Raw genomic sequence first — 71,642 nt, forward strand, 5'->3', positions numbered from 1 at the left:
TCATAATACTCCCCCTCAAGTTGGAGCTGGAGGTTGAATGCCCAACTTGGATAAGAGAAAAGCAAATTGATCATGCCCCAAGGCTTTGGTGAGCAAATTAGCTGGTTGCAACTTAGAGGCAATGTGATTTGTTGCAATGGTGTGGGCTTGAAGGTGAGAGTGGACAAAATGACAATTAATCTCTATGTGCTTTGTCCGTTCATGAAAAATTGGATTGGCGGCAATGTGTAATGCAGCCCGATTGTCACAAAAGAGTTGCATGGGCTGTGGATGTTGTAGTCCAAGACCAGCAAACAAGCATTTAAGCTAGAGTAACTCAATTGTAGCTGCCACCATTGATTTGTATTCAGCTTTGGCAGAAGAGTGAGAGATGGTTGGTTGTTTCTTGGATTTTCATGACAGAGGGGAGGAACCCAAAGTTGTAAAGTAACTAGTTGTTGACTGTCTTGTTGATGGAAAATTTGCCCAATCTGAATCACAATATCCTCATATGAGAAGATCAGATTTAGAAGATTCAAAAGATGTTGGTATTGTTCCATTGTGAGGTTTGCTATCGGTGAAGAATTAGAAACGTTTGAAGTATGTGAGCTTGGCCTCGGAGTGTTGGTGTTATTATTTTCTTGATAATGGGTTGTCTTCATGCCAGATCTTCCCTTTAGATCCCAACCAGGAGGATAACCAACGAGTTCATAGCAGCGATCTTTGTTGTGTCCTGTTCTTTTGTAGTGATCACAATAAGGCTTTGGTTGATCTTTGGCATTCTTGGAACCACCTTTGGCCTGATCAGTTACATGGAAAGTTGTTGCTCCGATTGTTGGGCTTTGTTGCCAAGTAACCAATTGAAGTTTCTCCTCTTGTGTAATCAAGGCATATGCCTTGCTCACAGATGGGAGTGGCTCCATTCCAAGAATGTTGGAGTAAATAGTATTGAATCGATCATTAAGACCCATGAGAAATTGGTAGACGCGACCCTTCTCACATTTTTCTACTAGATCTTTCATCACACCACATGTGCAACAAGTACAGACTAGCACTGGAGTATAAGTTGAGAGTTCATCCCATATCGCCTTCATCTTCATGTAATACATTGAAACAGAGAGGTTGTCTTGTCTGAGCAGAGGTAATTCCTGTTTTAAATGAAAGATGTAGGGAGCATTTCCCTATGAGAATCTCTCTTCGAGATCTAACCAGATTGCGTGAGAATCATCCATGCAAGCAACGCTGTCATGTAATTCTCTAGTCAAGGCATTGTGAATCCATGATATGACCATTGAATTACATTTCTTCCAGGCAAAAAGCTCTACTGGTTTTGTTTGATCTGGCTTCAAGATTGTGCCATCAATAAAACCTATCTTATTTTTTGCTCAAAGAGCATTCGTCATTGCTCTTTTCCAAGTTGGATAATTGTCACCGTTCAGTAGAGTGGTGACCAACACCATGCTAGGATTGCCTGAAGTGCCAAGATAGTATGGAGACATAGGATTAGAGTAGTCTGTGTCTCTGATGTCTGTGTTTCTACACGCCTTGCTTCTAACAACCATCTTCTTGTGATCTAAAGAAGAATAGAATCATCAGCGTTATTGAAGAGACCAAGATGTAGCGGTGGATTTATAAATACAATGAGCAAAAGTGTAAAGCTCAGTGCAACTTGCGATGAGAAATAAACTTTGTTATCTTGTCTGATTGGTACAAGAGAGTATTTATAAATACATTTGATTGCACTTTTCAAATGTTTGAATTTGAAAATGTTGCTTTTCAGACACCACTTGCATTTGGCATGCCCTCTTATTACAAATTTGAAATTGGATTTTAGATCTTAAAGAGGTGGAGCGGCTACTTAATGCGGCCAAACATAATTCAGAGGTGTGTAAAAGACATAAGTGCCCTTAAAAAATTTTAATATTACATGTTTTGTCCTTCGTCTAACTTGAATCGAACTCTCATTGTGACCTAACAAAGCTCCACTACCACCACCGTCGTTGCACTCTCTTTATCTCTCTCTCATGTATTCCTGCCACCGCCGCTGCAACTTGTAGCGGCTCTCTCTCTCTCTCTCCCTGTCTTCCCGCTTCCCGCCACCGGTGAAAAGATTCTTGTGCGAGTCTTGGCACCTGAACTGAGAAGAGGATGCCCCATATTGGATGTCGGCCTTCCAATGGTATTTAGGTTTAAAATTGAGAAACAAGTACCGACGGACAGTTGTTGTTGTTCAGGTCTACCTAGCTGGCGGAGAAGACAGAGAACAGGGGATCTGCGACCTACTTTGGGGCACTGCAACTGCAGCGGAATCTGATGGGCGAACAAAAATAGAGAGAAGAGAGAGGTGGAAGGGAGAGAGAGATATGATGGGCAAACGAAAGAGGGAGAGAGTGGAAGAGAGGGACGAGCGGAGAATTGCCATTGCTTGAAATTGTAGTGGCGAGATGGGGGAGGGCTAATTGTTAAGGAAGAAGGAGGAGGAGAAGATAAGGAAGAAAGAGTTAGAGAGAGACATCGACGAGAAAGGAAGGGAGAAATGGCCTAGAGAAGACGGGTAGCCGCTGTCGAGTTTGAATCCATAGCTGCAACACTTGCAGAGGCGGTGATGAAAATAGGAGAGTAGAAGGAGGAAAATGCCAGGAGGAAGAAGAAGAGAAAAGAGAGAGAGAACGGACGAAGACCTACTATTGGTTTGCCACCACTGTCGAGAGGAAGGGGTGAGTGCACAATGTCGAACAGTGTATTCCGGTGAATCTGAGAAGATGAAGAAGAAAGAAAGAAAAAAGAATAGAGAGGAAAGAAGGAAGAGAGAAAGAGAGGGAGGCCGGAGATGGGGATTTGCAGCGACAGTTCTCTCTCTCTCTCTCTCTTGCTCCCCTGTCTTCCTGCCATCGTCACTGCCACTGCAACTTCCAACAACAGCGGTTGGGCGAGTAATAATATTAAAATAATAATAATTATAAATTATTTTACTAATTATTAATAATTTTAATATTTTTATTAAACATTAATTATTTTTATTAACTAGTAATTTTACTTATTTCATTAATTTTTCTTTGTGTAAATTATTAATTATTTTAATATTTTTATAGTCATTAATAATTTTTTTAATTTTAATTGTTTCATTTATTAATTAGTAATTAGTAATTAGTAATTTATTATTTATTATTTTTATTATTTCAATATTATTTTTAGGTTGAAAAATATTTTTATGAGATAATGCAAATTTAACTCAACATTTCCAAATAGTATATTCTAGGGGTAAAATAGTAAAGTCAGCAAATTTCAGATGGTAAAGGATTGATCCAACACAAACAAACTTATGGATTTAGAGCCTCTAAAAAGTAGAAAAGCAAGTATGCTTCTTTTCATATTTCAGACACAAAAAATACCTTTTTAACTTTTCAAATCTAAAGTTTTAGATTTATCAAACGCCACTTAAGATCAAGAAATGGATGCTAGGTGGAGAAGTTAGTTGGCACATGATCTTGATGTCGTAATAATAAAAGTGGAAAAGAAGGGAAAAAAATCACACATTCAGCAAGAAGATAACAAGTCAATTCCAAATGTTTTAGATGGACGATAAACTCTTCATATCCGTTATCTATCATTTATTTGTGGTTGGCTGGAATGTGTGGATTGTGAAGACTGAAGATGATGGAGGTATAACCACGTGGCTTTTTGTGTAAATATTGGAGCCCTCAGTCCTGAGTGGATTTTGAGCAAGCAACTATCACCTCTGCTCCAAATCCCAACTCCCTTTTTTGGCATGTTAATCAAGTGTTTCATCTCTTTTTTTTATCTGTTACCTTCTGCCTATTAGTGCTGCCTTTAAAGTTGCAGAGTTGTAGTCTGATGATCTCCGATATATATCATATCTTCATTCTCCTTTGATATTTGAAGTCGAGCCAATAACACCTCCGAAGCATATATTCCTTATGGCTTCTAATGTCGCGCAACCTGGATGCACCCTCATGTGCGGTGACTCGCACTCCGACTGGAAGTCTATCTGGCTGGGCTGAGCTATGAGGGCCGAGTTGACATTTGGATGATCGAGTTGATTTATGCTACAAGGAGTAGAAGGTGAGAGTGCCCGGGTGTCTTTTACCCGGGGAGGGCACTCCAATGCTTAAGTCAGTAGGTATTTGAGAATTCTTAAGAGATTGAGAGAGCTCTAGAATGTTTAGTGTGCATACCTTTTTGAGTGGGATCGGGTGCCTTTAATAGGTCCCAGGGCTTAGGGTCCTCTAGGTAGCAGTCTTGAGCTCCCTGTGGGGCCGTTTCCATTTTTCCTGGTGCATTAATGTGTTAGTTGCGAGTTCTTCGTGACGGTTACAGTTTGTTTGAGTAAAGTCGAGACATGCGACATGGTGAGCCATTCTAACGGTTGCAATACCGACGCCTTTGATAGCGAACTTCTAGGGACGGGTAGTGAGCTCTCCCACGCAAGTCACCATAGCTCCTTTCAGCTCAACCGACTCATAGGACAAGTCACCGTAATCTTACGGGCTCTACCAGCTCAGCCTTATTGAGGTGGAGTTCGGGTTGAGCGAGGTGTTCCAAGCTAACTTACTGAGCTGGTCTGCTGACCCAATGTCGGGGTGTCAATCGGGGGCCATGTGTCGCCACTTGATTGGGAGGACCAAATTATCCCTCATCAGCTTCCTCTGTCTTCCATGCTCTCACTTGTAATGGTTTTACACTAGCCACAACCAGATTGTTGGAGTGATCATAACTAATTCAAAGGGGTCAAGAGCCGACCAAGAGTGGAATCAAATCATTGCCACCCCGGTAGGGTTGTCAATGAACAGGTTTTGGGCTTGACTCCTGCCAAATCAAAATCAAATTGGATGGATTGGATGGACCAATAAGACATTGAATTTGGATGGATTGGACAGAGTGATATGACATATTAGATTGGACCTGGTCCATCCATAATGAATTTATATCAGATTGAGCCAATATATGATCCATTTATAGAAGATAAGAACATAGGTGTCAATGGACCGATCCAAAATGGTCCAAAATATTCATTGTACTAGATTTGACTAGGTCCATTTGTAATGGGCTCACATTGGATTGGATTAGATTGCACCAAATCCAGTCCAATTGACACCCGTACACCCCAGTACATCAAACTAGAAGAACGAAAACCCACGTACAAAACAGTAACCAAGGCCAGTTGCCCCCCGTGGTAATAGTTGTCTAGTGCTGTCTTGTGCACACAGAGAATGGGGCATATTCCAGGTGGTGAACCATGTATGCCATCCCAAGCGATTGAATGAAATCAATTATGAGGGTTTCAAGAGCCTTCTTCAATCCACCCATGGCGGAGAAGCTTAAGTACGCCAACAACATTCGGTTTGGAGGAAGCTGCCAAGGAGACTGGAGAGTAGCTAGCTTCCGGAATACTTGCCACCGTTTCATGGTTACGACTACCAGTGTATGGTAAATGGCTGGTGGGATGCTTGGGTTAGGGCTTGGAGGAGAGGAGGTCTCTAATGCTGTGTTTGGTTTAGAGGAAAAAAGTAGGGAAAGGAAAGGAAAGGAAAGATAGGAAAACTTTTACAAACTTTGTACGGGCCTATCTTTCCCTTCCTTTCGCTACCTGGTGAGGGAGTTCAGTTAATAGTTGAACACCCATTAACTTCACCGTTTGCTCGCATTTCCAATATGTTACATTTCTATTGGCGGGTTCATGCTTCCCGTGCACAGGATGTGAACTTAGTGACTCTTATATGTGATGTGACAATATCTTATTCCCTATGCCATGAAACATTATCTATACTACCTATAAAAGAGTGAATGTCCTTCTTTCTGGAATTTTTATTGGACATTTTTTATCCCTTATCTAAACAGCATACAATGGGCATAAAGAGGGTATATATATCCTTTACTCTCACTCTAAAAACTATCCACTTATAATAGCTCAAAAACTATCCATTCATAATTGTTCAAAAAGTGCCCATGAATTGTAAATAGTTTTATCTTAGAGATATTGACACTTGAAGTGCATGTATATACTAATAGCTTAAAACATCCCAATACCAAAGGCCATGCAAAATATTGATAATAGGAGATTAAAAGGTCTTGGTATGTCAAATTAGTTGGATTGGTCATATGCTTAAAATACAGATCTATCGCTATTAGCCTTATACTCCACCCTCATTTGATGGAAACAATTAATATTAGTAGTTGAAAACCAATTATGAACTTATGATAAAGTTTTTGGGGGTCAAGATTTGTTTTGTTCATAGAGGGTGGAAAGAAAAATAGTCCTTTCTAGACTCTAGCTAATTCACCATATATTAAAGATTCATCATATAATTCTACTGAAAAACTTTTTTCTTGATATCTATTATCATTAAGTATTATCATTAAGTAATTAATAAAGACACTTGTTATATATCTATGTATGGTTTGAAGTATATATCCCACAAGAGCTTCACGTAGAGCTAAAAATCAAGCAATTCATTTGGAGGTATTGTTTGAATGGAATTGCAGTTAAGAAGGGAAGTCCATTCTTCATGCCCTCCTTCTCTTTGAAAAGGCCAAATGCATTTGGCAAGGCTCAGGGGTGGGAATAAATCCGGAACGAAGTCAAGGCTTTAGTTTGTTTGAAAATTGGTTTAATAACTTGCTGTTATCTCTTGGAAAATCGCATCTTGAGACTTTGGTTAATATTTCTTTGACTGACTTTATGGTTTATTTGGAAAGATAGAAATGGGTTTCATTTTGAGATTTTGTATACTTCCCCTTTGTTGTAATTGGCTCTATTCGCATGTCAATTGAGCTTAGGGAAATCTCTTTTCTTGGAGAGGAGATTGGTAAGTTGTTCATAGGGCATGGAGTCAGGAAGGTCTCCTTCCAAATGGAAGCCACCTTCGCTTGGTTTTTGTAAATGTAATGTCGATGGAAGTTTTTGAATTCAAGCAAAACTGTTGTTGGATTTATGTTTTTAGAGATTATGAAGGTTTGTGTTGGGGAATTGGATGTGGGGCTTCTAGTGCTTCCTCCCCTCAAGTGGGTGAAGCAAAAGTTTTTTTGAGGCTTTTTTATTCATTGTGAACATCAATTTAGACAATATTTTGTTTAAATTTCCAATTGATTTCTTATATTAATGGTGAATAAAACTCTTGGCATCGAGATATCTGATGGAGGGTTATTTGGCCCGACCTCATAATAAGGGGACACGTGGACATGACTCGACATAAGTGCCAACCCGGCATGGCCAACTTGCTACAAAGTGATACTCCACTACCCCAAACTAAGGGTTCGAGCTGAAACCATCCCGAGCTAAGGGCACCTCGGTACCAGGTTGCGACACCAGTACATAATTCAGTTCAAGGTGTACAAGCCTTAGCTCGAGAACATCAATTCGAGGTAGAAACGAACTCGGGTATACCGATCGGCCCTCAATATAACCCCGAAAGTCACTCCCAATAGTTTTCGAATTTTGCGGGATCACGCCTCGTAACAACTAAGCATTATCTCCCCGTCCGATTCGGGCAGAAGTAATTAACCTTATCAACTGATAATGTTATCTCCAGTTAACACGGGCACAAATTCTATCATAGCAATGATCTCGGAACTACTCCGCGAAGCCTGCGAGGACTCCATTATATAAAGGCCTCCCTCCAGGGGCCCAAGGTACGCGCGCAATTACTGCTTACTATCTCTCTTGCTTTCTAATCACTTTCAGCTTGCACATATTGACTTAAGCATCGGAGCGATCTCGCCGGATAAGCACCCCCGGGTTCTCTAATTCTTTCTGTGTAGATTCTCCACGTTCGTCGTCTACTGGGAGCCAAGCCACCTCCAGCTAGGAGCAACCTGATTGCATTGCATCAATATCTTTTTTATTCGCAAGGATATAAAGCTCTTGTGTGCAGGTAAGTCGGTTAATTTTCTTTAGGCTGTACAAATGCAAATTTGTAGAGGGCAAAACCTTATATTTTGTATGTATTTGCACTGTACAAATTTATATTTATACTCCTTCCAAACTGAACCATAGTGTTGTTTTGTTTGGTCTATTTCCAAAGGATTTAAAGATAAATAGGTGCAATGCAAATTTAATAATAATAAAAATGAAACTCAATGTATCCACTTTTGTTACCTTAATACAATAATTCAAGAAATTTAGGAGGATGTAGCCCATAAAATTAGAGGAAGCCAAAATGGAGGAATGCATTTAGAATTATATATTATAGATAAATACCAATTCATCTAGAAGGCAAATATTATGGAACAATTAATAAGGTCAACTACATCAGAGTGTTGAGAAGTTAAGAAAAAGCATATCTAAAAATTGAATATGGCAAATATGCAATTGCTCAAATGGATGTGGTAAAACTTAAATTGAACAGGGTTAGAAATAAAGTTATATGAAGGAAGTTAGGATTAACTCCAATAAATGATAAAAACATCTATGACAGAATAAGTAATAAGTTACAAACTCAAAGAACTAGAAGAGCCACATACAAACCAAAAAGTACTGGGACTGGGAATAACAAAAAATAATATAAGCTTCCATGATTTGAAAGGGTGAAATAACAAATGTAATTGAAACCAAGCACATGTATTAGGACAAAGCTTAGATGATGATGATTTTGATACGATATGTGGTATCGTGTTGTTTTCCTTCCATCTATCGACAGCCATGTCTTAATTTTTTTATAAGGACAAAATACAATCCTATTAATTATGGTTAATTCATATTAAATTTCAAGTGCATTTCTATCACTTCCCTACCAAAAAGCGGAAAATAAATTGTAAAGAGAATTTAGCTACTGAGATTTGAACCCAATTGGTATGTACTATGTAGGGATTTGGAGTCCAGTCCAGTCTAATCTGTTCAAATCTGATTCATTGGCACCTATATTCTTATCTTCTATCAATGGATTAGGCCTAATTCATTACCAGGTTTATGATTTCGATATCATATCTTTTCCATGGCATGGTTGAACCCAAAAGAAATCCATAAATTTAAAATTTTAATTTTAGAGATAAATTTTTTTAGTATTATATTATCCAATAAAAAAGAGAGAATAATAATTTAATTATTAAAATTAAATTGTGCTTTCTTCCCAATAATACATTCTCAATATATATTTTACAACTTATTTACAATCATTTAATCTTTCCTAAATCCCTTAATGCCCAAAACTGCGAATTTGGGTTGCGACGCGAGGATTTGCAATTACATGAATTGGATTTCTGCAAAGTTCGAGATCTATAATTCGTTAAACAAATAGTCTGGTTCCCTGGGCCCTTGCCTCTTTTAGGTTTAGAGAATTTTAACGAAAAACTTAGCCGAGGGCTGACGCCCAAGCGCAAATGGATGAGGATTCTTGTCTGTCTGCATTTCATTTGATGCCAAATATCCCATCAACAGATTTCGCAATGGATCAGTTTATGTTGATAATGGTGGAACGCCCATCTAAAACTTAAGCTCGACCCCAGAGTCGAAATGCCTTCAACACCAATTCCCTGTAGCCCTCCATATCATGTTTATATGAAGCTCTAAAGGAGTCCAGTCCAGAGTACAAGGCAGTTTTGGATTGAAAATGTAGACACCGATAGACGCAAGCTGAAGGGAAATCAATGCAGCAAGCCTGGAAGGTGACCTTCTATCAATATCTGAGAAGGGCCTCTAGAAAAGGCTAAATCCTATGCCATTTCCTCTCTTCTTCCCTTCTCAAAATAAACACCTTTCTTTATTCTAATAACGGAAGATTGAAATTACTTTTTTCAGTTTTCTATAAAGAAAAAAAGAAAAGAAAAAGGAGAAGAACAGGGAAATGAATGTGAGAAGTTCGGTAAGCAGATTAGTCGACTGAGAGGGATCTCACGACAACCGGCCAGTTAACTTCTCTCCCGTTGATCGATTTAGCTACAACCACTTTGGCGATTCAAGAACAAGGGTATACCGCACCCTTCTCTTGGTACATGTAGCATCGCGCATAAATCAAGGCACAGACACAGTCGGAAACGAAACGTAAATCATCTTCGATCAGAAGCAAAAACAACAGCTTTCCCATAACTACGAACTCCAAAAGAAGTCGGAACCCTAAACCCTCTAATGAACGGAGATAAGATGCGCGTTTAAGAGATGGGAAAAACCCTAAGCACGGCACGATTTATATAGTGTGACTCTGTGGGGTTGTTGCATTTTAAGTAACCTGACTACAGCTGTTTAACCATGGTTCAGCTGGGTGGGGTTGGCGTGCTGGTTATTGCTTTTGGCTGTCCACTCCACTGGGCTGTCACTAGAGGAACGAAATCCTAACACATGTGCGCCTCACAGGCACAATTACGGTACATTAAAAATATTTTATGTGAATAATAATTTATAAGTACGAAAGATACACGTAATATGGGGTTATTTTCATTCCAAAAAATATTTAACTCCCAAAAATGGCAAACTTAATATCTATCATTACCAATCCATCATTCATTTGGATCATGTAATAATATGTATGACTTAAAATTTTTAAAATATTAAAACTACTTTTTTTTTAATATTTTTATGACTATTTTATCTTGATTGCCTTTATCAGCAAGAGGGCAATAGTAAGAGTTACTTGTCTTCTCCCCTCTTTGTTATGGATTGAATAACTGAAAAAACAGGATTACAACGATAATAGTCTAAATCCCTTTTCTCTGAAAAGGATGTCTTTTCTAACATGTTTTTTCGTGTAGTTTCTCCAGCAGGAAGCACCAGTTCTTCAACATAAGGTTAATAGTGATGCCCAATTGCAATGAAAAGGGAGTTTAACATGACAATTTTGTGCATTCATTCAAAACTCAGGGCATTTGTGTTCTTTCACATGCCATATATAATCGGCATCTGTTAACAATTTTGGACTAAATTGACAATTTTCAAAAGATACTTTTGAAGTTTAGGTATTAAAGTAAAACTAATCCAAAGTAGGATACTAATACGCAATTTTTGCCCCAAAAAAATTCTCTTGCAGGACAAGTTAGTCCAGCCATGTATGGAGTAATCTGTCATGCAGAAGAACCCTGTTGAAAGCCCAGAATGTTAAAAAAATTGTAACATTCAATCCTCAGAAGGTCAGTTGTTCCAAGAACAAAAAAATTGAAACACACTTGCTTATTTCTTGTGCTGCCACCCTTAAATCAATGTATCCCCTCATCTTTATACTAAAGCAAGATGGGCCAATCTTGGATTTTAAATCTGCCCAAATGTTCTAATTCCTAGAAACAACAGGAAAAAGAAAATTGGCCAATAGTCATTTAGTGTTCTGCTGCTATGAATCTATGATTTTCATATCGTCCAACCACAGACACTTGAACAAGGAAATCTCTTTGGGGTTGGGTTGTACCCTGTTTGCCAAATGCCTGATATCCCATAACCTGTAAAACTTTGATCATAAAATTCACATAGCTTTGCTGAACAAACAAATAGACCCAGTAGCTCTGTTGGATGAAGTTCTGGGTCCTAACTATGTGCTTGTTTTAGTCTCACATGCAATCTCCGACCAGGTTTCCTTCAGCTGTATACATTTGGGTTTTCTCTACTTCGGATGAGAGGTACACCGTCTTCCCTCCAAATTATCCGCTCTTCACATAATGCTGCAGTGGCTTCCACGTACAATTGATGCTCCTAAATAGAAAATTCAAGTGTTCAAAGGAAAAAAAAAAACAAGCAGAGAAAGAAATTAATGGTGTCACTCTAGAAAAATTTAATACTTCCACCAATCAACAATCAAATGAGTGACCAGGCCATCTAATAACAAAATCAATCCTAATCACCCTCATTACCTCATGAAGGACCCTTGCAGCCAGCACCTCTGTCGTATCATTTGCCAGAACAGGTACTGCCTTTTGAGCAAGAATACGACCAGTATCATAATGTTCATCAACAAAATGGATTGTGGGACCCGAATATCTGGCCATTGGAAGAAGATAAAACATGACAAACTCGTTTCTAGATGCAAAAGGACTAAACTAACCAATTGTTATATTATGGAAAGACAAGAATCTCTAGTAGGATATTTAACACCAAATTTATACCATTTATTTTCAGATTTTCCAATCCAAACCACCACATCCTTTAAACTAAAACACAACTTGCAACCTGATTTGCATACTGTATCCAAACTGTTTCCATATGCTGGGTTGCCAACTCAACATCATCAGAAAATTCTACTACCATTGCAAATGACCTTGTACTCAATTATTACAATGTTTGACTGTCTAGAAGCAGATTTGAGAGAAAATTCAAGAAAAATGGCCATATATGACTAACAATAAAGATCAGATTTGCACTTACAAGTTACAGCCATGAAAGAAAGATAGAATTAAATATCTGTAGACAATGTAGTAGAACTTTTGAAAATACAAAAAATTCTAGTTGATCCAAGACCGAAGGCACTGAGATCCAAATAAGATAAGAAAGATAACAGATTCACTTCATCAACATTCAAAAAGTCAGAAAAGTCCCAATTCTACTATAACTGTTATTATTATTTTTTTAGATAAGTAAAGAATCATATTCCATTAATTCAAGGATTGGTTACATGAAAATCCCCTCAGAGAGGTGCAAGGTGCTGCTTCTTCATACAGAGAACACAAAAACTACATCAAAAAGTGCATGACTGTTAAAAAACGCAAATTACAGTTGCACCCAGAACAATGCTTCCCTATTTGTCCCTTGTTTTGCCAAGACATCAACAAATGCATTAGGTGATTTCCCAATCCACTGTACTGTTACAGATATATTCCTTGTCAGCCATTTGAATTTCTTTATCTCATTCTTGTAGTCCCACATGACATCCTCCGGATTCTTTAACCAGTTCATCACTGTCTTAGAGTCCCCATTAACCAGAAGTTGCTCCACACCCATTTCTTTTGCAAGAATTATTCCTTGTATTGCAGTTAACAGCTCTGCATAAATAGAGTTCCCAACACCTAAAGGGCCAGAGTATATTAAGACAGCCTTTCCAGCCTCACTCCTCAATATACCTCCCAATCCAGAGGGATCCGGGTTGCCCTGGCTACTCCTGTCAAAATTCAGCTTCAAAGAACCATGAGGGGGGACCCAGCTTGTCATTACCTTTACCTTGGAGGAGGAACAACTTGCTACTGATAACCAATCCCTCCAACAGTCAGTAAAGGAGAAATGATCAAACAAATCCAGAGCAGTGTTTTAAAAGGTGTGGGAGGCATATGCCTGGAGGCGCGCCTCCAGGCGAGGCACTCCCAAAACGCCCTGAGGCATATCCCAGAGGCGCTGACACCTCTGAGGCGTATGCCTCTTGCGCTTTTCTCATGAGGCGTGCTAGAGGCATACGCCTCTTGCATCTCATGCACATCTGATATGAAAATACAGAAAAAAAAAAAGAAAAAAGAAAAAAAGGAAAGGAAAGGAAAAGAAAAGAAAGGGAAAGAAAAGGAAAGGAAAGAGAAGAAAAAAAGAGAAAAGGAAAGAAAAGAAAAATAAGGGAAGGGAAGAAAAGATAAGGGGAAAGAAAATGGTTTGCACCCTGTCCCTTTGAACTACTGTTATGCATCTTTATTCTTCTTAATATAAAAGATTTTTATTAAAAATAAAGAAAAAATGAGATCCCCCCTTCCTTTTCATCCTCCTCATAACCCCCCTCCTCTTAAAGAGGATTGTGTTCGGGAGGCTTATGCTTCTTGCGTTCTGAATTACGCCTCACGCCTCTAGGTAGTGGAACGCCTCGCGTCACATCTCCGCGTTTTAAAACACGAATCCAGAGTCCTTAACCAATGTATTGCCCTATACATAATGCAGTCTTTCAAGGCCTGACTGCTCCTCCCCTTTTCCTAAAAGATCCTAGCATTCCTTTCTTCCCAAACTGTCCATAACAAGGGTGCTCGTGCACACGTCCACATTTTCCTTCTTCCTCTTTTATGGGGCCAATAGAACATAGAAGGGTTAAAGATTGTACTTACTTCTATTGGCATATCCTATATAAAGCCAAACAGAGAGCTCTGTAGTGACACTACAAGATAAAAATAAGTGATAATAGTCATCACCATGAGATCTACAAAGAGTGCACCGGTTTGGAGAAATACATAGGAAGGGTCTTCTCTTTTGTAAGTTACCCATCGTGCTTACTTTTCCATGCCACGCTTCCCAACACAAAGCCATAAACCTTGGAGAGAACCGGCCTACACCAAACTTCTTTGGAAGGGAAACTTTGTTGAGAGGAGGTTTGGCACAGGAATTTAAAAAATGAACCACAAGAAAAAGACCCATCAGGGTGAATGGCTTAAATCCTCTTATCAGGTTTCAAAGGATCCAACCAAACCTTATCAAGGAAACCAAGAAGAGCAGGCAAACAATCAACTTCATCCTCCCTTAACCCTCTATGAGAACCAAAATCCCAAGACAAAGACAACAAATTTAAAATTTAAGGAAAGAATTTTGAAACCACATCTTTTTTATACAAAAAAAAAAAAAACAGAGTACAAGGACGGAAAAAGGTCTTTTAGGGGAAGATCTCCAACCCAAATGTCCTCCCAAAACTGAATAGAATTACCAGAACAAACATCATACCTGATACAATTGAGAAACTACAGAAGAATTTTGTGAATTGCTTTCCATGGTGTTGCTAAGTTAACCCTCCTTGAAGCACCAACATCCCATCCACTCTCTAACCATCCATGAATACTCTTCACCACTTCATTTCACAGCCTATCTCGTTCTATAGGCCACCTCCACAACTACTTCCCTAACAAAGCTGAATTCCTTTTAAGCACATTCTCAAGCCCTAATCCTCCTTCCTCTTTGCTTCTACCCACAACCTCCCAACTGATTTAGTGGTCTTTTTTACCTTCTCCTAATTCCCAAAGAAAATCTCTCATCAATTTTTCCAGTTTCTTCGCTTCCCTAGATAGTATCCTAATCTGTCAACTGTTATTATTTCCCCCTAATTCTAACTTCCAAACCAGTTTTTGCTCTAGTGACTGAACATAATCTAACTTCAATTAAAACTATTTTTTAAGAGTTAACTTGTAGCGTTATTGATTAGAGAATAGAATATATTATACACAACTGCCTTGCAGTCCCAATTTGGGATGGCTACTGCCACCAAACCCAAATTTCTGGATTACATTTCAGTTTCCAACCCTCCCCAAAATATGCAACTTCTATTTACCAGATAACATCAGCCAATGTGTTTGCTGACCTGTGTACCCAGGCATAATCAACTATAGTCCCTGTTGTTAGCATCCCGATCTCCTTGAAAATGTTTCTGTAGTGTCATGAGGTTGTACTATTGTCTTTGAGTCTGCTGACTTTTAATTTTTGAATCTCCTACCACCAATAAGAAGCCAGCAATCAATAATTTTTCTAGATGCAGTCCTTGAACCACTGCCATTAATTCAGCCCTAACCAAATTTCCAATAGTTTTCAAGGCGCCAAGGCGACCATGGGGTGCCAAGGCGCCTAGCCCTTGCCTAAGCAATGGAATTTAAAAATAAGATTGCCAATGGATTTCTACCCTTTTGAACTAGTTTATTTATTTATTTATTTATGTATTCTGCACTTACTTTTGTGCTTGGAACTTGAAAGAGCTGAAGGGAGCAGAGCCCCTAATTTAGATCTACATACATAGGGAACAAATACTAAAATAAAAGAAGAAAATGAAAAAGAAAAGTAGGGGGTGGAGCCCCTGTTCTAGACCAAGAAAATCTGGTGATAAAATATTAAAATAAAAGAAGAAATACGAAGAAGAAAAGAAGGCACGGAGCCCCTGTTTCAGAAACCAATGATGAGAACAAAAAAAAGCTGAAAAAATGGAAGAAATTAAGAACAAAAGAAGGGGGCGGAGCCCCTGTTCTAGACACAGAAAAGGTGGTGAAAAAAATATTAAAATAAAAGAAGAATATAAAGAATAAAAGAAGGGGCGGAGCCCCTGTTCAGACACCAATAATGAGAAAAAAAAAAAAGCTGAAAACATGCAGGAAATTTAAGAACAAAAGTAGGGGGCGGAGCCCCCGTTTTAGTCCAATAAAATGATTCAAAAAACTTGGAGAGAAGATACAAAAAGGAAGTGGAGAAAATGGGACGTAACCACTGTTTTACACCTGGAAACAGAAAACAAAACTAAGAAGAAGAAGAAGAAGAAGAAGAAGAAGAAGAAGAAGAAGAAGGAGGAGGAAGAGGAGGAGGAGGAGAAGGATTAACTCACCTTGACTTTAGAGGACTGTGGGAGCAATGGAGGCTGTTCTCTCATCTTCCTCAGCTCGATACTTCGATTCTATTGTCAATGTGAAACCCTCAAAGATTAACTTTGTTTTTACTTTCCTCAATACAAAAGCATGATAGCATGCAATAGGTTCTATTATATTAACTAAAACAACCAATAAAATATTATATATTATATATTTTTTTATTTAATAAATATTTATACAAGCATGCGCCTCACCACCTGTTTAACTGAAAGAGAACACAGCCACCAATTGCCAATTATGGAAAATGTCATACATGGAGAGGTGCTTGAAGATCCTTACGGTTTTAGTGTATCTTCTCTCAAAATTAACAGTAAAGTAACTCCTATGCAGGCTATTCATTGTTAGTGCAAGTTGCTTTTTAAATCATATTATATCAGTCACATGTGAGGTAAACTAAAGGTTAACCATAGGCATTGATAAACTACTACCTAAAAACTGAAAATTACATTAAAAAAACTGAAAACTACCCAATATAAATTTGCTTTTGAGTTAGTTTCTCCAAACCTACTGCCTGACTAACAAATTAATGGGGTATCGTAATAGAACCCCAGATAATCAACTCAAAATTATGTTAAAACTACATGTGAGGGAATATGGGACCTTGAGGAGAGTTGTTTAATTTGATTTAAATTCTACCCTTGTTCATCCAAGCAGAAGCAACCCGTTGAAATATTCTGATTTTGAAGGCTTGCTAGAAAGGTGGTAAGGTGGACTGGAAGATTGTATCTGATGTGTTTAGATTAATTTCTCAAATTATTTTCTTTGTTTATTTGTTTGAGAAACAAGAATCCATCCCAAAGTAGCCAGTCAGTAATTATACTTTCATTCCTGTACCAGTACAATTGGTTCCGAATGTTTTTCCAAACATTGAAGTTGTTCAAGGATGAGTCGTTATTAGAAGCACATGGATATGCATATTAATCATAACAAAGAATCATCATATGAGTATATAGAAACTTAATGGCCTAAACATTGAAAATAAGTTCCATTTATAACACTTTTTTTGAACTTCAAAACAACCTTGAACTCATTACCAGTGAGCATAGTTGTCAAGACATCTAGATGGTTCTAGGTCAATGGGGTGCCTAGTCACCTAGGCAATAAGAATTTTATAAAATAAATAACTAAATTCTGGCCAAGTTCCCTAGTTTCATATAACATCAGCATCATAGTTGTCCAGGTGATGCCTAGGCTGGTGCCTGGGCAACAGGGCACTAATACCAAGTTGCCTTGCTTTATGAACAAGATATTTTTTACATGGTGCTCTTGGATACTTCTGTATTCTTAATGTTTTGACAACCAGTTCATACTAAGGTAACTTAACATGTAGAGTGATGTCTAGGTGATAAAGCACTCATAAGGGTTGCATCACTTAGTCGCCAATATATCTTTTACACTGTTGTTGGATACTTTTATATCCTTAACTTTCTGAGATTATAATAATGAAATAGACATTATTAAACTAGTAGTCGATCAAAACTACAATCAGTCTTGGATTCCAAAGAATAGAAGAAGAAGAAAGCAGAAGTACACGGGTTTTGAAAAGAAAGCACTCTCTCAATATTTATATGTTATGTACACTAATTGTAGGAAAGGGCAGAATTGTCCTTAATGCTTACATGGCAAATAAAACAATAATAAACTGAAATAACAAGCTGTCCAAAATAACTACCAACTAACACTGACATAACTAACAAAGGTTACATTTGCTGTCATACGAACACAGTGGGGCCCACATCAGTGTTCTCTACACTCCCCCTCAAGTTGAGAATAGATATTTGTCAATCCCAACTTGCATAGGTCCGCCTCTAACTTCTTCCTTGGAACAGCCTTGGTGAGAAGATCTGCGATCTACATGTTGGAGGTGATATACGAGAGACACTTCTTGTGATGAGACCCTTTCTCTGACAAAATGCCGATCAACTTCAATATGTTTAGTTTTGTCATGCTGCACCGGATTGTGAGCTATATTAATAGCCGCATGATTATCGCAATACCGCATCAAGGGCTTCCCATAATCAATACCCAACTCTTCAAGTAGTGATTTCAGCCATAGGATTTCAGCACTCCATTAGCCATTGATCTGTATTCAGCTTCGGCACTAGAGCAAGAACCAACACTTTGTTTCTTACTCCTCCAAGAGATAAGGTTACCTCCTACAAGGGCACAATATCCAAAGGCAGACCTCCTGTCATCAGCACTCTTAGCCCAATCAGCATCTGTATAGACCTCCACCTTCATGTGATTATCATTCTTGAACAGTATACCTCTACCTGGACATCTCTTCAAGTATGCTAATATTCTCTCAACTGCAAGAACATGAGTAGTTCTAGGGGAATGCATGTACTTGCTAACAACACTGACTGCATAACTGATGTCTGGCCGTGTGAGACAGAGATATAGGAGCTTTCCAACCAACCGTTGGAACATAGCTTTGTCTTCAAGAGGCTCTCCACCCTCCGCACTGATCTTGTGATTCTGTTTAATGGGTGTATCTGTAGGCTTGACACCTAACTTTCCAGTTTTTGCCAACAGATCTAGAACATGCTTCCTTTGAGAAATAAAGATCCCCTGTTTAGATCTAGCAACCTCAATACCCAAAAAATATTGCAGTGCACCAAGATCTTTCACCTCAAACTCTTGATGAAGGAGCTGTTTGAGAGACTCAATCTCACTATTATTATTCCCTATCACTACAATATCATCCACATATACAGCAAGCAAGGTCAAGGAAGAGTTCACTCTTTTAACGAACAATGTATGATTGACTAGGCCTGTACATAGCCGAATTTTCCAAGGGTTAGTCTGAACCTATCAAACCAAGCTCTAGGAGACTGCTTTAGTCCATACAATGCCTTATTCAGTCGGCAAACCTTCTTACCTGTCTCTGCATCATAAAATCCAGGGGGCAACTGCATGTAGACTTCTTCCTGTAAGTTTCCATTCTGAAAGGCATTTTTAACGTCCATCTGGAACAAGGGCCAAGAGTAATTTGCTGCAAGGGCTAATAAAACTCGAATAGTGGTCATCTTGGCTACTGGGGAAAAAGTCTCCAAGTAGTCTATACCATAAGTCTGAGTAAATCCTTTTGCAACCAACCGGGCTTTGTACCTTTCAATGGAACCAACAACATTATGTTTCACAGTAAATACCCATCTACATCCAACCGATTTCTTTCCTTTGGGTAGGTCAACTAGCTCCCAAGTATTATTTTTCAAAAGGGCATCCATTTCAACTTTCATTGCATCTTTCCACTCAGGAACTGACAAAGCTTCTTGCACTGTTCTGGGGATAGGAATATCAGCAATGGAAGTAAGAAAGGACCTGCTAGGAGACAGACGATCATAGGATAGAAACTGGGAAATGCAGTGAGTTGTGGATGTGGTGCAACATTGTTTCCCTTTACGAACCGCAATAGGGAGGTCAAGATCATCCGAAGGAAAGGAAGTAGCAACAGTGGAAGGTGTCTCAGTGGGTCCTGGACCTGATAAGGGGACTGTAGTACCTGGATCTGGATCCGTAGAAGGAACTGGGGCTGGCCTGGACTGCTGATGACCGAAATCAACCTGCCTCCATCGCCTGTGATAGACTTTCAATTCCTAATCCCTCTGACAACCCTCACCATTACAACCCTCATCACTCAATGGAATGGGTAAAGGAACCTCAGATGAGTTAACCCCACTCTCATTGCGCTCCCCCTAAGGAAAAAGACCCAAATTCTCACTACTCTCCCCCTGAGGAGAAGCCCTAGGATACTAGGGTACCTCCTCAAAGAAGGCGACATCCATCGAAACAAATCTCCTCCCCGAAACAAGATCATAGCAGCAATAACCCATTTGAGATTGTGCATAACCGAGAAGAATGCATTTGGAGGCCTTAGGGTCAAATTTGGAATGATGAGGTCCAAGAATCTGAACAAAACAGGTGCAACCAAAGGTTTTAAGAGGAACAGTAAACAACTCCTCGTCTGGGTATAGAAGGGTAAATGGAAGCTTCATGTCAAGAACCCGTGAGGGAACCCGATTAATGAGATACACTGCCGTGAGGATAGCATCACCCCAAAAACGGATAGGCACATTGGAGGTAAACATAATGCTTCTAGCCACCTCCAAAATGTGCTTATTCTTCCTCTTGGAAACCCCATTCTGTTGTGGTGTATGAGGACAAGTGCTCTGGTGAATAACCCCATAATCGAGTAGATAAGAGGCCAGTGGCTTGGCAAAGTATTCTTTTGCATTATCAGATCGGAAGATTTTGATTTTGACCCCAAACTGGGTTAAAATCATCTGATGAAAGTATTGGGTCAGAGCGGGAACCTCATCTCGAGAACGCATAAGGTAGACCCAAGAAAAATGGGTATAATCATCAACAAACAATAGAAAATATCTGTAACCCCCATACAAGGGATGTGATACGAGCCCCAAATATCGGTGTGCACAATATCAAAAGAATTACTACTTTTATTACTCAAGGAATAAGATGTTCTACAATGTTTGGCAAGCTCACAACTCTCACATCTCAAATTTGACATCTCAACAGACTCAAACAAAGTAGGAAACAAACTCTTCAAAGACCGAAAAGATAAATGACCTAACCAATTATGCCAGAGCATAACTGGACTCACAGACTGAGAGACAAAAGACTTCTTATCTACAGGCTCTTTCCAATGAGAACTCTCTCCAAGCAGATAGATCCCATTCGTCTCGCGGCCAGTCCCAATCACCTTCCTCATCTCCAAGTCCTGAAAAACACATCGGTCAGGGAAAAAGGTTACTGAACAGTTCTGATGTTTTATAATACTACTGACTGAAAGCAAATTAGTATCAAGTTTAGGAACATGCAAGACTGAGGATAAGGAGATAGTATCAAATAACTTGATGTCACCCTTGCCAAAAATGGAAACAAGGGAGCCATAAGCAATGGATACTTTATCTCTATCAGAAGATAAGTGATAAGTAGTGAACAGTGATGGCAAGCTAGTCATATGGTCAGATGCACCTGAGTCTATTACCCAACAACGTTCAGTGTTACCTGGAGCTGAAGCATGGTAAGCTGAGGCCCGAGTACCTGAATGAGCAAATGCTGATGTGGCAGGGGTTGATGGTGATTGAAATGATTGAGCTGAATTCCCAACCTCCTTTTCCAACTGTATTAGGGCAGCCCGAACAGCAGCTAAGGTATCTAGGGGCATGCCTTTTGTACCCGATGAGGATGCAGAATCGGTATTCACATCCATATGAGCATTACCCCTTTTATTCCTTAGTTTGCTGGGACTAAATGAGGGTGCAGCTTCCAACATGTATCTTTCGTATGCTTGGGTTTCTTACAATGTTCACATACTAGATCCCGCTTATCTTCCTTCTTCATGTCCTTTTCTGTATCACCCCTAGACTTAGGTTTAACTGCTGCTAGGGCTGGGGGGAAGGACTTATGTTGCATCATAACCTTTCTTCTAGTCTCTTCACTATGCACCAGGGAGTAGGCTTGAGATAAGGTCACACTGTCTCTTGTCAGTATCTGCTGCCTCACAATGTCATAATCAAAATTCAGGCCGGCCAGAAATTCAAACACCCTATTGGTCTCAACTTGCTTTCTATGGGTCTGTGCATCTCTTGGACTTTCCCACTCAAGAGTCTCCAAATGGTCAATTTCATGCCACAGAGATTTCAAGATAGAGAAATAAACAGAGACTGGTTTCTCTCCTTGTTTGAGGTTATTTACCTCACACTTCAGTTCATAGGCTCTAGCAACATTAAGGGGTTGGGAGTAGGACTCTTTCATGACATCCCATATCTCCTTGGTTGTCTTTGCCCACAAGTAATTTCGGCTGATATGTGGCTGCATAGAGTTGCACAGCCATGTCATAACCAAGTAGTTCTCCTGAACCCACTTGGTATACACTGGGTCCTCCTTGGAAGGTTCTTTCACATCTCCCAATAGGTAGCTAAGTTTTCCCCTCCCCCCCCCCCCCCCAATAGCCATCATGGCCGATTGGGCCCATTCCAAGTAATTGGATCCATCAAATCTCACAATTGTAATCTGAAACGCAGTCTCAGACATATTACCATACCTGTTGTTCCCAAAAACACCTTCCCCCTGATTTTTTAACTCCATTCTTAGTTAAGAATCAGTAATTAAGAACTATTAGGGCTACTGCAATAGAAAACAACACTTAAATAACTGATCACAGTCAGAAATCTGTATGAAATCAGTTCAGATCTAATCTGAAACCAATCGGCAGTCAGAATATAATCAGTCTGATAACAGTTCTCACCCCAAAAACAGGCTCGGAAACCGAAACAGGTCTAGAAACCACTTAGAAAACAACCTGTAATGCTGAAGCAGAATTAGGGTTTTAATCGTAGGGTTAGGAAAACCTTTGTGAGAACATAAACAGTGCTCAGCCACACCTTCCAAAGGATTCACAGTCAAGTTTGGCCGTAAGGTTAATGACAAACCCTAAAAAAAACTGATTGCCTTTAGGAAAATAAAGGAGAGTTCGGCCGCTCCTCCCAGATAGGTCCAACCTATCTTGACTGACAGCAATCTCAAGGGAAAAATAAAAACTTACCCAGAAAACTCTGATCGCTACCTTCAATCATGGCCTGAACCCTAACCTTCTCTAATTCTTCCTGATTACCAAAACACTCTCCAAGCCTCTACAAGCCTTCAAACAGCTACTAAACCTTTCTGGTAACCTCCAAGAATCAGCCAACGAACAGTCCTTTGTAAGCTTCCAGCCCTAGACAGTTCTCATGTGGTCGGCTGGACTAGACACACATGAGAAACCCTAGATAGACTCTGATACCAAGTAGTCGATCAAGACTACAGTCAGTCTTGGATTCCACAGAATTTCAGATTGAGAAAAGTAGAAAGAAGAGGGAGAAGAAGAAGAAGAAAGCAGAAGTACACAAGGGTTTTGAAAAGGAGGGACAGATCGAATGAATCTGCCGCCGCCACTCTCTCAATATTTATATGTTATGTTCACTAATTGTAGGAAAGGGCAGAATTGCCCTTAATGCTTACATGGTAAATAAAACAATAATAAACTGAAATAACAAGCTGTCTAAAATAACTACCAACTAACACTGACATAACTAACAAAGGTTACATGTGTTATCATACGAACACAATGGGGACCACAGCCGTGGGGCCCACATCAGTGTTCTCTACAAAACTAAATTATTTGTTATGGTTGAATCAAGATGTATACTCCTTTGAACCTGAAAGATGAACATCGTGTGATCATATTGTGCAAAAATTCCAGTAATTAGAGAGGTTGAAAATCAAAATTTTGCTTGAAACCCTAATGCCGAAAACGCATTTGGAGTGAAAAACACGATTTTCTTCCTTGGATCGTTTGGGATTCTTGGACCATAAAAGATCAAATCTTCGGACCAAGAATAACTGTAGAACCCAATTATGATGTCCACAAATGCAAAAATCGAAGTGGTGTTCACACCCAAACTTGGATCTTCCCAAAATACTGCAACTAACTGAAGATGGTGCAACTATGTGTTTGCAGTCTTGGAATTCTTTTGTACAATTTACAACGGCAAAGGTCTGACCTTTCACATGAGTTTGGGTTATATCTTTAACCTGGAATAAGTCTAGAACAATGCTAGGGAGGTTGACTAACAGGTCTGGTCAAATGAGGTTCAAAACCCTAGTCAAAGGTGTCTTACAAGATTAGATTGATTCTAGCAATGATGGGAAAAACTTGCATGGTTCAATCCCCTCTTATTGCTCTCTATTTATAGACCATGGAGGGCTGCAAGAGCCCTCTCATACCACCCATGTGTCATTGGGCTGTTCTACTAAATCCCCTTAGTTCATATCAGTATTATGTATGAGGCTATATAGGATACCCTTGGAGAAGTCTATCCTGACAAGGTTGTCATTCTCATACCACCCATGGTAGTGGAGCAGTGGGTCTCAGTTACTCGGGTTGTGACCTATGGTTTGAGGATGAGTGCTTACAAGAAACACTGAACTGGACCAAACCCAAAATGTTCCTAGACAGTTTGACAAGTGGAACAATTAGGTGTTTCTTTTAATCCCTAAACTTGATATTGATAGCAGGTTGATTATCAAACTGTCTTTGATATGCCAACTAGCGAGATCCTTCTGGGGACAAATACTTGGGTATGTTGGGATATTCAAGGATGGTATGTCAACTAATGATCAATGTGATAAGATCCACTATTATGTTAAGACATAGAGAATACTTTATACAACTTCCTCTTTGGAGTCCTAAATTTGTCGACAGTAGAATTATCTAACTCCTCAATGAAGGATCCAATGGTGTTGGAAGTTAGACAATATGTCATAAAGACAATAGGGGAAAAAGTCCTTCCTTTAATGTAGTATCAGTGCCTTGAAAACTATGATCAACATGAAATATTAAATTGAAGGAACATTAAATTTCCTCTCAAAACATGGAAAATCATCATATCTAAAAGATAAAGTATTTTAAATATATTAATTTCAATATTTTAAAAAATAATAATAACATAAAGTATTCCATAGGGCAACTTCATATCAATTAGCATCTAAAGAAGGTTATAATTTTATATAAATAAAAATTTAAAAAAGAAAAAGAACAAGGGTGTAGCTACTGTTTTATTTAATTTAAGAGAGAGAGAGAGAGAGAATTAAAAAACAAAAAAAGGAAAAGAAACCTCTTTATACTTATATTCTTTCTTTCTTTTTCTCTTCCTAGAACCCTTTGATCTTTTAAATTTCAATAGTAAAACTTTAAAACAAAGTATAAATGATATATATACTACATAATAAAATGTACTAACATACATATAAATAAGATAATAGCAACACAAGTGATATTATAATAAAGCGCTCACCTTGTCATTTTTACAGCCTAGGTGGGTGCTTTATTGCTAGGCGAGTACTAGTCACCTGGATGGCACCTTGTTGCTACAAGTCAAGGCATGTAGGCAAGGCACCTAGCCTAGGTGATGCCTTGACAACTATGTCAATGAGAAAGCAGAATCAATTTAAATTAAATGATAAACAAAATAGTTATTCAAGCAGACAGCCTAAAATTAACTACAGTATGTATAAGAAATTATATTAAATAAAAACCTGAATTATCAGTGACAACAACAAGAGAACCCACTTAATCTCTCATAAATCAATTGATTGTTTGGGCATCATGCCAAAACAGCTATTGGAAGAAGGCTTATTTGATACATGATTGTTTATCCAACAGAGGTGGCTTTGCACTCTGATGGAACCCAAAAAAAAAATTGTGATTTATGCTCTGTAGAGCAACCATGATTTCTTGGTATTGCCCCATCTCCAATATAATTTGATGACTTGATTGATGCATGAGCAAACAGTTCAAATTCTGAATTTTCTGAAATTTTTACACCATAGGGGTATTTTAGTTGTTTTGCAAATTACCTGTAGGGTCCAGCCTTGGATTTGATTTGTTTTATAGTTATTGATTAACTAGTTTAGGAGTTACTGATTTTCTACTTTCTTATGAAAGCTGCAATTCTAGCAAGAGGATTGGCCACCCATATAGTATGTGCCCATGTGTAAATGGAAAAATATGGAGGAATTAATGAGTTGATTTATTTGAGTTAGTGTAGCTTATGCTAAGAATGGTAAGTGATTCCCACACCCCAAAATGATTGCTTTTCCTAGGCAACTTGTTGAGTGATTCTGGGTTCTCTCTTTGTTCTTTCTTTTTCCACCTTCTCTCTAATTTCACAAGCAGCTAGTATATCCAGCAACAGCTCACATATTCTTCATTAAAGGAGTTTATTCAACATCCCTAAAGGACTAAGATTGATTCAGGTGTGTTAACTCTTAGATTCCACCACCCTTGTACCACAATTTCTTATATAGAATCCAAGAAGTAGAAAATATAGAAAAGGCCAATAACTGACAGAAAATAATAAAAGTACATAAAAAAGTGACAGGATATTAGAACTTAGCATACCTAGCTCCAGAAGCAATAACAGCTTTGTGGACCTTCATACCATAGTAGCCTTTGCCCCCAAAAGCTGGAAGAAGAGATGGATGGATGTTTAATATAGATCTGGGGTAGGCCTGAATCAACTCAGCTGGTATAAGTTTCAAGTATCCAGCTAAGAGAATAAAGTCAACCTCAAATTTCCTGTAAAAGACAATCGACTGTCTGAAAAGGCTCAATTACCAGTAAATTCTCTAAAGGAAAAAAAAAAAAAAGAACACAATGTAAGTTTCAAGAATCCAGCTAAGAGGATAAAGTCAACCTCAAATTTCCTGTAAAAGACAACCATCTGAAAAGGCCTGATTATCAGTAAGTTATTCTCTAAGGGGAAAAAGAACATAATATCTGAAATCCACTCCATATAAATTATTAACGGTTTAGATTTGGCACCACTATAGGTGGTCTAAAATAATGTAATAACTAAAAGGTTATTTTGTACTTCAGGCTCTCAAATTGAGGTTAGACACAAAATCATGACAAGTGGCATTTGACATTTGCATTTCCCATGCAACATCCCTTCCAATTCACATGATTACAGCAAATGGAAACAAATATTACATAGGCAATGCTAGAACAACATCCTACGATAAAAAAAGAATATGGTGGGAAACTTTGTTGATGATAAGGAGAGAGATCATGATTCATGACCTTTTAGTTTACATTTATCCTAGCCTTTACTCAGAAAACTTGCAGGTTATAATCAAAGTTAAGGGAAAAAAAGCTAGTCTCAGTGACCAGAGATTGGAAAGATTTTTCCAGCAAGGAGAAAAAAATTTTTGTACTAGGGAGCATAGCAGTCAAGAAATTCCTCAGCCCAGATCTCTTTTCTCAATGGGATTCATTAGAGATGTTTTTTTTTTTTGGCTTGTTATTAGGCCTATTCATAGTCTCATGGATGTAGGAAAACTTCTTTAATTGCATTAAGTCCACCAGATTGAAACAATTATCTAAAGAATTTTATAGTTATAGGCTCTCCGGGAAGCATATATAGAATCTTAGTTTAAACGCTCACTTCTATATTCAAAATACATTGAAATAAATTATGTCCATATTGCAGAGTGTGATTTTCCATGGAAATGGTAGATTTATGGTGTCTGAAATTCTGAAACAAAGATTAGACTTGAGACTTGAGTGTTAGAAGGGAGATCCCAATTGTCCAATGCAAAGTTGATCTTAAAAAAACCCTCATTGTGTTGGAACTTGGAAGTGATGGATTACATTCTCAGAAGAAGAGCTTTAGATGTTAGAAAAAGCACTAACCAGACTGAATGTTAAAGATGAGTCAGGATGGTACTCATGTAAGAAGCTGTAAGGTGAATCTAGCTCCTTTCCAGCTTCATATGCCACACTAGAGAGGAGTCAATAAAGATTAACAGATGATAATACTTGAAATTAGAAGTGAAAAGGAAGCACTAAATAGAAAATCGCCTACTCCTTCCTTAGTTGGATGAGTCTGTTATGAAGTAATCAGGTTTTAACAATGAAAATCAAATGATATAATGTAGGTCATAGTTGTCAAGGCGATGCCTAGGCGACAATGCGCCCTTGGAGGCTCGCCTCGCCTAATCGCCAAGCAGTTCTCCTATAGCATGTTATAAAAACTTTTATATTCTTAATTTTTTGAGGTTAAAATTATAAAATAGACATTTTTAAACTGAAGTATTCATTATGTGTGTTTGTACACTAATTTCTTGCTATTATTTTCTTATTTGTTAGGGTTAACAAACATTGCTAAATGCTGTATTGAACCCTCAAAGACTTCAAAATCTGAACCAATAAGTAAGGAAGAACAAAAAATGTTGCCCAATCAACACATTTTCTTCTTTTTCTTTACTAATTTTGCGTGTTTATATACTAATTTCTTCTTCTTCTTCTTCCATCTTTTCTTTTCTTCTTTTCCTATAACATAAATAGGGGTTCAGCCCCTATATTTTTTAAATTTCTTTTCTTTCTTCTTTTTCTTCTCATGAATATGTTGGAATATGTTGATTTTTTATAATTTAACATGAAGTTTATACTTTTGTTATGAAAATTATGGATATTTATTAAGGAAATATAATTATGGAACCTAGGGAACTACCCTAGGATACATGTTTTTACTTAAAAAAAATCCATCACCTAGGCGACAAGGTGCCCCCCTGTCGCCTAGCCTCACCTTGGCGCCTTGAAAACTATGATGTAGATCAAGAATCTTTTCTTCCGTGATGTGGTCAGATCTCAGCACACCCCCATGCCATACAGGCACACCCTATAAAATTAAGCACCCCAATGTGTAGCTAGTTTTATTTTGAAATCCTCCATCTTGTTTGAAATCATATTCTCTTCAGTGTACTCTCTGACTGTGTAAAATGCATTGGTTCCTTCGATGGAAACTCTGAGGTACCAGTTCTCCCTACATATCATATTTACCACTTAAGATGCTATAATACAAGTTCCACATGAAGACACGTGAATAACATCTGTAGCTTTTGGAAGAAAGCCTCACCTCAGAGCACTTACAAGATCAGTTGGAGATAGTCCTTCAGTGTCTTTGGTTTTGGGGAACAAAATAACAGGAATTCCACTAGCTCTTGCATACTCAGCTCCTCCACAACCTGCAATGGAAATAGAAGGTAAAGAAAAGAAACAAAAATAACAATGATAAAAATTTAAGTAACACCAATTTCACATTTCTCTGCCTTTCTTTTCAGTTTCTTAAATAACAATCATACAATAGATATTCGCTAAAGACAGAGAAGGTACATCGAATGAAGAGAAGGAAAATCTACAAAAACAAACACGAAGCAAGAATGAAAAGGTCAATAAGCTGCAGACCTAAACTACCTGTCACCTGGACCATTTAGCCATGGATAGCTTCAGCCTCCTAATGAATTAAAATTTCTCTAAATAAGATGGCATATAGCAAATAGACAGTGGAAACAGCAACATTTCTTTATTTGGCCATATTCCTAATTCCAGAAAATGGAGCCCTAATATCAATCTAACTCAAGCATGTGATTATGATCCTGATTAAAACTGCAGAAGGCTTGGATGTTTCCATACTAAGTTACTAACCCTCTAGATTTTTTTTTTGTCAGGATACCCTAGTTATTTTTTTTTTTTTCACGAGTGACTTTAGTTCTCCTTAATCAAGTGAAAACCATAAACAAGCAAGCAAGAAACGAGAAGCAGGGTGGTGGGTAAAATGTAACCTTACAAGGTGAAAATGTCAGAAGTCATGCACAGGTTCCTAATAATTAGTACTGAAAACTCAACCAGATGAGAACCAGAAATAATCCTCAAATGAAATAAAACATGCTCAAAACTCTACAAAGTTGAATAACACAAGATTCATGAAAAAGAAAACAAAACTAAAGAAAGTAGTCATTAAGCTCTTGTTAGTACTGAGAGATGATAAGAATATAAAATCACTCGATTCTGTGTCATAAACAAAGATGCAGGTTAGCCTATGAAGGAAAACCAGGAAAAGAAAACAAACAAGAGAGAATATTTATACTTCATCCATGTTGACTAGTCTTTCCCTATAAATAAGAAAACAAGAATGAAGAAAGATGCAATCGAAAAGAAGAAAAAAAAAATCGACATTCCAACTAATTAAAAGCAGTTGTTCGGTAAAAAAAAAGACATACCGGATTTATTGGTGACCAAAACAACAATGTCGCCCTTGACCCTTCCCTCAACAGTGGCCTCATGGATCGACAGAAAGTTTGACCCTCCACCGGAGACAAAAACTGCTAGCTTTTTACGTCGAACCCCATTTCCCGAATCTTTCACAACCGCGTTAAGGTCCTCTGCTTTTTCAACACTATTTGTACACTGTAATCTTCTCTTAATCTCTACCCTTTGTGAAACAAGCTTTGTATGATAATGGGTTTTAAAAGAAACCCGATTATGGGACTGAATGAAGGAAGAAGACGAAGATACTATTCTTGCTGTTGATAATTTTCTGGTCTTTTGAAGTATCAAGTTTGTAGAGTTTGAACAAAATTCAGAGAGCAAGCTACGGGCTTCCATTAAAAATGCTGAACAGAAGAAGGGAAGAATGGCTATACAGATTATTATTGATTTACTTCAATTTTCCTCCAGTTTGGTTCAGCTCCTACTAGAAAGGTGAGATTTTGCAGGGAAACAACGGAGCGAACTGAGAACAAAAAAAACCAAGGGTATATTGATTGTTCCAGTACGATCGTGATTATGATAATAAGTTTTTGTCAATCTGGACCGTTTAATCACTGGGTCCCATTAGGATCTTTGTAATTATGGGCGTTAAAGAAATTTAAGAGAGGGTCCGCCAAATGGACGGACTAGATTGATGATAAATAGGTAAATATGCAAAAGCTGCGATGACAGCACTGTATTAATATAGGTATGAAGTACTGGAATCATTCCGTATGTTCCCAAAAAACATAAAACTAGTCGGAGACGGGATGGAAAGGAGAAAAGGAGGGAGAGAGAAAGAGAGAGAAAGAGAGAGAGAGAGGAAGAGGACGACGACGACGAGAAAGCAAAGTAAGCCCGGTTTTTTGGTTTTTGATCTGAAGGATCCCGCCAATTTACAACCGATCCACCGCCTAGGTGTCTATTCAAATTTGGCCGGTGAATGGAGGGTGTAGGAGCAAGGCTCGGACGGTCGTCTACACGGTACGGGCCGGCGACAGTATTCAGCGGCCCAGTAAGGAAGTGGAAGAAGAAGTGGGTACACGTGTCGTCATCTAGTGCCACGAACCATACTCCTCAGCCTAATGGTACTAATGGTAACAACGGCTCTCATCTGCTCCTCTATAAATGGACACCCATCACTCAGAGCAACAACAACAACAACAACGGAGACAAGAATTCGGCCAAGGATGACAATACTGCTGCGGTTGCTCCACCAGAGGAGCCGCCTAAACGGAATTTTCGATACGTTCCGGTACTAATATAACGAAATTTTCTTTGCTGTTCTCCATTCTCTGTTTCTTTCAACTTGTTTTGTTTGTTTGTTGAAAAGGGTGCCAATGCTGCCATGGAGGATTCCTGTTATAATTACTTCGGGGATATTAGGGTGTTTTGGTATTGGGGACATGGGTTCTGAAGAAAATTGGATTGGTTCCAGTGGGTTTTAAGAATTGTTTGATTTATGACCTGGGTTTTCTGTTTAGCAGTGGTATTTGTGGGTGGGCTAATTAAGATTTTGGTCTTTGGGTTGTAATTTGTTTGGTTTTTGCTCTCTGGGAGGCTTATATTTAGAAAATTTACTACCCAACAGATAAAGTTTTGACACTATTAAAATTGGGATCCAAGTTTTTGAAAGATGTGATTGGAGGATCATGGAATATTTGAATTCTTGAGGAAATCATGTTCTGCACAGGTGCAATGCTGGCAACTTGACAAAGATATGTTGAGACTTGAGAGATAGGATTCGGTGAAAAATAAAAGAAAGAAACATTTCGGTAAGGTTGGATTGATAGTGTGTGTATTAGGTACTTGACCAATACAGCAAAAGCGATATTGCTGTTGAAACATGTAATGCTAGGGTGTTTAACCTTTAGAACCATAACATATAGCCAGACTTCTGAAGCTGCAGCTGACGTCTCAACAGCTCTCACTCTGGGCAGCTCTAACTCTAGTGGCAGGTAACTGTTTTCCTGGTGGCTCTCACTCCAGCTATAGGTATTCCACAGTGAATCCAATCTCGCAACCTTTCCCTTCGGTGGCTCTCATTTTGCTCCAGATAGCCCTTTTCTCGATGGCTTTCACTTTACTCCAGGTAGTTGTTTCTATGACCGCCTTCACTCTGGAAAAGTTCTTTTCCCAAGTTAGCCCCTTCCATACTTTGAACCTGGTACATGAGAGTAGATTTTGACACCAATCTGCCTGTGTGTGTGCACGCATGAGAGAGAGAGAGAGAGAGACTTTTTTAGTGGTAATTTCCAAAGAGCCAACAATTGAAGGTGGCATCCTACTTGTTCTTTTTTTCTTTCTATTGTATATCAAATAACCAATTTTGGGTTTATACCAAGGAGATCAGCCATGGAAGCTGTCTTTCTTTTGCAATGATAAAAGTTTTGAGAGAATAAGAGAAATCTTCATATGGTGTTTGTTGATCTAGAGAAAACATATAATAGAGTTCCTAGAGAGATAATATGGTGGGTCTTGGAAAAGGAAGGGAGTACACACCATTTGACAAGCTTGCTCACTTTCTGCTCTAAGTAAAAGTTCCCAAAGGCGTATCTGCCAGTTACGATTGAGTGAAGGTTAGCATGAAGATCATCAGCACAATTCGCTCAAATCCCATTGCGCCTTTTCTCCAACCGTCATAGCCTGTTGATGGAAGAATGGAACAATAATTGGAGTTGCCTGCAATCATAGACTGTAATGCAGTTGCTGTTCGTGGTGCAACTTGTGGTCGTAGTGTGTCTGCTGTCTGTACAAATCAGGGTATACTTAGGACCAGAGATCAAGAGATAATTTGATGTGACCTTTTCCAGTACATTGGTTCGGCATGTCATACCAAGGGGGAGATTGAGGAGGATATCACCCACAGAATTAGAGTAGGGGGCAAAAAGGAGGGGTGTATTTGGAGTTTTATGTGATAGGTGAATACCACTTAGATTAAGGTCAGCTTTGCCGTAGAGAGCAGAGTTCTGGGCAATCAAGAAACATGTCCAAAAAATGAGTGGCAAAAATGCATATGCTGAGATGGATGAATGAAAATACTATAAAGGATAAGATTAGAAATGAAGTCATTCAAAGGAACCTAGTAGTAGTTCCAATAGGTGATAAAATGAGAGAAAATAGACTAAGACGGCGTTCATCACGTGTGTAGAAGACCATCAACAACACTTGTAAGAAGAAGTTAACTAGAAAGGATAAGACCAGAAATGAAGTCATTTAAAGGAACCTAGGAGTAGTTCCAATATGTGATAAAATGAGAGGAAAATAGGCTAAGATGGTTTTACACATGCGTAGAAGACCATCAACAGCACTTGTAAGAAGAAGTGATTTGTTGCAAGTTGAAGGGGCTAGAAGGGGGTAGGGGTAGACCAAGACATGGGTAGAAGTAGTAAGAAATGATTTAAGTGCCAATAATTTAACAATGGATATGGCATTAAACAGAATGGAATGGTGAAACAGGATTCATGTGGTTGACCCCATATAGTTGGGAGAAAGCTTGGATGATGATGATGTTGATGTTTGTCAAGTGCAGTTGATGTACTTCATACACCTTGCTTGATGAGAAGATGGATCAGATTATAAGAGATTGTGCCTAATGGGAATTGAGGAATAATGTATAGGAATAAAAAGAAAAGATAGGAAAATAAAACATAAAAAAGAAGAATAAATCATTACATAAAGATTAGAATAAGTAACAAATAAGGAAGAAACCAAATTATAACTGTCTTTGTTTATTGGTGGGTCTTAGATTAATGTAGCATGAATTGTTTACACAACCTGGTTGTTTGGATAGGATTAGGAAGCAACAAAGAAATATTTTATTCTTATTTTGTGAGTAGTGTATTCATTTGCTAATAGTTTTTGTTGTTGTTATTGTTGTTTTGTATACCTTACTTTACACAAGAACTCACCTGTACATGCTGCCCTATTTGGGCTGACATATATAATACATCTCCTTTTTCATAAAAACTAATAATGATCCTTTGTTTGTCACTTCTTTGTTCTAGTTCTAAATTTCTTATATGTGGATACTGCTTTTGTATCTTACAATTTGTTATCTCATGTCTCCTGAGATCATCTTATAATTGCAATAATGCGATGCACTCTCAAGGATTTCATGTACAGTTTGTGTTTTGTCCAAGACAACTGCATGTCAATTGCTCTGGGAAAAATGGTGTTTTAGGATTTTAGATAGCTCTCTTGTTTATTAAATATCTGAAGAAATTTCAGATACTTGCTTGACTTTGTTCATTTCTCAGTGACCAGATATTGCATTGCTATCTGAATAGTTTAAAATTAATGCAATCTGCTAAGATGCAAATGCTTCTTCCAACAGTTGGTATTTATTGGATTACAACATAGGCATTTTCTCCCTAACAATTGTGCAGGATCTCCTAAAAATCAAATGCATTGTTTATGTACAAAACTTCAGCAGCTATTGTCCTTTGGTAGATTTTCATGCCCTTAAAAAATCAAATTAATTTGTGAAATCCACCAAAGTTTATAATCTTTTATAGTTAATCTTTAACCATGTTTATATTCCTTAGATTGGCATGATTATTTCAAGTTTTCTACCATACCTATCCACATTAATTTCTATTAACAATTTCAAGAAATCAATATGACTTGCTTTTCCATTTTACAGTTCCTTTTATGCTATCTGATCGGGGGTTACACTTGAGGCTAAACCTATTCTAAGGGAAAATGAGCTGAGAAAATCCCTAAACCTATTTTCTAAGGGAAAACGAGCTAAGAAAATCCCACCTGACCTTTTGATCGAAACCATAATTGGTTTAGAAAATCCTGTTATTTGCTTCTGAATGAAAGCACCATGTATACATTCTACCTTTGGGAAAGAAAAGATGTATCTACTGAGTTCAGATATGCTGACCACAATGCACTGGCCACAGGCTGGCCACAGGACACTACAGCCTCATATCAGGGAACATTTCCCATGAATGACAACATGACTGTATGAGAGATGTTTCTGATCCGCTGCTGTAGGGTCTTGTGGCCAGATATTGTGGTTGCAGATCCAGACTTGTATCTACTAACTGTATAGAGAGCCAAGGACATTTGAAGGGCTGGACCTTGGTGACCACCATCTAAGGTGCCCAAGTAGAGTAGAGATTTCGGTGGTGTTTGACATGTTAAAAGGGAGTTCGCATCACCGCCCCACTGCGCCTCGCCCCACATGACATGCGACTGGCACCTGCCCAGTCGCATGCGGTGGGACATTCCCGCATGTGGGGCTAGCGGGACTGACATTAACCCTGCCCAGTAGCCCCAAAACGAACTCAAAAGGGCTTTAGTCTGCAACTCTGCAAGCTTTTCCCATATTCTTGCCCACCCTGAAGCTCAAATCGGAGGCTCTGACCCCATTCTCTGCCTGAGCTTGGATCTCCGCCCCCATCTCCGGCACCGGTGATCTCTCCGAGCATAGAATTCAGATAATACCATTCTCTGTGTTTTCATATGGTCATTATGGTTGATACATGCAGGGTCATTTGGGAATTAATCAGTCGATGTATGGTTGAACCATAGAAAGATTACCAGAAAAGATGGAAAAAGTAGATTCCTTACAGGAGATCCACTGAGCACAAAAATGACTTAAGCTTGATTTTATGTTGATGTATGGTTGATTTTATGACTTTATGCATCAGACAGATTTTTTTTTCACAAAAATGATTGAGCGTTTGAAGTTGGATTTAGTAGACTCCTTAGTTTTTTCTTCATAGAGCACTGGTTTCTTGAAATGAAAAATACCCACACAAAAAACAGTGGCCGGAGCAATCACCGGTGCCGGAGAGGGAGGTGGAAGAGGGTAAAAAACGTCTCTGGTTTGAAAAGAAAAACAAAACATCAAAGGAGGGTTTAATGAAAAAACCAATGCCCTGGACAAAAAACAAGGGTTAGAACTTACCTGGTGACCGGAGCGATCACCAGTGCTGGAGATGGGGGCGGAGATCCAAGCTCGGGCAGAGAATGGGGTCAGAGCTTCTGATTTGAGTTTTAAAGGGGCGGGAATATGGGAAAAGCTCGCAGAGTCGCAGACTAAAGCCCTCTTGAGTTCGTTTTGGGTCTAACGGGCGGGGCTAATGTCTGTCCTGTTAGCCCAGCATGTGGGAACGTCCCATCGTGTGCGACTGGACAGGTGTCAGTCACACGTCGTGTGGGGCGAGGCACGGTGGGGTGGTGATGTGAACTCGTTAAAAGGAAATAAAGAAAAAGGCACTGGGTTTTCTTCGGTTCTTTCCTGTTATCATTAGCAGCAGTACTCTGTGACTGGTTATGCTGATGCCTTTTTTTCTTTTTGAGTCGATAACTGTGGGGATCATTAAAGCTTGTTGAATGCTTATTCTAAATAAGGTTGATAATGCAGATTGCTGTGCTAGAAGAGCAGAAAATGGAGGCTGAAGAAAAGACTGATGAGGAATCCAAACCAAGTGATGCTGACCCATCTGGAGGGGGAACCCCTAAGAGTGATAGTTCCAATGGAAAACCTGACATTAACGATGTGCCAATGGAAGAAAATCAGGTAATGCACAACTTTATTCATATTTTGTTAATTTTCCTCCTTCCATTATTTTCTCTTTCCCTTCTTGGTGCAAGTCTCAGTACTCTCCTAATTGAGTGATTACAAGTTCTTGATTTCATCTTTTTGCTCTTTTCTTCTGTTGTTAACTGAAGTTGACTTCGCTTGGGTAGATTTTGTGGTTTGGGTTCATTTGCTTTTGCTAATAAAAGCTGCTTGTCAAAGAGGATCTCAGGTTTGTCTACCAAAATAGGTGAACATCAGACAAAAAAGCCAGTCCAGTACATACTGTGCAAACATGAGTGTTTTATGTACTAGATATGGGGCTACGAAGCCTTTATATGCTCAGGAATCAATATCATTTTGTCATGCAAGAGCAGACAAGATGTCTAATCTCATTCGACTTGTTCAAGGATTTCCATGGACCTATTGGAGCGAGGGAATGTAGGATCACAAATAGGCTTTTGCAAATTTCATCATACAAAATTCAGAGATGTTCTTCTATACTTAAGCCATAAAACCTTCATGGCAATTTATTTTGACTTTCTTATCTATTATATGTTGACTAAGTTCTAACAAGGCCAATATGAAGGATGAGATATAGATAATGACTATAGCCCAATAGTGTGGTTTACGTGCTCATTTATTAAGATTATCCTAATGAATATTTACCTGTTCAATGATCAAATTATATTTGACACACTGCCAGAGTTGCATTGCTTGCTCATAGAAATATGGCAAACTTATGTCACTGGTGATGCCAGTCTCTCTGCTCCATTTCTGAAGGGATGATTCAGATAGTTTCTGAGATAAATATGCTCTAAGCCGCTAGACTAAAATGATTTCAAAACTTAATTACAGGAGTCATGACTACTGCAATAAGGTTCCCTTGCTTTGTATTTTCAGGCTTCAGAGAAGGATCACTTGGCACCACAAGATTTGAGCGAAACTAGTTTGGATTTGAGCCTGGGTTTAAAAGCCCATGATGGTGATCGTGACCCCAACTCCAAAACAGAACAGGGTAAAGGGCAGCAGGAGAGAATGGGTTCAGGTGGTGGTGGAGCCTAAGGGATATAACCCACTAATTTGACTTCTAGGCTGCGACAAAACAGAATGAAGAGAATGATCCATTTGTGAAAACCTGATTAGAACGGTTAATCTTGTTCGCTTTCTTTTTCTCCCACATTTTAAACTTAGGGGAGAGTATTGAAACTGCATATTCATGATTACCAAGTGCTAATTTGATGCTGCCTTTCTTTGCTTCGTTGCATACTTTATGATTCTATGCAAGGAAAGTTGCATTGCCAATGATCCTTTCTTTTCATTGGATCACTTCACTTTTTTCTGAATGGTTTTGAGATTGGGTAAAACTTGCTCTTCTAGTATTTTCTTGCAGCAACACCAATTTGGCCAAAGGCAATAAAGGTCCTTTTTTCTTTCTTTTATTTTTGGGTGGGGTGTTGTCAAAGGAAAATTGGACTCTTCATGGATGAATGTTATAGATTATCATGGGGATGTTGTAGGCTTGTAGTAATGCAATCCCAATACCTTCCTTCCCTGGTTGCCGTCCCCATTGTAAAAATTTACAATTAGCCAACTCCACAAAATTCTTGGAATATGCCTTATGTTGGCGTTTCTGCACAAGCATTAGCAAACAAAACAAGTATGCTGTTGTGGCTACTTATTTCAATGTAACAGCCAAACACTTTTCCAAGCATTTCACAAACTTGTGTGTTGAGTCGAATAAACCTCACTTCCAAAGGAGAGGGGAGGGAGAAAATGGCCATTCCTTCAAATGGAAAAATGCCATTCCAACAGAAATAGGAGGAGCCAATCAAACCGTAGAAATCAAAATAATCAACTAGACTCCTGTTCCCACGAACCAAACGGACCAGCAGACTTCGGTCTCCAAATTCCAAAGCCCACGATTAACAAGAACAAATCCCCGGCTCTACAGAGTTTGCATCCCATCAGGCATCAACATTTTCCCCGGCCGTACGTAGCAGAGACCAATCTATACAACACGAGTGGAATTGCACGATACACACCCACGGGCCACGCCACATGTCAAACCCCTTGAGAAAATCTGATTAAAATAGTCTATGTATCGTCCATATAGAAATAGGCAAATCTGAAGACGTTTTTAATCAAGCATATATTTCAACTGTCATGCCGTAGACATTCAAATTGATGACTCCGTGCTATTTAAATTAGGTTTTAAATTGTAGTAATTTAATAATTTCAATCAAAATTTTCTTTGAATTATTCTGTCGCACTATTTGCTATAAATAAATAAAAATGCAAGTACAGAGCAAAATTTTCTCCACGCTATGACTAAAAATAGTATAGGCTAAAACTGATCTGGCTTAGATCTAAGTTCTTTCTTCTCTTCTCACAATTACAAGATTTCTCAAAGGAACATCTGATGATCATGGGATGACCAGCGAAGTAGACAAACCCTGTTTCAAGCTTCAGAACTTTCACCAGCTCCATTGTCCAAAGACTGGGTAACACCGACCTCAGCTGGCCGGATAACTCGATCGTAGAGCATGTATCCAGACTGCAAAAATAGATACGTTGCAACTGATTAAAAAAAATAAAAATAGACAGATTGCAATTCGGTTATAGCTTTGCTTTTACAATTTCCATCGTGCATTCTAATTTCTAATCAACTTCGTAAGGCAAATGTGGTTTGAAGGGATGGTTGGTCTTATTTCTCTATAATACAACCAAGTGAATCTAATAACAGCCAATCCGCCTTCTCACCCCAGGCTAGCAGGGGGAGCACCTAATTAGTATGGTTTACAAGTATTAAGAAAATATCTCTACCATCGAAAGTATACCTTTAGAACAGCAGCAACGGTTCCAGGAGGCTTAGAACCGTCTGGAATCTGGAAGACTGCATAATGCCTATGAGGGTCAAATTGCTCATTGATGGGGTCATATTTCTCCACTCCAAACTTTCTAAACACCTGAAAGCAGGAAACATCTATTAGAAACCTTTAAGGCTACAAAAAGCACATTATTCATGCCATCCACATAAGATCCCATCATATTATAGGCACTTGTAAGAGCTAACATGGTTACAGCTAAAACAATTAGCAAGGTGAACCAAGATAAGAACTAAAAATGGACTTTGAGATAGATATAACATATATCTGCCAAAGCACAAGATGAGAATGATTAACCTCTGGCAAAATGTACACTTAGACTGCATTGGCATTCCTTATTTTAAGGACTTATCTCCTTTTTGCAGTTAAAATGCCCCTATGAACACTGAGTTTTAAACAGTAAAAAAGAGATAAGTCCTTAAAATAAGGAATGTCAAATGCAACCTTAAAAGGGTAATGGACTTTTTCTTAAAAAATAAGGGTTCCAGAAAAATAGAAAGAATAAAGTTAATAGAACATGAGAACCCAATTAAAGGAGGTATGCTGTATGCCACTAGTAATGAATCTAAAATAGTGACAGTTGAGGTTTCATCTTTGAGCCATCCATATTCATTTACTTCCTAAGCATATTATAAGAAACAGTGTAACACAATGAAATAGACTGTCGCAAGAAAATTGTTTAGTCTTATGTTCCTTTTGTGGTCTGTTGGGAGGTTTGGAGAGAGAGGAACAAAATAATCTTTAAGGAAAGACAATAAGCATAGGAAGAACTTTGTTCAATTTTTTTTTTTTTTTTGATGAATAACTTTGTTCAATTATTGGGAAAAGGATTTTGGAGTGAATCTTGATTTTGCCAGATTTATTGGGGATCTCAAAGGAAGCTTTGGGGTAAAGATTTTGGTCATATTTAGAATTGGAGAGGGGGTGATCTCTCTTTGTGATCTTTAATGAATTTCCTTTTTCTATTTACTATCAAAAAGATTAATAGACTCACAATAAGAATCCATAAATTATTTGAATTTGCTCGCATACAAATCAAATATCACTATGATTTTATGACAATATTATCTTATGACCATGGAACAGTGAAACCCTTCAATACATTACCAGATTTCCAGAACAGCATCCTTGAGAATTTCTTCCATCCTGTCCACTAAGTGGCTGCTGATTTTGTAATGGTAAACAGGGGGCATTGCTTGGTTTGGTAGTAAAATCTCAGGCTGACAAGCGTTAGAACATTGGTTTGAATCTGAGAACAGCTACTTTGTGCAAAAAAGTGCCAAAAAGGTTGGGTCAGTATCCGGTCCACCCTTCCAAGGACACCAGATAGCTGCGACCTACGGGTAATGGCCTTTTTATTTTGCAATGGTAAATGTTAATACAAGTTGACCATGCAACCAATGGAAAATGGGAAACAACAAATTAACTTCTGCAACATACTTATGTTGTCCATTTGGTGATCGAATTCTGTCTATGGAAAGGGCTATTCTGGTGTTTGTTTGATAACAATTGAACGGACTGAACCGAATGACATGTTGCTTTGCCTTTTGGAGGTTAAAATAGACATAATAAAATACTTAGGGGTACAGCAATCAACTCAATATGTCATTCAGCAGTTAAGGAGTCAAGTACCTACTTAATGGCATTCACTAAAAGGCAAGGCAAGAGTCATTCACTTCAGCCATTATCAAAATCAGATGGACCTTTGGGAATAGATGGCAAAATTCCACCAGTGGTACACAATACAAAGTTTGCAAACCGAAATTAAGTTCTGAGAAAGTCTTTACTCAAGAATTAAGATGACCAGGGGATAAAGGACCAAACAAGAGGCGGGGTGGAGGAGATAATACAATAAGCTTTCCCAAAGTAAATGCATTACCTCTACAAGCTGCTTATCAGTCATCTCAACACCTTCCAGAAGTGTCTTTAGAAGTGGCACGGCTCCAGCAGTGTCCTTAGATGCATCAATCTTTGAAAAGCTATCTTTGACTACTGAAGATGCCCTTCCAAGATTGTCTGCAACATCTAACAGACTCTTTGCAAAGCTCTGGAGCATATTTCATACAACAGGCACTGTTAGGGTTTAAATGAAATGCAAGGAAATAACCAGATTTTCCGATAAGAGATCAATAATGCAAATGAAAGATCACAAGCCATGACTTAGAAACAATAATAAGCCACCAACCTGAACAGCAAACTTTTTGGAGTTCTCTGCTTCACGTCTTGTCCTATCCATAACATTTTCCATTTCTGCATAACTACGGAGAACTTTATCTTGCATTTTGTCAATCTCCTTGTTTTTCATCTTTAGTAGCTCTTCCTTTTCAGCAACAAGCTTTACAAGATCATCAATGGATAGCTCATCCTCACTATCTGAACAAAAAATATGCAGTTTGTTTAGTAACTCTCTTGTTGACAGATAGGTGAGTAGGAGATTTATATTCTGAACTAGAATCAGCACCTTCTGTTTTCTCTGGCACTTTAGCATCTCCATTTGTCTTTGTGGCCTCAGCATCAGCAGGGGTGCCACTCACATGTTCATCTCCAGTCTGGTTTGTTTCCTTTGCACTGGGTTGGGGAGATGCAGATGAGAACCCAAATCGCTGAGACAATGAGGTATTAAGTGCTGAAGAATGCCAAGTCATTTGGCTCAGAAACCACTGGAATGGAAATCATACCTTGTTAAAATAATATCATGAGCATCTTCAATAAAATAAAATTAAAAAAAAAAAAACTATATCAGAAATAAGAACAAGTAGAAACATGAAGATATCATGAAAAGGTGAACGAAAGGATCAATGCAAATTGATGCTTTTAGATGTCCAGTCTGCAATTGAGCATAGTGTCATAAACTGAAATCCTAAGGATGAAATAAATGCACCAGTAGGAGGAAGTGGCCTTGTCCAAGTTAAAGGTTATAAACAAAATACAGAAATGCCAATTGCCAAACAGAAATAAGAACAAGTTAAATTAATATTAGAAGCATTTCCAAATAGAAACATGAAGATATCATGAAATGGTGAACAAAAGGATCAATACAAATTGATGCATTTAGAAGTCCAGCCTGCAAGTGAGCCTAGTGTCATAAACCGAAATCCTAAGGATGCAATAAATGCACCAGTAGGAGGAAGTGGCCTTGTCCAAGTTAAAGGTTAGAAAAACTGAGCTTCAGTTAGGGAGCAAAGACTCATTAGCTCATTTATTAATTTAACAAGGCTATAAAAAACGTTTTTGTTAAAATAATATTAGAAGCATTTTCAATAAAAAAACTATCAGAAATAAGAACAAGTTAGAAACATGAAGATATCATGAAATAGCAAACAAAAGGATCAATGCAAATTGATGCTTTTAGATGTCTAGCCTGCAAGTGAGTATAGTGTCATAAACCAAAATCCTAAGGATGTAATAAATGCACTAGTAGGAGGAAGTGACCTTGTCCAAGATAAAGGTTATAAACAAAATACAGAAACGTCAATTGCCAAACAGAACTGAGCTTCAGTTAGGGAGCAAAGACTGATTAGCTCATTTATTAATGGAATACATGACAATAGACAGCATAACAAAGCAGAGGATTTGTGTTGCCAATCCCCACTAGGCCATGATGAGGCAGACTGTAATGATGATTTAAAAAGGCACAGGAAAGCACATACTTTTTCTCTAGAAGGATAACGTATATATGTATTACTCAGAAAATGTAACAACAGGGATTAATCAGCAAATAAGACTACTATCCATCCTAAGTTAACCCGTCTTAAGCACTAATGCATTCTAAACATTCGAATATTTGGCACCACTTACCCATCCATCCAGAAAACCCAAGTGCTTTGCCAATTTTTAGCTGGAGTATAAAGCCCCAGATTTCATATGGAAAGCTACAGAATACCAGGTACCCCGGTATCATAGAATACAGCTGGGAAAGTTGATAGGCATGGAATTTAGACTAAAAGTTGAAATTTCCGACAACACGATACCCATGTACAAGCATTTAGTGTCGTTTTTGAGGATTTTTTTATTAAAGCACCGGTGAAGCATTCCTTAAGGTATACAATTCTTTTATAACCTAACACAAATATCATATTGGCATCTGAATCTTTTTAAAGGTAAGCTGAACAGGCCTTTTTTTCTTATGTATTATTGCACATGTTCTCGAGCGTTTCTTGATTACAGATGCAAAATTAAACAGGGAAGTTAAAAGTTAATGGGAAGTTAAAAGCTATCCCACAGAAATAACATAAAAAATTCCACCAACTGAGAGGATACCGCGCAGATTGAGCACCAACCAATCTAATATGAAATAAGTATCAAAGGTTTAAATGTGTCCAAAAAGAATCACAAAACATAAAACAGACATGATTATACCGCAAAGGTAAATACCTTGCATTTCTTTCCATAAACCCCTAATCCGTAAACAACCCAGATAATCGAACTTTTAGCAAAATCCAATCTCAAAGACAACTTTTCTTTTTCTTGAAAAGAAATCAAAATTGCAGTAAACAGTGAAGTATGAATTAATCTGTACTCCACAAGCATTGCTCGGTTCGAAGCAATTCCTGTTCCAGAACCCGTAGATAGACCTTAAACCCTAAACCCCACCCTCCAAAACACGGATAGAAAGAAAAGTTGGGTTTTCTTCTATCCAACAAGAGAAAAATCCCGCATTGAGAAAAAAATATATATAAAACTAGAATAACTAAACAATAGGAAAACCATGAATTCACGCCAACTAGCTCCGGGAAGCCCCTGAAAGCCCTAGACTCATTCTAGCGGCAAAGCCTCAATAAAACCCTAAACAGATAAACCACTGGGAGGGGTAACCTTACCTTGTTAGTTGATTCACGAATAGAATGAAAGCCATGGGGGATAACCGACAACTTCTCTTGGCGAGAAGAGACGAGGACGCCTCGGGCGTTATTCAAGACGTTCCTCGAAATCCGAGAAAATACCCTTGAAACGAACATCTCCGTTTAATTCAGAATAGCAACCCAGCTTCTCTAAGAACCGTGTAAACAGGAAGGAGGACTGGAGGAGGAAGTATGTGCTTCAGTGCTTGGAGAGGAAGAAAGAAGGCGTTAAGGGGTATTTGTATATAAAAAAGGGGTAAATTTTTTAAATTACCCTTGTGGTTTAATTGATTGACTAAACGGTTTAACTATTGTCCTTCACCACCATTATTGTTAAAATTCATACACATGCGATACCACGTGAATGCGTGATATATAATTTTTTTTTTTAATTTAATTTTACCCTCCGTGAGCGAAACTGTTACGATTATCGTCTCTTTGGGGCACTTGCTTCACCAGTAACTGGTCTTCTTCACGAAGAAAAAGAGGGAGTTTCTCGTTCCACATGCACACAGAGAGAGAGGAGGTGAGAAAGTGAGCAGCAAGAGAGTGAGAAAGATATAGCGGGAATATTAACAAACAGATAGTTACAGAGGGATAATCAAATCCATCCCTACAAGTTGTAGCGGTGGTAGCGGAACAGGGGAAGTAAAAGAAGAGGAGAGAGAGAAAGAGAGAGAAGGAGATAGATAGCGGGAAAGAAAGAACGGGAAATAGGGAGACATGAGTGAGAGAGAGGTGACGGAGAGAGAAAGGTTACCAAATTTTCCGCTACAAGTTGCAGCAGCTGTGGCAGAACAGGGGAAGTGAAAGAGTAGGGCAGAGAGAAAGAGAAGGAGAGATAGCGGGAAAGAGAGAACTGCTGCCATTTGGAGGAGCTCCAGGTGATTCAAATGGGGCATCTTCTTTGTCAACGGCGTGACCACCTAATTGGAGATTGAGCCATCGAACGGAATAAATGGTTGTTCGACATCGTACCAGAGCGAGTATGAACCGACAAGGGTTGCCTGAGGGGGAGGAGATAAGCAGCTGAAGGCGGAAGGGGTCATCTCCTTCCCAAGAAGATTAGGAGAAATCTTCCCAAGAACATTGGGGGAAATCATTGGATACGATCTCTATAGGTACGAAAGCATCTCCACAGACGGACCAGCTTGCAAGTCCGATCGACGATGGCGATCGAAAAGGAGACACTGGAGTGGTGAGTTTTCATAACTCTTGATACAGCAGCGGCGACAAAACGCCACTACGTCAGGTTACAACTGGATGGGTGAATAGGGTCGGCCAAAGGTGGAACTCCGAAAGAGAAAGAGTTCAAGGAGATAAAAAGAAAGAGAAAGATAGAGGGAAGAGAGAGAGAGAGAGAGAGAGAGATGGAGGAAAGGGTGTCGATGTTCTACCGTTGCGTTGAGAGGAAGGGGAAGAAGAAATGATTAGGGAAACCCGGTTGACTTGCTCTTTAAATCATCGTAGGCAGTTCGCCACCCAAACAGATCAGCACTTACTGTCAGCTCGCAACTAACCAGTTCGCCACCATGCAGCACTCATAGACAGCTCGTCACCGTGCAGCACTGAGACGTAGTTCGCCACCATGCAACCTTGCAATTTACAGCTCGCTTTCTAGTTAGACTCACCACCGCATGATAATCCTCAGGAACTCACCATCGTACCCCACATTTTACGGGATTATGACTTCTAATTGATATATTAGTTCATCTATTCCCTTATTCAGCCGGAAATTGGCAACCTTAACGGCGTTATCTCCACCTAATACGGTCCCATCACAATGGAAATCCAGAAACTGCTCCACCAAATCCACAAGGACTCTGTATATAAAGGCCTTATCCCCCAGGGGCGAAAAGCGAGGAGATGAGAAATTAATCTCTGCCCTCTAGCTCTCTCACTCTCTAATATCATCTTCAGCTGACAACTAAGTGTTAACTTAGCCATCGGAGTGACCTTGTCGGATAAACATCCCCGGGTTCTTTGATTCAGTTCTTTCAGATCAACCAAGTCCGTCGTCTACAAAGATGAACAGATCATCTCCTACAGGGAGCAGCCAGGTTGCGCTACACCAGGGATCTCCACTTCAGTTTCTGAATCATCGGCCACCTAAGAACAAACCAAATGACGAAGTACTTAATAAAAAAAATGATACATGACCAGAAACCGTTACATTAGTTTCCATCAAAACAACCAGTTGTTACTAACAATGATGTTCCACCAGCGAGGGAAAATCGTAGTGACAATGCGAGAAGAGATAGAGAAGAATGAAGGGAGAGGAAAATGGGATCAAAGGAGATTTAGAAAGGCAAAAAGGATATTTCATCCTTTCTATTACAATTTAACGGCGATGGCAATTGTTAAAAACAGTAGGGTGTTTTTATACTATGTATGACATGTACATTTTACCAGCATAGGTTAATTGATGATTGTTCTGTGAACCACACTCAATTAGCTTCATGCCTTCATATTCAATGGACATTATTTGCTTATATGGAGATCTAACAGCTACCATGTGTGAGGACATATATCCAATGGTTTGGATTGTTAGGACTTCTTTGCTCAGTTCCATAGAAAAAAACAAACGTTCCAATATTGGATAATAACTTGCGCTTGCCAAGTCAATGTATACATGGAGCCATGCCACCTCGTCATTGCAAGAAACACTAACATCTTGTTCGAAACACCAAAAACGTGTTTTGGAGCAGTTGTGAGTTATGCGGATTCCAAGGTGTTTTTGTTTTTGCCTGTTTCTTCCTTAAAAAGCTTCCCAAGTTTTTGGCCTTTTCAACTTTTTTAGTGAATTCGTCTTCGAATCCTTTTGTCTACACAATACCAAATAGGAAAAGACCACTCTTCGGTCTTTAGCTTCCCACTAATCAAAAGATGCATCAAACACCACTCGTCTTCCTTTTGTTAGGGCAAACTACCACTGGTTTACAAATCTTTCTGATATACCCCAAGGTTCAAAATATCGGAAACGTCAAGTGTATCGGGAAAGCAATTTTAAGAGACGTATCAAGATATACCTTGGATATACATGCGTATCAGAGAAAAACTAAGATATGCATAGATACACTTGAAAACACTATAAAAACTTTAATAAATTATAAAAATATATCAACAACACTAAATATAAGACCTCAATGAGGTGTATATATATTAAATTAATATATTTTAATAGTTTTGTGAAGAAATATATTGTAGTTAATTATAATTTCATTAAAAATCGTATGCTTAACTATACTTTATAAATTATAATTCTTAAGTTTTAATGTTTTATGGGATGGGAAAAACCCAACTCTCCTATCCAACCATAAAATATGCATTGCCACAACTTCGAAGTGAAAATAGAATTAATAATAATTTATTATTTAAAATAAAAATAATTTGTTATTTAAAATAATAATTATTTATTTTCAAAAATATAAAAAATAAATAAACATTATATAATATATTCAAAAAATAGTTAATAAAGAAGAAATTTCAATTTCTTTGTGGATATGATAGATCATCCATAGAATTTTAATATATTCAATCATTGTGATCAAATGATATAATATAATTATTTATTTATTTATTCTATAAATATAAAAAAAATAATTATTATTATTAAAGAAGAAATTTCAATTGCTCTATGGATATGATAGATAAATCCATAGATATAAAACATATTTAGTCTTTATAGGCAAAGAAAAAATTACATTTTCAAATTTTTTGTTAATTTATATTTTCCCCAAATATCTTCATGAAATTTCCATAAATCTATCGATAATACAAAAAAAAATATGATTTGAAATGTAAGAAATGTAGATTAACATAAATTTATACATTCAAGAAAAAAATAAATTATAAGATATTATAAAAAAAATGAAAAAAAAAAATCACCTATCTTTCCCATTTTTTTTTCGAAGTTTGAAAAATCTTTAAAAAATATTAACGATTCACACTTGTTTCCTGTAAATTTTTTCAAACCTAACACTCTAGGAATGAGATTTGGAGTTTTAGAGTCATTTGGGGTAAAAGAAAGCTTAATTTAGGGAATTTCCCCTTTATATTTTTTCAGTTTTTGGCCATATCTTTTTCGTCGATACGCTACCAATACACCCCAATACACTCCAAAACGCCTACGGTACGCCTCGATACACCCTCGATGCAGATCTGATACGCATGAAAAAAAGACTACGCATGTTTTCTATGCATATCTTGTATCAATATTTTAAATCTTGGATATACCTTCCTAGCAAGTTTAGATCACTTGCCAACGGAATATGTTCCAAAACCCTCCCAACATGATTTAACACTATACATGTCATTCATAGCAGGTCCCACTTTTATGGTGGGTCCCAATCTCATGGTAAGATGTGTGGTGTCAAATCATGTTGAGTAAGTGTTGGAAGGTCTTTTATTGGCACTCATCCCACTCCTTTTCCACCATGATAATTGAACTATGTGCCAAATTGATCAAAAGTACCCCATACGGAGACCCCTTTCTACTATGGGGTTAGTGACAAATACCCCCCCCCCCAAACTTTCATTTCAGACAAAGACCCACTTAAACTTTCATTTTGTGACAAACACCCCGATCATTAAACTAGTTAACTGAATGCATTAAATTAGCAAAATGCCACCTAAAGTTTTCTTATTTTTTTCTCACTCTTCTCTCTTAAATCATAATTGACTAAAAACACCTCCATTTTCTCTAAACAAAACCAAACTAAAATAACAAGAATCATTTCTTTGGTATAGAAAAAAAAATGTTTTTTTATGCATTTCACTTACATGAATGTCTCATATCTTGAAATATAAAAATTATCCACTTCTTTTTCAAATAAATGGAGAAAAAAAAGACAAACAAAACCATAAACTTATATCTATAAGAAAGAAACTTCTACCATTTCTTTTGAATAGAGTCCAGCCATGAATTTGCAAGGATCTATTGGAGCAACCAAGAGGGCTTCAATGTTATATTTAAAAAATTTAATCAAATTATAAACCATTCAAATATATCAAAAAAAGGGCAATTTGAGGATTCAAAAAATTTAAACATTTAAATGAGAATCTTTTTTAAAGTTAATTGACTGAACCATTCAGCTCATTTTGGGAAGAGTGCAAATATAAATATGCTCAGTGTAAAACCTGGTATTTTTAAACCGTATCTTTGCATTGTATATATTTGTATTTGCAAAACCTGTTAATGCATATTCTTTTTTAATAAAAAAGAAGATAAAATCTTATATAAAATATGTACAGTACAAATACATACACAATAATACAAAATACAAAGATTTGCATTCTACATATTTGTATTTGTACTTCTTCCAAACTGAGCCGTAGTGTTATATGCAATTCGTGTTTCACTTCCACAGTTCCACCATTTCAATTTATCAAGGACCTAGATAACATCAACGAGGCAAAGATACCAACCAGCTGGTTGGTAAGGTCTCCTGCTGGTCGTAGGGGAGACTTGGGACCGAATCCCACCTCCACCTGGGTTAGGGGGTTATAGATTGGGACATGGGTTCCCCCCGTGTAGCCCTTCAGAAGATATCAATAGATAAATAAATAAATAACATCAACGAGCAATCGTGCATGCAATTAGACCATCCATCACATTGGGCCCATTTGGATCAACCACCTTTTGATGATCTTTTAATCATAACTCTCAAACTTTTCAGTTGTTTTTCCAATTTAAAATGTGTCCATATCTTGAGCTCGACGAGGGATATTCTGGAAAAACCATTTCCATGAATAATAATAGGGTGAGAAGAACAAAAGGAGGCCTTTTAGTTAACATACAATTGACACTTTCAAGTTTTGATAGAACTCAATTAGCACATGTAAAAGGATAGTAAGTAAGCTATCAAATATTATGTGATTCAACTTACGTGAGAAGTGAGATCCGGGACTCAAATATGCATCAATAAGCAAGATAGGGTCCTTGCCGCAAACAGACTCGATTTTAAACTCATGGCCACCATGATTTAACATAGCCATCGTGTTCCATTGGAAATATAGGTGAGCAAATGGGTAAGTCCTACTTAGAACCAAATGGAATCAAACCCGAACTGGTCTTGAACTAGTCCTATCCAATCTGTTACAGGGTAGGGTCTGGTTCCAAAGGTCTAGGGGTTTATCCCACTCAAAATAAACCTCAAAATATTTTTAAGGACGTGAAGATTTGAACCCAATCACCCATGGTTACAAAAGTCATGGTCTCATTAGACCATTGAGTTACTAAAGTGATTTTATAATTTGTTTTTATTTTAATACAAGGTGGTGTGGAGTGTCTTGCTATAATAATAATGTAAAAGGTAATATTTACAAAATTTAAATTATAATGACAAATTTTAAATCATATATTAATATATTATGATAATCTATATATTAAATTAATTAATTTAATCAATAAAGATAATATAAGTTTTAAACTATATATTGTCATTATTGAATATCAAGTTTCCAAACAATATTTTTTGTTTTTTTTTTTTTAAGGAGTAAAGAAAGAACAAGTTTTACAGGTAGCCCTAGAACTGACCCCAAAACCACATCGATGCCAAAACCAACCCCAAAACTGACTTTCATAGGATAGGTTCTGGTTTCAAAAACTTAGAACTGAGCCCTATAGGGTAGGTTCCAGGTTTTGCCATGAAGCCAAACTGAATCCACCCATGCTCACCCCTAATTGAAAACACCCTGATCAAAAGACAGATTTGTTCTTCAAGTTCAACCTTTATTGGTTAGTATCCCCGTGGCTCGGTAGGAAAGAGGAAATACTAGTCGAGGAGACCATCCAACAAAGTTGGTTCAACTTAACAAGGATGGGGAGGTGATCAAATCTGATATATATCTACGATGGTGATGGGAAGTAGGGGCTATAGAAATTGTTCTGTTTCCTCAACCAAGACTCGTAAAATTTAAAGTTTGGTCCAATACGTAACCATTGAATCAAACCATGCAACAAAAATCTACAAAAAACAAGTTGTAACCACACATCTGAACCCTGAAGACAATGCTTGAATGCAAAAAAAAAAAAAGTAATCAAGATGGGCTCAACACCCCAAGATACACAATGAGAAGTCTAGGGAGTTCTTTGTTATTATTCTTCTGTGGCAGCCACTTCTGTCTCGGAAAAGTAATCGTGCCTGGAAGAGATGATGAGACATCGTGTTAGAATTGCTAGACTCAGCTTGGACTCAAAAGAAAGCAAAGAGAGGAGAGATGAAAACACAACCACATTCTCAACTAGTCAGCAGATTGTGCAGACTGGACATAGATGATAAAAAATAGCAGTTTAATTGATCAGTCATGGGCGTCTCAATGGTACAGAGGTTTCAACCAACCTAACCACCTCTTGGGTTGGCCTCGGGTCAATATTCCCAAAGGATGATCCTGAACATCCAGATTGATAACATCTTTTGATTCATGCCATTGCATACAACCATTCTCTTTGACTGGCCAAAAGAATGAGACTGGCTAGTAACATTATTCATCCCAACCTGCAATGTTCCAGTCCACCCCTAAAACCCCACCTAAACTGATGAGTTTAGGAACAGAGAAACTCTCTATCCTACAGGTTCTACACTATGATTCCCACAATCCAAGATGAATAGCATGAAATGATATGTAGCTTACTGAATTTTGCGTGTCAGTTGGTAAAGCCCTGTCCCAGCCATTGCAACATTTACACTGAAAAGGTTCCAGTTTTTCTGCAATCCCAATATTATTTACACAAATGATTAGAACTAACTGCAAGCCACAACCCAATGAATTTTACAGAGTAAAACTCGAGAAAAAATAGCATAAAATGAATTAGAACATCTCTTCCTTATGGTATCAAGATTGTGTTCCAGGGATATAATATATAACTGTGACAACACCACAAAGAGGTTAGAAAATAAACCAGAACGATATCTATTGAAAATGTATGGTTTGTGCATTATGCTCCTTTTCCTCCACATTCTGGTAATACCATGAAATATAAAAGATTGACCTTGAACCAAATCAGAAATTTATAAACAAGCTGATAGCTATATAAGCATATGCTACTGGAGCTTAAAAGTGCTCACAACATTCAATTTTCTTGATACATGGGGTGGGGGAGAACATTGAAGCCAGAATTGTTGGGGTGGTGGAGAGAATTCCTCTAATATAGCCTGAATTTGTTGAACTTCCTTCCTTAACATGCAAATTTAAGAGTACCCAAAACATTCAAAACAAGAATACACTACTCCCTTCCCCACAAAAAAAGGAAAAGAAAAAGAAAACTGTTAAATTTATTTTCACAAATGACCTACCAGAATATCAAATTTCCACTTTGACTAGCTTATTTTCCATTCTTATCAGCAATGATATTAAAATGATTTATTTTATTATTGTTGATAAAAAATGAAATATCCATCTAAGTAACAAGTGCAGAAAACTTCCCTCAAAAATGAAAAGAAACATATGGCAAAACAGAAACAACCACCAAAGCTGGCCCTTGTATCTACATGCATTACATATATTACCTCGACAATTTCATCTCTCAAACACAGTTGGAAGGGTAGTGTGATGCAGACTGACCAGCATCCCCTGCAGTTTGCTAACACAGGGTTCAGACCAAAACTCTACTCTCAGACCAGAAACTTCTGGTCTAATCATATGGTCCCAAGACCCCAATTTTGTGATACATAGTCAGAGACCCTTCATGTTCCCCAAAGTTCCTGCCTTAGATGCAACACACCATGGATGGAAGTATGGATATTTGTCAAATCATGTTAATCTTTATCTGTTTATTCAGTGCTAAGTTTTGTTGAATTAGGTATATATTTACTTCAGTTAATTTACTAAACTGAGTTTCACACCTAACATAAATTATCAATAAATGCTATTAGGAAAAAAAAATACAATTAGGTGCTGAAACTTGAATATATGCAATACCTAAGCAGGAATGCTCCATTGACCTCGTGAATATGGTTTTTCAACATATTATCAAATTTTTAATTGCCATTGAGTTACAAACCTACAATTTCATTCATTAGCTCTTTTTGCTATTGATGTTACATTTTTTTTATGCCAATAATGAAATGCATCTAAAATATGAGCTACTGTCCTATATTTTACCAAGCACTTGGCCTATTGACCTATAAAATTAATATGGGATAATGTTACAAATAGAAAACAAGCTAGTTAGTAAACATTTGACCTTTGCCTTTTGGTGCTTCAGTATGATGCCCAATATAACTACTTTTTGAGTGTGGTGCCATCTATAACTAGCTTAAATTTGTGTGTGCCGATTCTTGCCCAAGGAGTGTACTGAGGTCCCTTGAAACTTTGATCATGAATTACGAACATGAAACTCCATATAACTATAAACGATAGTGGGGAGGAGCGGGAGGAAGTGAAATCCCATTGAAACCTTTGTGCTTTGCTGTTTTGCTTAGCATAGTAATTTTGAGTAAACTAGACCCCCCATATTCTCTCTGTTCATGAATTTTGAATACGTAATTTCAAATATATTTTAATGAGGAAGTAGCGGAGGGGCCCCTGCGTTGCAGGGGCTTGCAAAAGGTAAATTATTGTAGAAGGGAAAAAAGAATTTGAAGAAGTTAATTTTTTTGGAAAAATTAACAGCATTTTAATTAATTTAATTAATGATGATTCATTAATTACAGTATTTATTAATTAGCAGTGCCTATTATTTAACAGTATTTAATATTAATTAGCAGTATTTATTATTATTTAACATGCAGTATTTATTGTTAAGCAGCAGTATTTAATAGTATTTATTAGTAACAGTATTTTATTAATTACTGTATTTATAAATACAGTATTTTATTCAAATCCGAGCGGACTCGGATCGGATTCAGGTGCATATTTTTAATAATCGGATCGAGGTTCAGATTTTGCTGAATTTGATCCAAATCCGATCTGATTACAGCCCTATAAATAAGATGATATAATATGATCTCTTTACACATGTTGTCTCAGCACACGAATAGGGCTGTCAATGGGTTGGGTCCAACCACCCGATGGACCCAAACCGATTGGGCCAGTTCTGGTTCTAGGAACTAGAGTCAACGGGTCAGTTCCGGGTCCTGATATAGTGTCCCGATTATTATTGGTTTGGAACCGGTTCCACCTAGTCACGAAGTGGTCCAGACCTGAACCGAGCTATATACATAATATATATAATATTTAATATATATATTAAACATATATATTTATTTATTTATTCTAATCGGGTCTATCGGGTCAGACCCGATTGTCCCGAGAATCGATCGGTTCAGTTCTAGGTCTAAAAATTATAGACCCTATCAGGTCCAGGTCCTCGGTATTTCATGTCGGGTCGGTTTCAATTCTAACTGATCCCGACCCAGACCCAACCTGTTGACAGCCCTGCACACAAGAGAGAGAGAGAGAGGTTATAACTTATAAGAGAAAAAGGAGGGACTCGGTGAGGAGCACATCCTGTTTGAGAAGCTGAATAGTGGACTTCTCTTCGCATGTTGGAAGGGGAGCCACGTGCAAAATAATAGATATTACTCGCACGCACACTTTATAACCCACACGTGGGAATACCGTTTTCTCAATGCTGAATGCATCCACATATCCCCAGAGAGAGAGTTGGTTCCTCTGCATGGGCAGATTTTAAAGTGGAGGGTACAAGCTCTTACATCTTGGCAAAAAAGATTAAAGGGATCAAAGAGGTGCTGAAATCTTGGAAAGTGGACCTTCAAGGAAAAACGGAAGTGGAGAAAAGAAAGTGCCTAGAGGTAATTAAAGAACTGGATTCGGCTGAAGAAGTGGGACCCCTTAGAGAAGAAGAAAGAAGGAAGAGACTTCTAGCCAAAGTGACTTTAGACTCATTAGCTTACAAGGAGGAGTTAAAGTGGAGGCAAAGAGCCAAAGTTAAATGGCTTAGAGTGGGAGATAAAAACTCCAGTTTCTTTCACAAAATGGCAAAAGCAATGAAAAGAGTAAATCAGATTGAGAAACTTGAATGTGGAGAGCAAGTGGGTGAAGACTGGACAGAAATGAAACATAGTCACTGGTTTTTCCTCAGAGTTGTTCAAAGAAAACTGGGCAAGAAGGCCCTTTCCAGAAGAGCTTAATTTCAAAAGTCTTTCGGTGGATCAGCAGAGGGAGTTAGAAGCGCCCTTCACAGAAAATGAGATATGGCAGGTAGTTAAAATCTGGGAACTGAAAAATCCCCAGGGCCGGATGGTTTGACTAACACTTTCTATAAATGGTGCTGGGAGGGGGTGAAAGGGGACCTGTTGAAGGTGTTCCATGACTTTCACCAAAATGGATCATTGGTTAGAAGTTTGAACAGCACTTTCATCTCCCTTCTAAGGTGGAAGGTGCAACAAACATTAAAGCCTTCAAGCCAATTAGTCTGCTAAACAGTTTTTATAAAATTCTTCCCAAAGTCCTAGCAGAAAGAATGAAGGTCCTTAGTGTGATCAAGGAGAATAAGTTTGTGTTCGTGCCTGGTAGACAGCTGTTGGATAATGTGTTGGTGGCAAATGAGTTGATTGACTCAAGAATAAGAGAAGGTAAACCAGGGCTGCTTTGTAAGCTGGATTTGGAAAAAGCATATGATCATGTAAACTGGAAGTGTTTGGACTTGGTGCTAAAGAAAATGAACTTCGGACAGAAGTGGAGAAATTGGGTTAAGGAATGTATTTCCTCTCCAAAGTTCTCAGTTTTGCTTAATGGGCAACCCATGGGATTCTTCAAAAGTTCTAGAGGATTAAGACAAGGGGATCCCCTCTCCCCTCTTCTGTTTATGTGCAGAAGGTGGGGGTTGTGGGTCTATGGAGGGGTTTTGAGGTCTTTCCGGGTGGGGAAAGTGTTCAGATCCTACAGTTCACCGATGATACTCTGTGTTTCATTGATGCAGATGTTGATCAACTGAAGATTCTCTTGGGGGTGCTTAGTTGGTTTGAAGTGGTTTCGGGTTTGAGAGTAAATTGGACCAAAAGTAGACTGATTTCATTGGGCAAAGTGGAGAATCTTGAAGAGCTCACAGAGATTTTACCTGGTCAGATTGGATATATGCCTATTTCCTATCTTAGCCTCCCTCTTGGAGCTAAATGTACCTCTACAGTGGTGTGGGATTCGGTGGTTGAGAGAGTGGAGAGGAAGCTTATGTCTTGGAAATCCAATAAACTGTTGCTGGGGGGCAGAATCACATTACTAAAAAGCTCACTCTCTAATCTTCCAGCCTACTTTTTAACTTTATTCCCAATTCAAGTCAAAGTAGCCCAAAGAATTGAGAAAATCCAGAGAGACTTTCTTTGGAGGGGTTGGGAGGAGGAAACGAAATTTCATCTAGTTAACTGGGATCAGGTATGTGGCCCTAAGGAGAAAGGGGGGTTGGGGATCAGGAAGCTAAAGTTGTTTAATAAAGCTCTCTTGGGAATATGGATTTGGAGATTTGAGAAAGAAAAAGATAGATGGTGAAGGAAACTAATTGCAGCAAAATATGATACTGACAGTGGAGACTGGGTAACCACTGATCAATTGAACTCTTTAGGCTGCTCTCTGAAAAAAAGTCATGGAAGTTCTCCCTTGGATGAGTAGTGGTCTAATTCCAAAGGTTGGGAATGGAAATAGGTTGCGGTTCTGGAAGGACACTTGGTGTGATAGTACACCTCTGGCTGAAGTCTTCCCTCAGCTGTTTCAGATTGCGGAAAATCAGAATGGATCAGTGGCTAGTCAGTTTGAAGTGAGTGGGGGCACTATTACTTGGAGCCCTTCTTTTAGAAGGTCATTTCAGGACTGGGAAATTGGGAAAGTTGCTGAGCTCTTGGGGTTGCTTTACAGGCAGTTCATTGACACGTCTCCTGAGGACTCTTGGAACTGGAAGTTTAGTGTGGATCATGGTAATTTCTCGGTTAGCTCTTTTGCGGGGGTTCTGAATGAAGCTGTGTATCCAAAAATTCCAGCTGAGAAAATTTGGAGACCTTCTGTGCCTTCAAAGGTGAATGCTTTGGTTTGGGTTGTGTCTCTCAATAGATGCCTTACGAAAGATTCCCTGGTTAGAAGGGGTGTTCAGATTCAGGACCAGCAGTGTATTCTTTGTGGAAATATGGAGGATGATGGCAGGCACCTATTCATTCACTGTTCGGTTACAGCTGCAATATGGAACCACTTTTTATCGGGGGTAGGGCTGCAATGGTGTATGCCTTATTCAGTTCTAGACATGATACGGAGTTGGGAGCTGAAGGGTGGTTCAAAATTGGAGGAGTGCATTTGGAGTGTCCTGCCTGCAGCCATCTAATGCACAGTCTAGACGGAAAGAAATAGAAGGATCTTTCAAAATAAGGCCTCTAGCATAGATTGCTTGATTGCCTTTACTTTTGGCAAGCTAGTCTCCTGGGTGGCTGCGGTGAAGGACCTTCAGGCTTCAGTCCTCTGTTCTCATCTGAGATCTAGGAATTTTCTTGAGTTATGATGTATTGTAGTTGTTAAAGTGAGTTTTGGCTCCTTGTCTTAGGGGCCTTGGTTGTAATCTGCCATTTTTGGCTATTTGAATAAAATTTTACCTTATCTTTTATCTTTTATCGAGAGAGAGAGAGAGAGAGAGGAAAAACTAAGAATAATGTCTCCTTCAAGTCCTCGTGTTTAGGTGCCTTGGGTCTGATGTCTAGCATGGTTTTATAAGGAGGTCCAAAGCCATCTAACTCTTGCTCTGTTATGGGCCCGGGCGTAGGATCTCGCCACGGGTTGGTCCACGGGGAGAACCTCTAGTTTCCCCTTGCCCCTCCCTTTGCGTGGTGACCCTATCGTGGCGACCTAAGGGGTGATTTGTCCAAGAGATCACCCTAACTTTCCTTTACTCTTCTCTCTGACTGAAATTTTTGGATAGCTTTATTCAATAATAGTGGCTCCTTAAATAGGAGATTACAAGAGTCCTGCTCTTAGGGAGACTCCTTGCTGAATAGGGAGACCTCCAACTCTATCTTGATAAGACAAGACTGATGAGATAAGATAAGTCTCTCTTAATCCTAATCTAATAAGATAAGATAATCTCTCGTAATCCTAATCTAATAAGATAAGTCTCTCTTAATCCTAATCTAATAAGATAAGATAATCTAATCTACTAACTTAATAAGATAAGAATAACAAGATAGTCTAATCTAATCTGCTGAATGGATAAGACTGTTGCTGCCGAATTGGATAGGATGAGAACATCGGATCATTGCTGTTGTTGCTCCCAATACGCATCCACATCATTACTCCCCTCTTGGACTACGACCTTGTCTTCAAGCTCGAGTTCAGGATGGGTGTCGGGAAACACCGTCAAAGGAATCCCGGATAGGTGGAATGACTTTGCCCTCCTGGATCGGGTTCCAATGAAGAGGGTTCATCCTCATCTTCCTCTTGTTTCACCAGGAGGCAGAAAAGTCTCTTGCACTTGTGCCCTGCTGAGTAGAGTTCATCGCAATTAAAACATTGTCCCCTCGCCCTGCGTTCCGCCATCTCAGCCCTGAACAAGTGCTTAATAGGGGTGCAATGACGTCGCTCCCCACACTGGATGCTGATATGGAATTGTTGCTCGTCTGTGGCTTCCGTTCTTGGCTGGCTGCTGAATATGGAGCCATTCCGAGTGGTTCTGGGGATGCCCATGCTAATGGAGGCCGCCCCATACTGAAGGTTCCGCGGCTGAGTTGTAATTTGCGTTCGAAGGCGCGAGCTATATTCTTGGTTGTAACCAGGTTGGGGGGATTCTGCATTTCCATGTCCACCCGCAGGGGTTCTGCTAACCCAACGATGAACATGTCTACCTGCTGGTCCGGTTGCACTGAAGATGCCCTCGCGAGGAGGGTCTGGAACTGGCGCTGGTATTCTGCCACCGTGTCGGTTTGTTTAAGGTTAATCAGCTCACCTAAGGGGTTGCTTATCAGTGAAGGCCCAAATCTAAGAAGGCAGTAGGACTTGAACTGGGTCCAACTAAGCCCAGGTTGTTCCTGTACTAATCGATAGAACCAGAGTTGCACTTCCTCTGTTAGGTGAAAGGCAGTTAAGCTTACCTTATCCCGATTGTCTGTCCGTTGATTTCGAAAAAACTGCTCGCACCGGTACAACCAGCCCAAGGGATCTCCGTTGTCGTTGTACGACGAGAATTATAACCTGCTGTACTTGGGGATGAATGCGGCCCCCTGGTTGCCGAACTGTTGTTCGTCGGAAGCCTCCGACAGATTTGTTCAGTGGCCGCTAGTGGCTGTCACACCTTCTGTGTTCCTCTCTTTGCTAGAAAGGAATAACTCCATCAAACGTCGTAGCTCCTGACTTCGTCCTTGATTTCCCGTACTTCCGAGCTGGTCTCCATGAGCCGGTGCGCGAGTTCGTGGACCCTGGACGACAGCTGCTCTAGATCACCCATGACGCGTTGCTCTGATACCAAAATGTTATGGGCCCGGGCGTAGGATCTCGTCACGGGTCGGTCCACGGGGAGAACCTCTAGTTTCCCCTTGCCCCTCCCTTTGCGTGTTGACCCTATCGTGGCGACCTAAGGGATGATTTGTCCAAGAGATCACCCTAACTCTCCTTTACTCTTCTCTTTGACTGAAATTTTGGATGCCTTTATTCAATAATAGTGGCTCCTTAAATAGGAGATTACAAGAATCCTACTCTTAGGGAGACTCCTTGCTGAATAGGGAGACCTCCAACTCTATCTTGATAAGATAAGACTGATAAGATAAGTCTCTCTTAATCCTAATCTGATAAGATAAGATAATCTCTCGTAATCCTAACCTAATAAGATAAGTCTCTCTTAATCCTAATCTAATAAGATAAGATAATCTAATCTACTAACTTAATAAGATAAGAATAACAAGATAGTCTAATCTAATCTGCTGAATGGATAAGACTGTTTCTGCCGAATTGGATAGGATGAGAACACCGGATCATTGCTGCTGCTGCTCCCAATACGCGTCCACATCATGCTCAATCTAGGTTTAACTCTTACTCAAGAAGACATTAGATATCTTTGTCTTCTTTGAAGATGGAAGCATTTTCTCTGCATAGATTCTTTGAAGATGAAAGCATTAGATATCTTTGGTTTCCTGGCATACACATACTAATGCAAAACATAACGCTATGCAAGCTCAGTATTCTTTTATTTATTTTTGATAGTTGAAGGATAATTTTATTAATCAAAAGATTGGGAAATTACAAGCAACCCAAGGAAAGGCAAGAGATGCAACCCCTCCTTTAAAAAGACCACAGATTCTCAAAGCTAATCAAAGTACAAATTACAAGGCAGCCCAATATAAGGACTCCTGAGAAGCCCCTTGTTTAGCAAATGAATCAGCCAAAGTACTTGCTGTTCTGCCCACCAATTGAATTCTGTCATACTTCTAGTCAGCCATTTAACCTTTTTGAGAAGGTCCCTGTAGCACCAAATGACAAAATTCGGGTCCAATAGGCAATAGCCACCTTAGAATTACCTTCAATTAGTGAATTATCCACCCCAAGCTGGTTCGCAAGCTGGTTCCCTTGCACAGCAGCTAGTAACTCAGCCCTTGTAGAATCTCTTATTTCCACTGGTCCTGCAAACAAGGATAAGATGTTGATATCCTTCTCTCTCAAAACCCCTCCTATCTATTAGGTCCTATGTTACCCTGACTACTCTCATCAAAATTCAGCTTAACAAAACATTCCTAAGGAGGTGCCCACACTAGTTTAATTCTATTCTTCTTAGAAGAAGTATTAGCCACTGCTAACCAGCTCCTCCAAAGATAATAAATGAATAAACATCAAAGATCTTTAAAGTTTTCAACGAATGAATTGCCTTTGTCAGAATTCATTCCTTGACTTAAGAAAGGCTCCTTTCCTTCTCTTGAAAAAAATTGGCATTCCTTTCTTCCCAAATAGTCCATAAAACAGTTGTTCTGATACATCTCCACATAATTCTCCCTCTTTTTGTGGGCCACCCAGATGGGTTAAACATATTTACTTCAGATGACAGGTTCCACCTACACCCAAACAAAACAAAAATCCAATTCCAAATAGCTGTAGCAAAGGAACAAGATATCAGTAAGTGGTAAGAATCCTCATTTTGAGCTTGTAATTTCTCATATGAAACAATAATCATGCTACCCAACTTTTACTCTATTCTATCCTACTCTCATATGTAATGGCAATGCTAGGCCTGATTCTAACCTTTAATTCTGACTTCAACCTAACCCATAGCCAGCCTTTCCTTAGTTGTCCATTCTAATCATCAAAGACTTTCAGATCTCACCCTACTACAGCCCTAACTGTTGCCCCCAGAATCTTTAAATTGAGATATCCTACATCACAAATCTTACTCAGGGGGGAGAATTATTTGGAAAATTTATGAATTTTAATCAGAAATCAAACGCTCAAACATACTCTACATTAGCAAATGATTGGCTGGATGACTTGCTGAGAAATTGGAAAAGGGATAGCTAACTCTGCCCAGTTTAAGAGGGTTCCAGGACCTCCCCCCCCCCCCCCTGGATTCATAAAACTGAATTTTGATGGCAGTAGCATAAGGAATCCAGGCTGTCTGGTATTGGGGGAGTTTTCAGGAATGAGGAAGGGAATATCTTAGCCATGTACTCAGTCCCAATTGGAGAAGGTGACTCTCTCAGGGCTGAGATTTTTGCAGCTTTGGAAGGAATCCAAAGAGCAAGACATTTGAACATCAGAAGGCTGGTACTCAAAGGTGACTCAGAGGTGGTGGTGAGATGGCTAAAGGAAGACAACATTGGTACATTTTTATGTTTAGGAGGTGGCATCTCGCACCTTCCCAGGGGTCTGATTATGTAATTTCTTTCTGATTAAATGGAAATATGATATTTTATCTATAAAAAAAAACTACATCAATGAAAGGACTGCTAAATATGCAATTTAATGATTTAATGGCAGGCTAGGGACATTGAGATGAAATACAGCTGGGTGAAGAGGACTGCTAACTCACTTGCTGACGGGTTAGCCAAGCAAGAGGTGAACAGGGATTCTTTGTTTTGGGCTCATTTCTAATTTTCTTTTCTTTTGTAATTTGCTTGTGGGGGAGTTAAGACAGTTTACCCCCCCCCCCCTTTCTTTTCTTAAATTTTAATAAAGTTACTTGTTATTGATAAAAAAAAAATGATTGCCCACGGAATCTTTAAATTGAGATATCCTACATCATAAATCTTACTCAAAGAGGGGAGGAGTATCAAGAAAATTTATGAATTATGAGTTCTTTAATCAGAAAGCAAACATTTGAACATATTCAAGCAGTTGAACATATCTCTACATTAGCACATACTTGGCTGGGAGTCAATCAATAGTTACATCAAGAAAATGTTGGAAAGAGTTATCTGAATCTAGAAGATTGTTCTTGGAAAACATAACATTATGATAATCAGATTTCCTAGTGCAGGTCAATGAATTATACCAAATTTGCCTATGTCATGAAGCAGAAAATGTTTCTTAACTAGTCAAGTTTTCTTCTGAAAGAAAAGAGCACAAAACATTACAAGTGATATACAATATAAGCTTGTTTTACAATATTTATCAGGAGAACAAATGAACAATTAATAAGAGTAGGATCCGGAATTATGGGATGGGAGTATGGAAACAAGAATATTGCAAATACTTTGTTAAAAATATCTGAATAGCACTAGTCATACTTACTGGTGTAATTACTGTGCTGTAGCGTGACCAGATAAGTCCAGTACATGTAACCGCTGGAAACCATAACGAAGAGATTTGCCATTAGTTTCTCATTAAACCAAGGCGCTTAGATAACAGAAAACAAAATTTTTGTGAGAAGGACCTGACCCACTCATTGAAGAAACATTGAATGGCACATACCAATTTGCTGAGGGTAAGAAAGCTTTTCTGGTGGTTTAGAAAAGTCGGCAACATTTGCTATGCTGATACCCCATTTAAAGGTTGGAGCCCAGAAGTGAACTACAGTTAGGAAAAGTGTAATCTCATGCATACAGACAGGAAGAGAGAACAAGAAAAAATAATATATAAATATACTAAATATAAAACACAGAATGAATTCCTGAGATTTGGACCATTCAATGAAACCTCTCTATGTTTCTAGGCCTTTACCAAGATTCGCCTTTGGTGGCCTCATGGAGGTGGTTACCATAAATGTTGGGAAACCAAACGATATTTTGTTAGCTATTTTGGAAAGCAATATAGTGGTCCCAATTATACATTGTCAGGATTCAGTTTTTGCTCAGATGTGTCTCCATGAAATCACCAGATGTGAAAAATAAATATGACCTAAAAGAAAACTTCAATACCACCATATTTTTTTAGAAAGGTTTCATAGCATCTAGAATTATATTTCTCTGTTATAATTATTATAATTTTTGTCAACTATCTTCTTAATTTATCCATTAAACAAAAGATAAGAAATATGAACCTTCTTTTTTGGATTCAAGTTAACAACGTTTAGACCCACAGCTTTGTCATAACTTATGAGACATCCAAAATTACCTACAGAGACCACCATATACACCTGCTGCGCTAGTATGTAGTGTAATGTCTTTGTATTAACTACTAAATGCTAAATATCCAACTTATAATTAGTATACAACAGTTTCCTTTAAGAAAAGTAGTGTATTGAAAAACAAAAAATTACAACCCACTAAACCTGCTACAGAAAGCTGTGCACCTCAATACCAAAAGTATACATCAGTTTGTTCTTTGGTAATTACAAAAAGTATATCAGAAATGAAAAAAAAAAAAAAAAAGAACTACAAGGGGGTGTCCCCAAAACATCTATTCACTGCTACCCACGAGTATGTTCTACCCCATAGAGACTGAATTCTGCAAGTTTCCCCTACCTTCAGAGATTTTGGAATTTCTTTCCAACCAAACAACAAGCCTCTATTTCCATTTGATTGATCAAAGTCCACCCTAGCCTTCAGCCTTCCTTTGTAACCAGACATTCCTTCTTAACCAGCTCAACCCCCCTATAAACCTCTTCCAGATTTTCAGATTCCCTGACATATAGCTTCTTCACAAAGATATGACAGGAATGAAGTGGTATAATTTACCTCCTTCACAAATAGACCAAGAAATTAAATTCAAGACAATTTTTTATCAAAATTTTGCAAAATTTCAAGACCCAATCAAATTTCCAAACTTTTTGAAACAGTCATAAGATAAGAATGTTGAGATTTTGGCAAAACCTAAATCTTTGATCTAGATTAAAAGGTTCCAGTATGTTATACAGCTTGACAGTGAACCTTGATTTTTACCAAACCTGAATGATGTTATCTATTCAAGAAGGAAAATCTTGCAAAATATCTTCTATCAATCTATCATGAGTGGAGTTTCCAGCATTTCATCTTAGGATTTAAAGATTCAAGTTTATAATTACCTAAAATTGAATGTACCTGGTTTTTACCACTGGAGATACTGAATACAGGAGTACGACTTTTGTAGCATTACTATTATATTTTTGGCCATGTCAATACTATGGGCTAATCATCATCCAGTTCCATAAATTCGATAATTTTTTTTTCGAAATGTTTCTATAAAAAAGCTTGCATCTTTGAGCGGAATCGTTGATTTATATTACCGACACCCACTTCCCTTCGCATTCGTTCAATTAACTCGAGCAAGGAACAAGTGAAAAACCCTTAACTATGAGTCAAAAAAGCATATTAGAGATCAACCTCTCGATCGATAGGACAAGATAAATCAGCAAAAGACTGTAGTGGCTAGTAGAGTTTAAAGCAATTGATCTGTAACCAAAACTAAAAGATACTCACCCAAAATAAAAGGTAAAATGAAAAAAATGGTCGGAGAATATAACCAAAAAAAAAAAAAAAGCAGTAGATTAACATTGAGGGAGAATTAAAGAGAAGTCAACAGACTGGTTTTGGGGCCGGCCGGGTGGTTCCAGAGAGCTTGAAGCTTCGAAGCCGCCATGAAATCTCTGTTCTCTCCGTATCTTCTCTCCCGCCACCGTGATTGAGCGAAGTTTCACGGTCCACCAAACAAAATTTCCTTTCGATAATCACCTACTCTTTATAGTTTATAACCAACCCATGTTCTTATTCTTGTCAAAAAAAACCAAAAAAAAAAAAAGTTGATGTCACACATGGCGCCTCACATCGATCTCACAGACACATCCGTCTGTTGAAAACATCTATGTGTTATTATTTACGGAAAATATTTACTATGCACGGTGAGATATACCAGTAAAATCGTTAAAAGTTTGTAAATTATCAATGTTAAAGGCTCCTTTTAGCGGTGGATAATAAAGCCACGTCGCCCATGTTCAACGGAATGTTGGTGATTATTCCGCATGTTCCACATCATAGTATTGATAAGTCTCCACCGGACGATCCTAATCGTCGCTTTAAGTTGTAAATTGTCAATGTTAAAGGCTCATTTTGGCGGTGGATAATAAAGCCACGTCGCCCATGTTCAACGGAATGTTAGTGATCATTCCGCATGTCCCACATCATAGTATTGATAAGTCTCCACCCGACGATCCTAATCGTCGCTTTAACGCATATTATCATCTACTACGGTACGATGTACGACATATTCTATCAGATGATTATCGATTCCTCCTCCTTGACCTGCTCCTCATGCATGGCACCTTACACCGACCTCACACAAAAAAGGAGGGATAGTCGACCTCCTTGGGTGTTTAATCTTGGCATTCTTTAAACTAACATTCTTTACGGTGCCCCTGATTAATGGCTAGCATGGCTACCAAGATTCCTTATAGGTGCATACATGTTCATGGGGATAATACATGGACCGGCATTGCGCCACCGACACTCAAGGGAGGCTTGGAATGCGAGCTTGGCTTAAGCATGACCCTTCACCATGCCAGTCCCTTGCCTAAGCTTGATGAACTATCCCGTTGCCCATAACGCACGAGTGTGTTCCGGCCCAGCGGTTGCCTATCAACATGGCACATAGGTGCCCATCATCATCGGCATATAGGAGTCCCTTCACATTGGCACCCAGTCGCCTCACATCATGGTCGTCCCCCTTCAGCACGTAAGTGGTGCCTCCCATGGACCAGCCAGAGCCAGCAGAGAGCCCCAGCCATGCGAACTAAGGGCATGATCCAGTGCTACTGAACTTGGTGGAGCCATCTCATCAGGCAACTCCTAGCCCTAAGCACACATAAGGCTTATCCTGGCCTGGACGCCGCACGGGTTTCTTCCATGACAGAACTACCCCCGTGACAGTTGGTATCGGAGCAAAAGAACACAGAGCCAGTTGAAGCGGTCATCTCGACAAGCAGCATATCATGGGGTGCGGTCCTTAGGCACTTCTACTCGGGTTCAAGCAAGCATTCACATTAGGCCTGGCAAGAGGTCATTCATCATGTCCCCATTCCAATGACCCCAAAACAGCACCCTTGTGGGGGTAGACGCATTGAGCATTGTGCTCATGCGAGGGCAGACGCATGGGCCTTTTCATGAAAGGCATATTGTGGTGGTTTGAGTGGGGGAGTGCCATGCTTCCTCACAGACATCAGTTGTTGTTCAATTTAGTGAGTTGTGGGCGGTGCGCCTGCATCTCGGTTTCATGACGGATGAACCATTATTTCATAGCTTGTCAGAGGCACTACTGAAGCAGGGACAACAACCCGTATTGGTTTGTGTCGACGGTTGGTCAAGGAATATCACTAAAGTGGCAGTTCAGCACAAATGTGTCCTCGATTGAAGCCACAATATTGTAATGTTAGGAATGTGGGTACACTGGCCGTTGGAGCATGGCGGCCCAGCACTGGCATTGAACTGGAGGACATGCTCAGCTCAACACAGGTGGAACACTTGTGGCAGCAACAACACATCACAAGGCGAGTGCATGTTTGGCAACATCATGGGTAAAAGTTGCCACACTCGCGCACATTGCGGTCAAATCTCCTTGAGGTAGCAACACATTGGGGCCCCCTCGGAGCGAAGATGTAGCCCCAACCGGCTAGGTGAAGTGTAGTTTTGAGGGCCAAGAGAGCATAAGCCATGGACTAGGTTTGAGTAACCCGCACACGGCGAGGTGAAGTCTATAGGCTAGCATGGTGAAAGGGTACCCAGGACACATCGCCAATAGTAGGAGTAGACATATCACATTGTGTTCGGTAGCACCACCAAAAAGCTACTAAGAAGACGGTCGAGCCTTGAGGTAAAGATGATACATAGGGCGGACCTCCATGAAGCACACACATCCAATTTCTTTGAGGGCCCTTCTCACACACTTTCAACGGCATAGCCATCGCGCGGTTTGAGTAACCTCAACACAGGAGGTGAAGTCTAGACAAGCTGACATGGTGAAATGGTTTCGTCCCCATAAATGGACACCAACATAGGCGAGACCCGGGTTGGCCAGGCGAGCCCAGGAACTGGCACACAAAGTGGATGGTGCGGGACGTAGATGCCCATTCACAGAAGGTGCCATTGTCGAGGACGACAATGGATTGAATGGGGGAGCCTGTCACGGTCTGACATAGGCTTAGCCTTGCTTGCGCTTGGCGGGCTTAAGTTAAGGGACACCATTGTCATTTTCACTTGTAAGATTTTTGGGAAAAGTGATGTTATCTTCAAGCAGACTTCCAAAAGCTTAACGTACTCATTGAGGAGGGGTGACCGACCTCCTTGGGTGCCTAACCTTGGCACTCCTAGACCAACATCCCTTGCGAGACAGCCCTGGTTAATGGCTAGCAATGGCTACTAGGGTTCCTCATGGGCGCCAACATGCTCATGGGGACAGTGCATAGACCGGCACTGCACCACCGACACTCGAGGGAGGCTTGGCATGTGGGCCTGTATTAAGCATGACCCTTCACCACGCCAGCCCCTTGCCTAAGCTTAATGAGCTATCCCATTGCCCATAGCGCACGGGTGTGTTCCGGCCTAGTGGTTGCGTATCAACATGGCACGTAGGTGCCCATCATCATTGACATACAGAAGTCCCTTCGCATCGGTGCCCAGTTGCCTTACATCATGGTCGTCCCCCTTTAGCACGTAAGTGATGCCTCCCATGGACCGACTAGAGCCAACAGAGAGCCCCGGCCATGCGAACTGAGGGCATGATCTAGTGCTATTGAACTTGGTGGAGCCATCTCATTGGGCAACTCCTAGCCCTAAGCACACATAAGGCTTGTCCTGGCCTGCCTTGGCTTGGACGCCGCACGAGTTTCTTCTGAAAGAATTCAGATTTTATCTCACATCGTCCTCACAGCACTTATAGCTGTGCATTGAGAATATCTCCCCGTAAATAAATCATACAAGTACGGAGATGTTCCCTACGCACTGTTGCAAAGACTCTAAGGACAGTTGAAACGTTCGCCATTCTATTCATAGAAAAATCTTCAAAAAAGTACACTATGCGTCATACTTCAGAATTCTGAATTCCATTGTAACCCTACGCAATTCAAAATGACAAACACCCCCACCCTAAAACACTAATACTCGCCCATATATTGGTATCACACCTACCCCCAACAGCCCAACTGTATTGTGGGGCTAAGAATTCTTAGGGTGTGTTGAAAAGTCATTCTCCCAAAATTCTTATGGGTAAAATACAAAAACCTCCCCAAAAGTTTTAGACAATCATAAAAACATCCCCTTTAGTTTCATTTTAACAAATACATTCCCTGAATTTTTCAAAAACTCAACAAAAACCTCCCTTCCATCACTAACCCAAATTAAAAACATTAGATTGATACATCAGTTTTTTTTCAAATACCCATTATTCCCTTTTGTAAATGATTTTATATACAATTTTACAAAAATAACCCTATTTGAAACTCAACAAAAACCTCCCTTTGATTTCTTTATCCTCTTTCAATCTCCCATCATCCCTAAACTCAAGGAGGAGAGGAACCTGAAAGCTTTTCTATACCCTTTACTTGTCGGAGCATCTTAAATAGCACTTGGTGTTCAAAGCCCTCCCTTGACTTGTCGGAGCTAGCACACCCTCTGAAAAAAATCCCTCCAATCCATGATTTAATGGCCATCAGTTCTGCTTCATCGTCTCCACCTTTGCTATTCAATACTGTATCCAATAGGGGTAACCATCCCCAAACCCATAATCCTCCCTAATCCCGATGGCATTGGGATTTGATCTCACGTCTCCTCTACAAATAGCCAGAGAGCTTTATAGTACCCCGATGGCTAGTCTACCAACTAAACCGCCATCATTTGGTTACAACAAAAATTCAATCTCTACACTCTTCACCCATTGAACTTTCGAGTTGTAAGTTGTAACCAGAGCTTGGAGACCGAAGCAACTTCCTCCCTCTCGGCTCTTGTTCTCTCTTTCTCAACTCTTAGCTGAACTTGAACCTATCCATCGTTTAAAAGAAATTCGAAATTTTTTCATCAAAATATCAAGTAAATATAGCCCATAATATTTCATTGTTATTATTGTTTTAATTTCCCACCTTCCTTCCATCCCTGCCTCACCAACTGTATGCAACCAAAATTTCAATTGGAATAAAGGGAGGGGGAGGGGGGGAAGAAAAAGTAAATCCTTCAAGAATAAGAGAGAGATGTTCCATGAAAATATAAACATACCGGTTGAGATATCCATGCTTATATCGTGTTATCTTTTACGATTTTTCTCGTTCCTAATGCTTCAACATCTCATATGGGTCTTCTTCTTCAAACTCTCATTCTTCTTCTCACCCTCCCTTTCCGATACAGGAATCTCCCGAGCTGCCCTATTTTGGAGGTCCTCTCGATACCACACGAGCACCAAGATCTTCACCAAAGAAATGGAAGGTCTTGTTCAACGTGTTAGTGTCCAATGTTGGGGAACCTAAACCACTTCCTCTTCTTCAGTAGCAACTCTCCCACCATATACAACCTAGCTCAATGCCACAGTGACCTCTCCCTAACTAGCTGCCTCTTGTACTTCACTGAGAATCAAACTAAGCTCCCTAGTTGCCTTCCTACCAACTCAGACCAAATGTTTTCGGATGGGTGTTTCCTTTGTTATGACACTTGCAATTTTTACAATGAATCCCATAATCCTAAACACGACACTGTGGTTTTGTGGTTCAACTAATGGTGACGGAGGTGAAAACTAGTCTTTTCGATTTATGCCTTAGTGCAATGTTGGAAGACATTGAGCAAAAACAGATGTAGGCATTGTTTGTAGAAGGCAAGGAGCATGATTCACAAAAGGAGAGAGGTGTTCGGAAAGTTTGAGGTTTACCAAGTTTCAAATAGGATTATTTCTATAAAATTATTCCATGCAAAATAATTTACAAAAGGGTATAATTGGTATTTAAAAAAAACTAATGCTTCAATTTAACGTTTCCTGTCTAGAAGGGAGGTTTTTGTCAAGTTTTTTAAAAGTTCAGGGGTGGTATTTGTTAAAATGAAACTAAAAGGGAGGTTTTTATGATTGTTAGAAACTTCAGGGGAAGTTTTTCTATTTTACCCAAATCTTATTTTTATTTTTAGAAAAATAATTAAAAATTAAATTAATAAATATAAAAAAAACAAAAAGAAATAACTCCTCTCTCCAAGACTCCAATAGAACAAAAAGCTTCTCTCTCGCCTATTCTCTTCATCAGATTCAGATCTATTTCTTCGGTTGGACACCAGATGTTGCCACTGTCTCATTTGTTGAACATCACCCAACGCTTCTCCCGACACTAACACCAAAGCAAATTTGGCATCTCCCACAAACATGCTGGTATTATTCTCCTACTTCTCCTCCTCCTCATCCTTCTGTAATCGCTTGTTCTCTTAATAAAACCCTTCTCACTTCGGTGGTGTCATGTGCCACAAACTGTAGGTGGTGGAAGAAATGATCTCTATTCTATAATGGTAATCTAGATTATTAGAAGTCTCCACATGATAATTGACTTACCTCTCCAAATTATTTGTAGAATTGGTGGGTGCAATTTTACTTAAAGATATGCAAAAGAGTCAAGAAGATAAAAAATTAGAGAAAGAGATTTTTCCGAAACCTGGAAAGATTTTGATGGAAGAATATAAGACCACTCTTAATACTCTCGCATTGGAGAAGACAATAGAACAGAGCAAAATCGAGTACGTGGATTGAAACGATGTGGTGAAACTAACAAACAAAAGCATCTAACCAATTCTCCCTGTTTGTTTTCGTGTAGTAAATTCGATTTTAATATTTTAGCCTTTTAGTTTTTATTGTTTTTGTTTTTTTAAGAGTGATTCAGGTTTCATCGAGCTCCTTATTTGTTATATAATGGCAGTGGTGAGAATGTAATTGAGAAGATTTGTCTTTAGGCTGCATTTGGAAATGATGTAAATGGATTGTAAATCCCATTTTAGGGTAAATTTGCACGTTGGTTCAGTTTTGTCTGTGTTTGAAATGATAGAAAACACATTTTTCAATGCATGTTTACATTGATAATGAGATGTAAAAGTACATCAATAAAAAAGAAGTAAATTTGCATTTAAGTGGGCTTTTGATAAAAAAAAAGGCATATGCTTTATTGGAATTTGTGTTTGCATCCATTATAGCTAAAAGTTTGTTTTGTAAGAAGGTAAATTTGTCAATGCAAAACTAAC

General features: G+C 38.8%; 4 protein-coding genes and 1 non-coding gene across 6 annotated transcripts; 1 reads left to right on the forward strand and 4 right to left on the reverse strand.

Annotated features, from left to right (window-relative positions):
* Positions 1-9,781: 9,781 nt before the first annotated feature.
* On the reverse strand, positions 9,782-9,880 carry LOC148875201 (small nucleolar RNA snoR109). Its single transcript, XR_016105981.1, has one exon. It is a non-coding gene; the product is annotated as a small nucleolar RNA snoR109 (small nucleolar RNA).
* A 1,229-nt stretch (positions 9,881-11,109) lies between these two features.
* LOC148875202 (Formyl transferase) lies at positions 11,110-30,408 on the reverse strand. Its single transcript, XM_088964279.1, has 5 exons — positions 29,839-30,408; positions 28,695-28,803; positions 26,177-26,353; positions 11,767-11,893; positions 11,110-11,608 (listed from the first exon to the last, which is right to left on the reverse strand). The coding sequence occupies exons 1-5, from the start codon at positions 30,221-30,223 to the stop codon at positions 11,495-11,497; spliced, it is 912 nt and encodes a 303-aa protein (XP_088820405.1). The 5' UTR covers positions 30,224-30,408; the 3' UTR covers positions 11,110-11,494.
* Positions 30,409-30,593: 185 nt separating this feature from the next.
* LOC148875203 (uncharacterized) lies at positions 30,594-37,671 on the forward strand. Of its 2 annotated transcripts, none has more exons than XM_088964280.1 (3): positions 30,594-31,121; positions 36,249-36,404; positions 37,308-37,671. In XM_088964280.1, the coding sequence occupies exons 1-3, from the start codon at positions 30,810-30,812 to the stop codon at positions 37,467-37,469; spliced, it is 630 nt and encodes a 209-aa protein (XP_088820406.1). In that variant the 5' UTR covers positions 30,594-30,809; the 3' UTR covers positions 37,470-37,671. The 2 variants fall into 2 exon arrangements, with proteins under 2 accessions (XP_088820406.1, XP_088820407.1); XM_088964281.1 differs by lacking the exon at positions 37,308-37,671 and adding an exon at positions 36,627-37,023 and having other exon boundaries at positions 30,642-31,121.
* A 934-nt stretch (positions 37,672-38,605) lies between these two features.
* Positions 38,606-44,434, reverse strand: LOC148875204 (grpE protein homolog 2, mitochondrial-like). The gene is made up of 6 exons (XM_088964282.1): positions 44,113-44,434; positions 41,754-41,952; positions 41,478-41,665; positions 41,172-41,339; positions 39,245-39,373; positions 38,606-38,961 (listed from the first exon to the last, which is right to left on the reverse strand). Exons 1-6 carry the CDS (start codon positions 44,248-44,250, stop codon positions 38,866-38,868), a joined length of 918 nt encoding a protein of 305 aa, XP_088820408.1. The 5' UTR covers positions 44,251-44,434; the 3' UTR covers positions 38,606-38,865.
* A 6,610-nt stretch (positions 44,435-51,044) lies between these two features.
* LOC148875205 (mitochondrial pyruvate carrier 4) lies at positions 51,045-65,278 on the reverse strand. Its single transcript, XM_088964283.1, has 5 exons — positions 64,986-65,278; positions 62,956-63,054; positions 62,776-62,828; positions 51,769-51,842; positions 51,045-51,278 (listed from the first exon to the last, which is right to left on the reverse strand). Exons 1-5 carry the CDS (start codon positions 65,038-65,040, stop codon positions 51,233-51,235), a joined length of 327 nt encoding a protein of 108 aa, XP_088820409.1. The 5' UTR covers positions 65,041-65,278; the 3' UTR covers positions 51,045-51,232.
* Between the last annotated feature and the right edge of the window lie 6,364 nt (positions 65,279-71,642).

The sequence above is a fragment of the Nelumbo lutea genome, chromosome 1, assembly GCF_056320005.1.
Source record: "Nelumbo lutea isolate HS-2025 chromosome 1, American lotus-T2T, whole genome shotgun sequence".
NCBI classification, from domain to species: Eukaryota; Viridiplantae; Streptophyta; class Magnoliopsida; order Proteales; family Nelumbonaceae; genus Nelumbo; species Nelumbo lutea.

What these genes read in the sequence shown, in the direction of transcription:
- LOC148875204 (XM_088964282.1), bottom strand. Translation starts at nt 44,250, where the DNA reads ATGTTCGTTTCAAGGGTATTTTCTCGGATTTCGAGGAACGTCTTGAAT. An exon ending in AGTGCCAGAGAAAACAGAAG is followed by an intron (nt 41,666 to 41,753) that starts GTGCTGATTCTA and finishes TTTTTTGTTCAG; the next exon opens with ATAGTGAGGATGAGCTATCC. An exon ending in CCGTTGCTGCTGTTCTAAAG is followed by an intron (nt 38,962 to 39,244) that starts GTATACTTTCGA and finishes CTATTTTTGCAG; the next exon opens with TCTGGATACATGCTCTACGA.
- LOC148875205 (XM_088964283.1), bottom strand. Translation starts at nt 65,040, where the DNA reads ATGGCGGCTTCGAAGCTTCAAGCTCTCTGGAACCACCCGGCCGGCCCC. An exon ending in TTCTTACCCTCAGCAAATTG is followed by an intron (nt 62,829 to 62,955) that starts GTATGTGCCATT and finishes TATGGTTTCCAG; the next exon opens with CGGTTACATGTACTGGACTT. An exon ending in ACAGCACAGTAATTACACCA is followed by an intron (nt 51,843 to 62,775) that starts GTAAGTATGACT and finishes TTGGGATTGCAG; the next exon opens with AAAAACTGGAACCTTTTCAG.
- LOC148875203 (XM_088964280.1), top strand. Translation starts at nt 30,810, where the DNA reads ATGGAGGGTGTAGGAGCAAGGCTCGGACGGTCGTCTACACGGTACGGG. An exon ending in GGAATTTTCGATACGTTCCG is followed by an intron (nt 31,122 to 36,248) that starts GTACTAATATAA and finishes TTGATAATGCAG; the next exon opens with ATTGCTGTGCTAGAAGAGCA. An exon ending in TGCCAATGGAAGAAAATCAG is followed by an intron (nt 36,405 to 37,307) that starts GTAATGCACAAC and finishes TTGTATTTTCAG; the next exon opens with GCTTCAGAGAAGGATCACTT.
- LOC148875202 (XM_088964279.1), bottom strand. Translation starts at nt 30,223, where the DNA reads ATGGAAGCCCGTAGCTTGCTCTCTGAATTTTGTTCAAACTCTACAAAC. An exon ending in TTTGGTCACCAATAAATCCG is followed by an intron (nt 28,804 to 29,838) that starts GTATGTCTTTTT and finishes TTTCCATTGCAG; the next exon opens with GTTGTGGAGGAGCTGAGTAT. An exon ending in GTTATTGCTTCTGGAGCTAG is followed by an intron (nt 11,894 to 26,176) that starts GTATGCTAAGTT and finishes TCCAATGGCCAG; the next exon opens with ATATTCGGGTCCCACAATCC.